Below are 71,793 nucleotides of genomic sequence, written 5' to 3'. Positions count from 1 at the left end.
TTGGGTCACTTTTAGTTTCCTTATCTGTAAAGTGAAAAATAAATGATTCCTCTTTCACAATAACAAGGTTATTGTGTGGCTTAATTAATCAAATAGCAACTAATACTAGTATGTATTGAGCACTCAAATGTGCTAGGCACTATTCCAAGTGTATATAATTAAATCCCTTATTAAATAAGATGATGCATATAAAGTATTTCATACAGTACTTATTGGACATGCAACTGGTGATGATGATGATAATGGTGGTGGTGGTGGTGGTGATAAAAAATACCACCAGAAATGGCCAGATCAGTGCCTCCTGAGGCTCCCACTCCATTATTTGATTAATGGAATTTTTGTACATTATTTCTTAGGCTCTACCAAAGTCAGCCTTCCTATTGCATCCGCTTTGGATCCCAATCTGCTGCTGGAGGCCATGGTGCTCCCCCTCACCCTTGGCAGCTCCTCAGCAAAGACAGTCACAGGAACCTCCTCACTCTCATCCCCACCAAGTCTTCTCTTCCTCAGAAGTGTTATCTAAATTCCTCAGTCTTCCCTAGCCACCAGTTTAGAATCTGTCCATGGCTCTCTTCAAAGATAATACCCAGAACTGATCACAAACCTTCCACATGGGCCAAGAAGCATATAGAATAGCTTGGCCATCCTTCTGTGCTCAGGCTCTAGACTGCTGTCCCTTCTGACCTTGCAGTCTAGAGTTACTTGCATTTTGCTAACAGTCATATCACCCTCTTTGGGTCATTGAAAACTTGTGGTTCTCCAAGAGTCCCAGGTGGGGTTGTTGTTTGCTTTTTCAAATGAACAGCAAGCCAGATGTCTCTGATCCTATTTACCAGCAGTTTAATTTGAGGGCCCATGGACAGGATTGAAACAATTCATCCGTGATTATGTCCCAATGTTCTAGCTTATTGAGGGCATCCTACATCTTGGATCTGCTTTGCCTCATATTCAGCATTTCTCAGTGCCATTTTCCTGGAAGCACTGGTCAAAATGTTAAGTAGGAGATTGCCAAAGACAGAGCTCTGCGACTGCCCACACTGAGGGTCATCTGCCCTTCCTGGCCCTTTGAATAAACCCACTGAAATTCCCCCAACTTCTTCATTCTGCAAGCATGTTTCTCCTTCATGAACTCCAATATCATGAGAGCCCTTACTGAAACCCTGACATACCTGTCTCTTTAATTTCTCTGACATGCAGACCAGCAACTCCACAAGTAAAGGTAACTGTGGTTTGGTGGGTTCTTGGTGAACCCACATCCACTCCTAGGGACCATCCCTCTCTTTTCTGTGTGATCACACATCATTTGTATTAGGTTTTTCCCAAACATCATTGAGGATCAATACCCAAATTCCTTATTGCTGAAGTCACCCTTTTAGCCTCCCAGAAGAGCAAAACTATGCTGTGTCCACCACTACCTAGTCCTTCCTTTTACTCATTTCCCAGAGATCCTTAGATGCTCTCTCTGAAAGTATCAAAGTGCCCTCTGAGATTCTCCTCATCTATTTATTTTTAGAGCAATCAGGGCTGGGCTTGAATCTGCTCTAGAAGGCTTTTCATCATGAAGTTCACATTGGGATAAAGACCCGCCCAAGTCAACCCCCATCCCCCACATAAAGCACATTCTCCTCCCCACTCCAGGGGATGGGGAGAGAGTATGCAGGCATGTCCTTCTGCTGCCAATAAATAACTCATGATGGTTGTGTAAACCAAGAGACAAAGTACTAGTGAATGTAGAAATGCAGTTTGACTTGTTGCTGGGAAAAGACCAAGAAGGAGTGGCATCCCCTGGAGGTCAGGATGAGAGTTAGTTCTTGCTGGCAGCTTAAGCCTGGGCTGGGTCTAATCCAGCCGTGGGCAAACTACGGCCCGGGGCCGGATCCGGCCGTTTGAAATGAATAAAACTAAAAAAAAAAAAAAAAAGACCATACCCTTTTATGTAATGATGTTTACTTTGAATTTATATTAATTCACACAAACACTCCATCCATGCTTTTGTTCCGGCCCTCCGGTCCAGTTTAAGAACCCATTGTGGCCCTTGAGTCAAAAAGTTTGCCCACCCCTGGCTAATCTAATTATCACACTCTCCTCATCTCTTCTTTTCCCCTTAATTATGCTCACTCCACTATTTCTGTTTGCTAATCATTCTCCACCAAAATGTCTAGTGTGCCTTTGTCACAGGTCTGGCGGTGAGAAAGTTATGCATTCTCTTCATCATCCACCCATGTTTGCTCCAAATGCACTCTATGAAAGCCCCTTGGTTGGTCCATGACATTCTTCCAAAGTCACAGCTCATCTGGGATTGAGTGCCTTTATGTTCCAGCAGATTCCTCCCTGCTGGACCGCTAATTTCAGTTTCTCTCCATGGCACTAATTGTTTTAGAGAGGGGGTTAATTGTATTGAACTATAATATACACACAGAAAACTGCACAAATCTTAAATGCACAGCTCAGTAACTTTTCACAGAGTGAAGACACCCCTGTAAACTAAACTGCACCAAGATTAAGAACATTACCAGCACCCAGAAGCCCCTGTCAGATCCAGTCATTATCATCTCTGAAGGTAACCACCATCTGGACTGCTAACATTCTAGATTGGCTTTTGCCTTTTCTTGCTCTTAATATAAACAGCATCACAGTCTGTGCTCCTTTGTGTCTGGCTTCTTTCACTCAGCATTATGTTTGTGACATTCATTCATACTGTTGTGTGTGTGACTATAGGTCTTTTATTCTCAGAGACATATGATTGCCTTAGCCCTTTACAATCTGACTTCATCTCATGGATCTGTGTTCAGGCCCTCAGTTTTCTCTCTACCCACACCCAACCTGGCTGGTTGCAGTAAGTCTAACTTGTATCCCTGCTTCTATTCTTCTCTTCTCCAGCCTATGCTTCATCTAATCTGCCAAACTAACCTTTCCAGAGCTCAGCTCTAATCAAGTCTTTACCTGCTTAAAACGTTCGATAGCTCCCTGCTATCCATGGCAAACTCCCAAAACTGAGATTATAGGCTATTTACAATCTGGCTTCAATGTTTCCAGATTCAGCAACCAGTCCTTCTCCCTCCCCACGTCTTCTGTGTTCTAACTACTTAGAATATATTAGCTGGGTCCATAAATGTGTCTACCCTTTTCTGCCTCTATACCTTTGCTCAGGCTGTTCCTTCAATATAGAATGTATTCCCACTCTTTCTCCCACTGGCAAAATTCTTCAAGACTCAGATCAAATGTCTCTTCCCCATGTGATACCTCCTCTAGTCACTCCAGAAGAAATAACCGCTACCTTCTCTCAGCTCCCATAGTAAGGCTTGGCTCATGCTGAGAGATATCACTTATCACTTCCTTAAAAGTTAATTACCACATTTCACCCATTCTAAGACACATTTTACTCCTCTTTGAAATCTGGATGCACCTTACCATGGATGACATCTTATAATTAGCAGTATTTTTTTCTTTCTTGGTAATACACAAAATAATGGATATCTTAGATTTGATGAAAGACAGTATTTTATTTTTTATCTCAGCACATTCTAGAACAACTCTCTGGATTACAGAGTTTGTATCTCTGGCTCCCTTTCCATGTGTGAGACCATAAATATACATAAAGCACGCAATATGTGTTTGTTGACTAAATAGGTATGCATTATTCTTTATTACCTGGACACCTTCTGCATATGTTTCTACTGTGGGGAGAGCAGGTGGCACTGGGGAGGCTTCTCAGTATGGCTCTTCATGAGGTTCCTCACAAGGGGAAGAGGATTACTCTTTCATCAAGGTGTAGTGAGGGCCAGGTGACAGTGTAGGTGTGGAGGGGGAGGTGTGGAGCCAGCCACAGAGGTCTCCTTTGCCTGTGGTTGGCATAGCTTGCAGGGGGAATGTTATACAGGAATAATTTAATGCTGAATCCATGATCAACAAAGCAAGCTTCAATTGTAACATCCTTCCTCTCAGGTAAATATAATTTGCTTTTCAAGGATCTGATTTATGGCTTGATTTTCAGGAGCATGCTGTGACAGGGAAAAGTACATCCTAACTAGTCAATCTTGTTCCAAGCCTCGCTCTTTGAATAACAACAGTGTCTTTTCATTTGCTTTTGTATAATGAAATCAATTATTCCCTTGGCCCCTCAATCTAGCTCTATATTATATAACAAAAGACTCAGAGAGGTTAGCAGCTTACTTTAGTGATATTTTACTTTGTTAACTTCTTAATATTCCAGTGATGCAAATTTCATAGGTGATTTTAGTAAAATCCAGCATGTTCTACTGGTTTTCATGTGCTTCTAAAATTGGGAAATACAACATATATTGTCAAATGCTTTGGAATTACCCACTTTATGTGACCGGTGATGCCGTCTTTTCTTGATATTGCACCACCCCACACAAGTGGGCATAGAACCCCCTGACTTTGGGTGGATGTGTCTATGTTTAAAGGATTATTTTGAATGGAAGTTTACTCCCACGTTCAACAGGAATCCTTAACAACGTAACAATTTTCCAGGATTTTCTCCAGTTTTAGGTCAGCTTAATGAAGAATTTACTATAGATACCAGGTGTTGCTTTCCACTGGACAGTTTTCCTGTGTACTTCAAGGGCATGGAGACTGCCAGCATGATAAAGTTCAATTGCATGGCCATCTGGACTTTCTTTGGGGAGTTTCTTTGATTGATATCTTTATTTTGTCAGGATCTAGGAAAGCACTTAATTCATTTATACAATGTTCATTATCTTTTAGCAAATTAGATGCCTCTGGGAATTTTCTAAATTCCATCATCTCCTTTAAAAGATGGTGGATGCAATCACTCACAATGTGAAAACAAATAAAAACTTTCTTGCTATCAAGAGCAGTGACCTCTGGCTAATAGACCATTGGTGAGAGGAAATAGAGGGGTAAAAACAGATTTATTTTTTACCTTATATCCTTATGTTATGTCTGAATTTTTCCCCCATGAACATGTATTCATTTTATTAAAGAAAAAAATGTTTCTTTTCTCACTTTGTTTTCTTATTGCCTTTGGTTCTATTTTTCTCCCTCTTATATTTTCGTTTTGATAAGCTTAGCCAAAAGATGACTCAGTTCATTAAAAAAAACTCCAAAAACAACAAAATAATAAAACAATTTTTTAAAAACCTCAATCTTGGATTCTGTTATTTACTATTGCTTTCCCTTTCCAATTTTTTTAAATCTATGCTTTGATTTTTTTCAATATTAGATTTAATCTTATAATAGAAACCAAATAAAACCCTTATATCTAAAAAATAAACTTACTTGGAAATAGGTTCCATTAAAAATGGCGGCAGAGTAAGTGGATGCTGCATGGACACGCTTCCAGGACCAAACTGGAATCACAACAAAAATACAGAAAAACTTCCTGAATAAAAAAGTAAACTTATTTGGAGGAAGTCAGGGACCTTAAAAAAATCTGAGGGAGCCACAGACCCCATCTACAGAAAAAGGCAGGCACAGCTTCAGGGGTTGTACCCCTGAATATCTATTCACTATAACCTAGTGTGCAAATGCCCTTTGCATCTATTATCTCAATTATTCTGTGAGGTGTTCTTACACCTATTTTACAGAAGAGAAAATGGAGTCTTACAGAGATTGAATGACTTGCACAAGACAGCACAGGGAAAGTGACAAACTTGGGGCTACACTTCTGGACTTAAGGGGCCAGCCTGTCTTTTCCATCACAGCACAGCTTCCAGGTTAAGTTTAGTATTGATTTTCTAGCTTCTCATATTATTTTGTTCCCTTTGTTAAAACTGGGTACTAGGTGCCTCGTATCTTTGTTGTTTCTCTTGAAAGGTCCCTGTGGCTTGCATGTTCTTCTCTGGATGTCATCTTAAGCTGGATATAAGTTTCTAAAGGAGTCATTTGACTTACTGACATTTTGGAGGTCTGCAAGGGACAACCCAGAAAGGAGTGAAAGGGCCTGAAATTCAATCTTCCTCACTTCAACACCCCAGGCATGTGATAGCATAATCTCTAGGGACAGGGAAGGGAAATGGAGTGCATTTGGGAAGCTCTTCGGCTTCAGTTTCCTCTTTTTAAAATGGGTGAATGTTGATTGTGAGCAATTTTAATTGTAGAAAAAAACACATATTGAGCATTTACCATGTTCCTGACCCTGTGCTTAGCACTTTATAACTATAAAGAGGCAAAGCTTGGATTCTAACCTGGGTCTAAACCTTGCTACCCTTACTATGGTATCCTATACCTTGCTACCCTTTACTATGGTACCCTAACTGGTCCAGTCTCCCTAAATGATTGGTAGGAGATCAAAGTGACATGAAAAGAGATGCCACACCCTTCCAAATATCTCTTTTCTTTTTGTTAAAAGTATTTCTTGCCAAAAGCCTAAATTTTAATGTTAATGTAAATGATATGATCAATGAAAAATTAATAGTCTATGTCTATCTATTCTTAGGCATTTATTTGTCTCCCACTCCATGAGGATAACGTGAATTACTCTGGGAGAAATCTTACTCACTTTGGATTCATTTTCTCCTTAACTCACATAGCCAGAATGTTACTAGGGCTTGCTTTAATTTTAAAATATCTCTGCACACTGTGTTTGGGGGGGATTTACTAAGACAGAGAAGGACTACCACCTCATTGTGATGATCTGATCCACTTTCATACTGGCCACTGCAGGCTCCCTAACAGCCCAAACACGCCAACTTTATGCCTCTGTACACATGAAACCCTCCACCTGGGGAGCTTTTCCCGCCAACTGTAAACTACACCCAGTTTTCAGGGCCCAAATTAAGTTCCACCTTTTCCATGGAGGCTCCCTGGTTGTCCCTCCAAGGTGGCAACTCCTCTGTCTTCTGAATGCTCTGCCCACCGAGTACATCCAACCTCACACTATTACTGTGATGCTCAGGGCTGCTTCTCCATCAGGCCGTGCCTATCTCTTTGTCTCCTCTTCAGCCTCTGTCCAGGGCCTGGCACATAGCAGGTCCTCAGAGAGACATTTGTTGAAACACACTGGTGATGCCCACGACTTGTCTTCTTCGCCTTCTATCATGTCTCCTATCCCCAGGTCAGCTCTCAGGTCCTCGGAGTAGGATTTGTTCTCCCTCCTGCTGGCCCTCCATGTACTCTGTCCTCCATTTTATTTCACTCTTCACTTGATACCACATATTTTGGTCATCTATGTAGCCGCCTTAGCAAACCACTCTAAGATTCTGTGGCTCAAAATAGCAGCCGCTTTGTGCTTTGTTTGCTTATGACTGTCGTCTGGGCTGGGCTCATCTGGGCAGTTTTGGTCTTGCCGGTGATCACTCACGTGGCTACATTCAGTTGGCAAGCTGGCTGGGACACTTGATTCTCTAGGTCTTCAGTTAGTCTTGGAGTTGCTCCGTTTCCATGTAGACTCTGAACATGGTCTCTCCATGTGTTCTCTCCAGCAGGGTTGCCAGAGATTTTATGTGGCAGCTTAAGTTTCCAAGACGCAAAAGCCCCAGGCCTTAAGATTTAGGCCAAAAACTGGCACGGTGTTACATCCATCATGTTTTCTGGAAAGCAAGTCACAGACCTAGCCCAAATTCAAGGGGAGAGGGCGTCAAAACATCAGATACCAGGAGATATAGTTCATTGGGCCACCAGTGCCACAAACTACCACACCCCACCTGGGCTATTTGACTCTGTGTCTCTCCCCCTCCTATAAGTGGAGCCCCTTAAGGGCAGGGGCTGTGTCCCCAGTGCCACCACAATGCCTAACAGTGGATTTAGTGGAGAAGAAAATTGCCCAAATAGGGGTCTGGACACCATGGTCAGCCCCTGCTCCTCTCTAGACATTTTCCCCTTCATTCCTAATCCCCATTCCTCCTTCAACTTCCAACATGGTTACTCCTCCATTGTATCGGAAACATGTCATACATTATCCATTCTTGTAAAATATCCATTCCTCTGGCAATGGGTGCACATGCTCCCTCCACTTCTCCATTTCCCCCAACAACACTCCCTAGATGTCTTTGTACAGCTCTCTTGAGCCATCTGCAGGAGAGTCACTTTAAGATATATACCTAGGATTGGGACTGATGGATCACAGCATTGTGAATCAGTCTAACCAGAAAACAGGAACTGCTTGAGTATTTAAAACAGAGGGACTGCCCGGCTGGTGTGGCTCAGTGCTTGAGTGTTAACCTGTGAACCAAGAGGTCATGGTTCAATTCCAGTCAGGCACATGCCTGGGTTTGGGGCTCAATTCCCAGTGTGGGGCATGCAGGAGGCAGCCAATCAATGATTCTCTGACATCATTGATGTTTCTATTTCTCTCTCCCTCTCCCTTCCTCTCTGAAATCAATAAAAATATATCTGAAAAAAATAAATAAAAACAGAGGGACTTGAATATAGGGAACTGTTATTCAGGGAATGAAAGCGCTTAGAAGCTACTTGGTGACAGTAAGGCATTCAGGAATTAGCAACAAAGGTAAAGTGCTACCTTCCCTAGTGAGAGTGCCAGAGAGAGGAGGGGATACCTGGTAAAGGTGAAATTGACCTGTCCAGCCAGAGATGAGCCCCTGGAGGAGGTGCAGCTGCTGCTTGGAGATTCTGCCTGAGACTGAGAGGAAGGAAAAGAAATAACCTGGCTTTCCCCTTCCTTCCATCCTCCAACTTCCTGTTAGTGCCTCTGAGTGGCAGTCAGCTGACAAAAAGCTGCAGGTGCCAGATCCCCATGATACAGAGCAGAAGAGGAAAGGGCCAAGAAATGGATCTCAGCACACATACCTGTAGCTGGCACCTCGGCAGGCACATACCCAACATCACTGAAATCTGACAGTGTTGTCCAGATGGCTGTGCCAGTTTAACAGAGTCCACATGTTGCCAACACTTAGCATTATCCAACTTTCTAATTTTTTTTTATTGATGGGAGTAAAATTGAATCTTGCTGTTATAATTTGCATTTCTCGCGATTACTAATGAGGCTGAGCATATTTTCATGTACTTGTCAATCATTCAAGTTTCTGCCTTTCTGAAACTGCCTCTGCTTGATTTGCAAATATTTGTTGCATAATCTAGCAATTAATCCCTTGTCAGATTTAGATATTGCAAATATTTTCTCCCTATATGTTAACATTGTGACCTTCATTTAAAAAGAAATCTTTAACTTTCCTGTAGACAAATCTATTATTTGTATTATTAGCCTAGTGCTTTTTGTATCTAATTAAAAAGTCTGGCCCTGACTGGTTTGGCTCAGTGGATAGAGCGTCGGCCTGCGGACTGAGGGGTTCCGGGTTCGATTCCAGTCAAGGGCATGTACCTTGGTTGTGGGCACATCCCCAGTAGGGGGTGTGCAGGAGGCAGCTGATCGATGTTTCTCTCTCATCGATGTTTCTTTTTTTTTATTTTAATTAAATCTTTATTGTTCAGATTATTACATTTGTTCCTCTTTTTTTTCCCCCCGTAACTCCCCTCCTCCCAGTTCCCGCCCCACCCTCCGCCCTCACTCCCCACCCACTGTCCTCATCCATAGGTGCACGATTTTTGTCCAGTCTCTTCCCGCATCTCCCACACCCCTTTCCCCCCCAGGAATAGTCAGTCCATTCCCTTTCTATGTCCCTGATTCTATTATAATCAACAGTTCATTCTGTTCATCAGATTATTTATTCACTTGATTCTTAGATTCACTTGTTGATAGATGCATATTTGTTGTTCATAATTTGTATCTTTATCTTTTACTTCCTCTTCCTCTTCTTAAAGGATACCTTTCAGCATTTCATATAATCCTGGTTTGGTGGTGATGAACTCCTTTAGCTTTTCCTTATCTGTGAAGCTCTTTATCTGACCTTCAATTCTGAATGATAGCTTTGCTGGATAAAGTAATCTTGGTTGTAGGTTCTTGGTATTCATCACTTTGAATATTTCTTGCCACTCCCTTCTGGCCTGCAAAGTTTCTGTTGAGAAATCAGCTGACAATCGTATGGGTATTCCCTTGTAGGTAACTGAGTTTCTTTCTCTTGCTGTTTTTAAGATTCTCTCTTTATCTTTTGCTCTTGGCATTTTAATTATGATGTGTCTTGGTGTGGTCCTCTTTGGATTCCTTTTGTTTGGGGTTCTCCGCGCTTCTTGGACCTGTAAGTCCATTTCTTTCACCAGGTGGGGGAAGTTTTCTGTCATTATTTCTTCAAATAGGTTTTCAATATCTTGCTCTCTCTCATCTTCTGGCACCCCTATAATTCTGATGTTGGTACGCTTGAAGCTGTCCCAGAGGCTCCTTATACTATGCTCGCATTTTTGGATTCTTTTTTCATTTTGCTTTTCCGGTTGGGTGTTTTTTGCTTCCTCGCATTTCAAATCATTGACTTGATTCTTGCACTCCTCTGGTCTGCTGTTGGGAGTCTGTATAATATTCGTTATTTCAGTCCGTGTATGCTTAATTTCTAGTTGGTTCCCCAATATAAGATCGAGGGTCTCATTAGTTTTCTTGTAGATCTCATTAAGTTTATCGGCGGCTTCTAAACAGTTCTTGAGAGACCTTAAAAGTGTGGTTCTGAACTCTATATCTTCCATTGACAATTTTGTCCTGTTTCTTTGTCTCCGCATTTTGTTATGCTTCCTTGGTGCACCCCCTAGTGGTCTTTGTTCGCAGTCTTATAGTTAAATCTTGATTGTTTTAGCTAATTCCAGGGAGGGTTTGACCTCCAGGCCAAGTGGCTATGAGAATCAGCTGTGTCAGCAGTGAGAGAACTTCTGTCCTCTAGGGAGGTGCTAACCTAGCCTTTGCCTGAGGCTATCCGGCAAATGCCTGTGTGCAGGGCTTGGGCGGGGCGGGTCGCACAGGATCAACAGGGTGGGCCGGAGAGAGCAGTTATGGCGGCTCTCAGTCCTGTCCCCAGGGGCTCTGCCTCTCTGAGTCCCAGCACCCGCTGCAAAGCTCAGAGAGAAAGCTGCACTCGCTCTGACCGAAGCCAGACAGTCCCGCTTCTCCCGTTTGAGTCTGGGTCCCTAAAGACTCGCCCGGATCTGGAGCTCAGAGTCTGCGACTCCCTCCCGATTGAAAACGCCAACCGCGCCCTCCGCCGCCAGCCCGCTCCGCGCACTCCGCACCTCAGAACTTGACTTCAGCACTGCGCCTCCTCTGAGTGTCCGTATGCGTTTCTCTTTCCTCCTAGTTGTAGGACTTCCACTCAGCCAGCGTTCCTGTGGTTCTGGGTGATGTCCCTTCCGTTTTTTGGTTTCACTTTTGAAGTAGTTGTTCAAAGCAGCAAACTCCGGCGTTAACCTATGCCGCCATCTTGGTTCTCCCTCATCGATGTTTCTGATTCTCTATCCTTCTCCCTTCCTCTCTGTAAAAAATCAATAAAATATATTTTTAAAAAAAGTCTGTCTTCACTTACTAGCTCTGTGACCTTGGGCAGGTCATTCCTGTATTTCAAATATCTATTTATATAAAAGGCTAAGTGTCCATCCGTCCAATTGGTAGCTATGATGCACACTGACCACCAGGGGGCACACGCTCAACACAGGAGCTGCCATGATGCGCACTGGCCATCTATATAATAAAAGCCTAAGTTGCCGTTACAACAGAACAACCAGTCACTATGATGTGCACTGACCATCAGGGGGAGCAGCCGCTCAGCCAGAAGCCAGGCTCATGGCCGGCGAGCACAGCAGCAGTGGCAGGAGTCTCTCCCATCTCTCATGCAGGGCTAAGGAGCAGTGAGCCGAGTGGTAAGTAGCCTGCCGCTAAGGAGCAGCAAGCTGAGCATAAGGAGCAAGGGATCCCAGATTGAGAGAGGGCACAAGCCAGGCTGAGGGACGCCCCCCACCCCCACCCAAGTGCAGGAATTTCATGCACTGGGCCTCTAGTTTAAAAATAAACAGCACCATGGACCTGGCGCTGACAAACCAACACTCAGCTTCCCCCAAACGGGACACAGGCCCCGCTACCACCACAGAGCAACACCCCACCAAATCGCAGCCGATGCTGCTAAGACCCCATGGCACAAAATGCGGCCCACAGCCCAGCCCAGCTCGGAAATGGTGGCTGTGGGCACCAGGTAATGGTGTCACGTAGCAACACCCGGCTTCCTCTCCCTAGCAACTAGCCTCCTTAGAGTTTCTTCAGCTCAGGAACACAACTTGCTTTATAGCAGCGGTTCTCAACCTGTGGGTCACGACCCCTTTGGGGGTCGAATGACCCTTTCACAGGGGTTGCCTAAGACCATCAGAAAACACATATATAATTACATATTGTTTTTGTGATTAATCACTATGCTTTAATTATTTTCAACTTGTAACAATGAAATTGGGGGTCACCACAACATGAGGAACTGTATTAAAGGGTCGCCACATTAGGAAGGTTGAGAACCACTGCTTTATAGCCAGGTGCAAACATTTTACAGTTTAACCAAATGTCTGTGAAGCATTTTCATGTGCCTTATCTCATTTGATCCTCACAGAAGTCCTGGAGTAGGTAGATAGGAAACTCAGTAGAATCCTATTTTCTTTTCATGAGCCAGGAAACAGAGATTTAGAAAGTTTAGAAACTTGACCTGACTGAAAAGAAGAAATGGTGGACCTTAAAAATGACTTCAGGTTTTCTCACTGCGCAGAATATAGTCAAACACTGCTACAGTTAAATATTTTACCCTTTGTCTCCCTGTGTGATCTACAATAATAATCTGCTTTGTGTTGATGTTTATTGCTGGGTTGCTGACAATTACCTGAAAGAAAAGTTGGGCTGGAAAAAGTTTAGCTAAATCAGAAAGCAGGTCTAATTAAGCAAGTTTACCTATATATATAAAAGGCTAAGTTGACTCGTGCATGCACGATACATATAAAGCTCTTGCTGGCGCAAATCGTACACGTGTTTCAATCTGTCATTGTCAATTGTGAATTTGGTTGACACTTCCATCATAGAGAAAGGGCGAATAGCAACATTAAAGTATTTCTTCTAATTAATTTCCTTTCAATGTGCACGAATCTGTGTACCAGGACACTAGTATAAGCTTATAACTGTAGAAAAAGAAGAAGAAACTTGGTCTTCTCAAGATTTTCTATGTGGCTCAATTTCAAATTATTGTTCTCTGTTCTAGGCTCAGTTACCCCGGCTGAGTATTCACTACTAAAGGCTTTGTTTTCTAATATGCCCAGAGAACATATTAGACATTTTCTTCACAAATGACACAATTGGGACAGCAAGGCAGAATCTGAAGGAGAGATGAATGCAAAATTGGTTTTCAAACCAGGTCCCTCCCAGGAAACAGCAAGAAGATGAAGTATGTAAAAACATTGAAAGTTGGAATTTCTCAGTTCTCATTTTCCTCAGGTGTCATGATACAAGAAATATACATGTATCGAGTTCATTTTCATTCCCATAATTTCTTTTAGGGGTTCAGAAAATGATACATTTTGTTATGAAGAGACAGAATGAGCTTTGGACTTAGATGTTAGCCAGACTTCCTGTCTAACATGCAGCTGACTTGTGATTTTTCATGTCACCACACTTCTTTGAGCTGCAGTTTGCCTTCCACTGTAAAAGGAGATTTACCATGTACACCTTTCCTAAGAAGCTTCAATTGGAGAATAGAAATGAAAGTACTTTGCAACTTTAATAGATTTTTTACTACTTGTGCTAGGCAATAGGGTTACTTTTTCTAATTTAATTCTCATAACCACCATAGTTAGATAAATTTTTTATCTGCATTTTACAAATGGGAAGACAGAAAGATTCAGGGAGATTAAGTCAATTCCCAGGCTTAAACAGCTAGGACTGCTATGCCCCTGCCTTTATTTAGACTAGAAACATGGAGCTAAGTGGTATGAGGGCTTTAGCTCTTGCTACTGGATATTTCTCAAGTTCTTTTAGACTGAAACACTAACTCCTGGGAAATGTAAAGGACCAACAACTCCATTTTCCTGCTCTGGGAACTAGGTTGGAAACAATTTGCCCTTGGTACTGTTCAGGTCTTCCCCTCCCCACAGCTCAGGAGTTCTTACAGCCCTGGCTGCCACAGGGATCCCCAGACCTGGCTGCTGAGGCTTGAGGGCTCCCTTGAGATAGCAATAAAGTGGTTCCTACAGCTCTGAGCAAATGGAAGAGGGATGGGAAGACCCTGCCTATCCCAAGGGATAGAAGGTTTAGTGAGAACCCCCAGGAGATGCAATATCCCATCAACGTAACAGGACCCAGAAACAGCCAGATCACTCCCCAGGAGCAAGGCTTCCCCTTAGCTCTGGGTGGGGGGCAGGAGATTTTTGCAGCTCTCCCCTGCCCCCACTCCACTCTCAGAAGATGAAGCTGCCTACAACCCAGCAGAAAGAAACAGGATCAAGGAGCCTGAGGGCAGAGACTGGGTGTCCAAGGGTGTAGTGGGGTGAGTTGGGGTAAACATACCATGGATATGTGCTCTGTCACTGCTACCTTTGGGTGCCACCTGCCAACTTAGGCTAAGGGTCCTGGAGCTTGACTGGGGATAGTGGTCTCAAATGCCCCCTTCCCTTGAGACTGAATAGAGGCTGCTTCCCTCTAAGCCCCATTCAGAGGAAAATCCCAGGATCCAGCCAGCAAGGACCTGGAGAGCCAGTGCTGATGCTTCTCAACTCAGGTATGTGTTAGCTAATGACCAAGGCATCAAGGTGACCCTAGGAGCAATAGATCTCCTTTCTTCTCTTTGAAAATGGTTATCAAGTGGCAGAATGTCGGAGCTGGAAGGTCACGTAAAACCTGCATTATGGTACACACGAGGAAATGGACTCAGGGGGCAAACCAAGCTGCACAGCACAGGGCAGCCACTCTCGGCCTACAATCCCAGTGCTGCTCCCTGCCCAAATGATTTCTAGCAGCCCCCGTGATGAAAGTCCTCATCCCCAGGAGACCTCTCCTGGATTGGGGGGGCTGTAATGAAACTGGAATATTCCTCTAGATTTTGAAAACTCGAAGTCATAGCCTTTGTTTTTACAATTTCACCTTGATTCATTTGGGCTCATATAGTTTACAGAAATCTTGTTTCTCCCATGGAAACGACAAAGAAATGATGGCTTCCTGTGTCAAATCCCTGCGAGGTGTAGGACTTGAGAAACATTCTGCTTCTCATCTCACATAGCCTGAGGGAACCAAAGAAATCCTAAGCATCAAGTTTCCCTGGGAGCAACACTGTGATGCTGGAACAAATATCAAAGGAAGATGTGGTTGGTGAAGTAGCAAAACAGTGACTTCAAAGTTGGGAGACAGATACAAGTTTCAATTTTGTCATTGATTTGCTGTGTGACCTTGAGCAGGCACTGTCCCATTCTTGGCCTGTTTTATCACCCATAATTTGAAGGAAAGACAGTAAGATGCTCTCTAAATGCCTTTCCTGTGTGAGTTCTGGCTGGGGTCCCAGATCCCCCTCGCACTGTCCCAGGACACCACCTCCAGCCATCCCTCTGTGTTTTCAAAGCCAGAAAGGGGATGAAAGGATGTCTCTCAGCCATGTTTTCTTTCCATTTAAACTCAGATTTACTAAGTGACGTGTCCACATTTCTCTGGAAGTGACAGCTGGTAGATACAGAGTACCTAAGGTACTTTGTCCAGATTTGACCTGGGAAATCAAGGGAAAGACAATCTCCAGATTGCTCTGGGCTGACATTGCTGCTATAAGATGATGTGAATTCTGCTATTTACAGAAATAAGTCCAGTGTGAGTCGAGGCTTTTTGATGTTTAAAACCAGATGGTATTTCCTGCCTTGATTAGCCTCAGAGCTTTGGTTCCCATGACAACCCCAAAGTTCCACCTACTGCAACTTCCCTGTTCTCTGAGCTTCATCCTCTTCCATCACTATGCCAAGGTCTTTGGGGAATAAACCCACTAACTAGCATGTGCACAACACTTTTCAGTTTATAACACAATCCAGTATTTATTACCTCATGTAGTCCTCACCACAGCGTTGCCAAGTAGCATTTGCTATTCCATTTTTCAGATGGGAAAACTAAAACCTCAGAGGTGATGTGATCTGCCCTCTTAGCCTTCCATGCTGTCAGCAGGACCCAAACCTAGGTTTTATGATGTTGTACCTAATGTGGGGTCCACTACGCTAGAATGATTATGAATGCCTTGCTCAGCAGACCATCTACTTGCTTATGATTCCTAAGTGGTCAGTTCTACACATGTATTGGGTCTAGATCAAGGTGTGACATCATAAGGCAAGTTACTTAACTTCTCTGTGCCTCACTTTTCTCACCTGTAAAATGGGTAGTATAATGATCCCTCCAGATGGACAAAAAAATTAAATTAGTATACATGTAAACCCAGAAATCCAGTGCTCTCTGGATTTGAAGGAAGAAATAAGAAGCCCAGGTGAATCTCAGTTCTACTTTAACCATCTTGTGAGCTTAAGTGGGACATTTTGTTTGTCACAGCCTGTTTCTCCATGTGCCAGCATCATGGTGCTCGGATGCTGTGAGTGATGAGATGAATGCAGGGAAGGTCCTAGGAGAGCACCCTCACTCACAATGCAGCGTGCACACACATCCCCTGGGGACTTTGGGAAGATGCAGTTTCTGGCTCAGGAATGTGGGCATGTCTGCATTTCTTATAAGCATCCAGGGGATGCCAAAGCTGCTGGTCCATGGACCACACTTTGAAGACCAAGGCTGTAGTGAAGAAAGCACCACTCAAGTGTTATCAGTGATCAATCATGAGGAGTGCCATGCCCACAGGCCCCCAGTTACCAGCTCGATTAAAAGCTCAAGAGGCTTGGGAAGCCCACTGAGAGTGTCAACAATTTGAAGGGTTTTTCCAGGTGGGACATTTCAGTCAGGAGAAGGGCTTCTTAGGCCCTCTGCCCCAGGCTCTGGGCATCCTGGAACCCCACACAGCTCTGGTGGAAGATAACCTGATATTGGGGCTCTCAATAGAGAATGTGAAAACATCAACTTGTCACATCAAAATATACTCACTGATAATGACTTCTGCAATTCCTTAAAAAGAAAAATAAACTTTCTAAATTAAAATAAGTCAATGTGACCCAGGAATGCTAAGTGATCTATGTTTAAGTGCATGATAGAGAGTGGATCAAAGCTGAGCTAACACATGGGTCTAAAGAGCACAGTCTGCACCCTGGGCTTCTTCTGTCCGATTCTTTCTTTGCTCTCTGTTCTTCCTCTATACAATTGTGGGTTGTGAACCGAATTATGTGTGAGTTCACTGCTATGCAATAAACAAATATTTCCCATTCATTCTTGCAATTCATTTGGCCGGTCATCCCTGCCCTGGTCGCAGCTTCATAACCCAGCTCCTCTTACTGCTACCAGCTGAGGTTCATTAATGCAGCTGTGCAGATTTGCACAGGGTTCCCTTCACTGCAGCTGGTGACAAAGAGCTCCCCTGGCCCTGAGCCCCCAGGAATGGGGAGAGAAAGTGAGCTATTAATAGCAGCTATGCCTCCCGAGCACCTACTGTGTCCAGCACTGTGCTGAGAACTCGCCTGGCATTCTCAGTTAACGCTCACGCCCCCCTGTGGGCAGGGAGTGTCATCTCCCCCGTGGGTCCCAGCTCCGCGAAGGCAGGGCTTGCTTTGCTCCCTGGTGCATCCCCGGTGCCCACCATCAGCACCTACTGAATGAGTGGGTCGGCCCCTCGTTCTGCCCTGGAGGAAACAGAGGTGCCCTTACCTGAGGAAGCTGTCGCCGCCACACGGCCCCCCGCACGTCTGCCGCCCAGGGGGCCCAATCGGCATTCCCTCAGAGGGTCCCGAGTGGCTCATGCTCCTGACTAGTGTCCTCGTGAGGAGTCAGTAAACGGGGTGAGGCCCTCACCAAAGAACATTGGTGTGCAGCCTCCAGTTCTAGATCCTTCTGTGGCCGGAGTTCCCCTCCACACACGCACTGCTCGGCCATGTAGAAAGCCCCTGTTCGCAGCCCGGGACTGACTGGAGGTCGGCCTGCAGCACGCGGCCTGGGCACTGTCTCCGGGTGGACCCTGTCGCAGAGACGAGGACACGTGGATCTGAGGAGGGGAGGCTGGCGGCAGAGCCTGGGCGAGCGGGAGTCCACGCGGCTGGGGCCCCTCAGGGGCGCCGACAGCTGGAGTCCCGGCAGCCGTGCAACACACACGGAAGCACTTCTGAGAGCACTCACCTGCCGCTCAGAGTGTTATTTTTGTCTTGTTTTTTACTGCGGTGAAAATGGAGACAATTGTTTCGCTAAAAGAGCCGGAAGCTAGCAAACAAAAGCCCAGGACCAGACGGTTTCACAGGGGAGTTTTACCAAACATTCAAGGGAGAACTAAAACCAGTCCTCCTCAGACTACTACAAAAAATTCAAGAGGAAGGAACACTTCCAAGCTCATTCTATGAAGCCAGCATCACCCTAATACCAAAACCAGGTAAAGACAACACAATGAAAGAGAATTACAGGCCAATATCCCTCATGAACATAGATGCCAAAATCCTCAACAAAATCTTAGCAAATCGGATCCAGCAGTACATCAGAAAGATCATACACCATGACCAAGTAGGATTTATCCCAGGGATGCAAGGATGATACAATATCCGCAAATCAATAAACGTGATACATCACATAAACAAATTGAAAGAAAAAAACCACATGGTCATATCAATTGATGCAGAAAAAGCATTTGACAAAATTCAACACCCATTTTTGATAAAAGCTCTCAGCAAGGTGGGAGTAGAAGGATCATACCTCAACATAATAAAAGCCATATATGACAGGCCCACAGCCAACATCATACTCAATGGACAAAAACTAACACCATTTCCCCTAAGAACAGGAACGAGACAGGGATGCCCCCTCTCACCACTCCTGTTCAACATAGTACTGGAAGTGTTAGCCATTGCAATTCGGCAAGAAGAAGAAATAAAAGGCATCCAAATTGGAAAAGAGGAAGTAAAACGGTCCTTATTTGCAGACGACATGATATTATACATACAAAACCCTAGAGACTCCATCAAAAAGCTACTGGACTTAATACATGAATTTGGCAATGTAGCAGGATACAAAATTAACCCCAAGAAATCCGAGGCATTTCTATACACCAATAGTGAACTTTCAGAAAGAGAGATTATAAAAACAATCCCGTTTACCATCGCACCAAAAAAATTAAGCTACCTAGGAATAAACTTAACTAAAGAGGTAAAAGACCTCTACTCAGAAAACTACAGGACGTTGAAAAAAGATATAGAGGAAGACATAAACAGATGGAAGAACATACCGTGTTCATGGATTGGTAGAATCAACATCATTAAAATGTCCATACTACCCAAAGCAATCTATAAATTCAATGCACTTCCCATTAAAATACCAACGGCATACTTCAGAGATCTAGAACGAACTCTCCAAAAATTCATCTGGAATAAAAAAAGACCCCGAATAGCTGCAGCAATCCTGAAAAAGACCAAAGTAGGTGGGATCTCAATACCAGATATCAAGTTGTATTACAAAGCCACTGTTCTCAAAACTGCCTGGTACTGGCACAAGAATAGGCATATAGATCAATGGAATAGAATAGAGAGCCCAGAAATCGGCCCGAACCAATATGCTCAATTAATATTTGACAAAGGAGGCAAGAACATACAATGGAGCCAAGATAGTCTCTTCAATAAATGGTGTTGGGAAAATTGGACAGATATATGCAATAAAATGAAACTAGACCACCAACTTACACCATACACAAAAATAAACTCAAAATGGATAAAGGACTTAAACGTACGACAGGAAACCATAAAAATTCTAGAAGAATCCAAAGGCAACAAAATCTCAGACATATGACGAAGCAATTTCTTCACTGATACAGCTCCTAGGGCACTTGAAACTAAAGAGAAAATGAACAAATGGGACTACATCAAAATAAAAAGCTTCTGCACAGCAAAAGAAACCATCAACAAAACAACGAGAAAACCCACTGTGTGGGAAAACATATTTGCCAATGTCATATCTGATAAGGGCCTAATCTCCAAAATTTATAGGGAACTCATACAACTTAACAAAAGGAAGATAAACAATCCAACCAAAAAATGGGCAAAGGACCTAAATAGACACCTTTCAAAAGAGGACATTCAGAAAGCCAAGAGACATATGAAAACATGCTCAAAGTCACTAATCATCCGAGAGATGCAAATCAAAACAACAATGAGGTACCATCTCACACCTGTCAGACTGGCTATCATCAACAAATCAACAAACGACAAGTGCTGGAGAGGATGTGGAGAAAAAGGAACGCTTGTGCACTGCTGGTGGGAATGCAGACTGGTGCAGCCACTATGGAAGACAGTATGGAGTTTCCTTAAAAAACTGAAAATGGAACTCCCATTTGACCCTGTGATCCCACTTCTAGGAATATATCCCAAGAAACCAGAAACACCGATCAGAAAGGATATATGCACCCCTATGTTCATAGCAGCACAATTCACCATAGCTAAGATCTGGAAACAGCCTAAGTGCCCATCAGTAGATGAATGGATTAGAAAACTGTGGTACATCTACACAATGGAATACTATGCTGCTGTAAAAAGGAAGGAACTCTTACCATTTGCAACGTCATGGATGGAACTGGAGAGCATTATGCTAAGTGAAATAAGCCAGTCAATGAAGGAAAAATACCACATGATCTCACTCATTCATGGATAATAGAGACCATTATAAACTTTTGAACAATAGATACAGAGGCAGAGCTGCCTCAAACAGATTGTCAAACTGCAGCAGGAAGGCCGGGGAGGGTTGCGGGGCAGGAGGTAGGGGGGTAAGAGATCAACTAAAGGACTTGTATGCATGCATAGAAGCATAACCAGTGGACATAAGACATTGGGGGATAGGGGAGGCTAGGGGACTGTCTAGGGCGGGGGGATAAAATGGACACATATGTAATACCCTTTGTAATACTTTAAGCAATAAAAAAAAAAAATGGTTAAAATGGTCAAAAAAAAAAAAAAAAAGAGCCGGAAGCAAGTGAAGCGGGAAAGCCCCGCTGTCCGGAGACAGAGGAGCCGCAAGATGGCGCTGCTGTGGGACAGGAAGCGAGGGCCGGAGGGAGGGCAAGATGGCGCCGCTGTGGGACAGGAAGCGAGGGCCGGAGGGAGGGCAAGATGGCGCCGCTGTGGCACAGGAAGCGAGGGCCGGAGGGAGGGCAAGATGGCGCCGCTGTGGGACAGGAGCGAGGGCCGGAGGGAGGGCAAGAGGGCCCTGCTGTGGGACAGGAAGCGAGGGCCGGAGGGTGGGCAAGATGGCGCCGCTGTGGGACAGGAAGCGAGGGCCGGAGGGAGGGCAAGATGGCGCCGCTGTGGGGACAGGAAGCGAGGGCCGGAGGGAGGGCAAGATGGCGCCGCTGTGGCACAGGAAGCGAGGGCCGGAGGGAGGGCAAGATGGCGCTGCTGTGGGACAGGAAGCGAGGGCGGGAGGGAGGGCAAGATGGCGCTGCTGTGGGACAGGAAGCGAGGGCCGGAGGGAGGGCAAGATGGCGCCGCTGTGGGGACCGGAAGCGAGGGCCGGAGGGAGGGCAAGATGGCGCTGCTGTGGGACAGGAAGCGAGGGCCGGAGGGAGGGCAAGATGGCGCTGCTGTGGGACAGGAAGCGAGGGCCGGAGGGAGGGCAAGATGGTGCCGCTGTGGCACAGGAAGCGAGGGCCGGAGGGAGGGCAAGATGGCGCCGCTGTGGGACAGGAAGCGAGGGCCGGAGGGAGGGCAAGATGGTGCCGCTGTGGCACAGGAAGCGAGGGCCGGAGGGAGGGCAAGATGGCGCCGCTGTGGGGACAGGAAGCGAGGGCCGGAGGGAGGGCAAGATGGCGCCCCCGCGAGGCTTCTGGGAGCCGCAGGAGCCGTTCCCACCTTCCGCAGGGCTCGCCTTCGGCAGAGCGAGGACGGGGCGGCCCCACCTCACTTGTGAAGCATTTTCCGGGCGGGGACCCGGAGCCCTCAGTCAGCAGGAAGCGGGCCGGAAGGTGTGTGTACACGTGTGGGGGAGGGAGAGGGGAGGGCGGCTGGGTCTTTCACACTGAAGGACAAGGTGGGGAAGATGAACGGACTGACGGGTGGAAGCCTAGTCAGGTGGAGAGCTCCCCTTTTCCTTCTTCTTCCTCAAAAAAATTTACACACACACACACACACACACACACACACGGAAAGTGCCATTTGAACCGTTTTAAAGTGTACGATTCAGTGACATGAAGTGCGTCCACAATGTTGTACAACCATCACCATTATCTAGTTCTAGAACTTTTCATCGGGCCAAAAGAAAATCGACCCATTAAGCAATGGCACCGCATTTCCCCAATATCTGGCTTTTCTGTATCTATTATTTGCCTATTCTGCACATTTCAGATAAATGGAGTCGTATAATACGTAGTCTTTTGTGTCTGGCTTCTTTCATTTAACATAATGTTTTCAAGGTCCATCCATGTTGTAGATGGACCGGGACTTCATTCCTTTGTGTGGCTGAGTAACATTACCGTGTAGACACATACCACATCTTGTTTATCCATTTCATCCATTTAACAGTCGTCTAAATTGTTTCTACCTTTTGGCTGTTGTAAAAAGTGCTGGTATGAATATTTTGAGTACACGTTTTTGTTTGAATACCGATTTCTAATTATTTGGGGTTATATGGCATAGAAGTGCTGGGTCATAGGGTCATTCTGTCTTAACTTCTTGAGGAACCACTCCCCCTTCTTTTTATAGGTGTTCATACACTCACTGAACTGGAAGGGACCTCGCAGGGACTTGGACCAGTGTCTCTCAGACTGCGGCATTTCACACAGCAGTAACCACCATCGTCACCAGCCCTCCCCCAAAAGTAGTAGGGACTTTTGGCAAGATCACGTCCAACCCAGGTAAACGCATTTCCTTGTACTTGTTTTTCTCGTATCACCTCCAACATGGGTCATTTGGGAAGCACATACATGGTCCAATCCTCACCCAAAGCCTGAATTCCCCTCTCCAGCTGCCCTGGGCTTGACCAGGCTCATCTGGGGGGTGCCCCCCTTTTACATAACCCTGGTCCCTGCAATGTTCTTCCTCATGGAGAGCAGGTCCTATCTTCTTCAGGATTGGGACCCATTCCACCCTGTTTCCCGAATGTTCTGTAGGGCTGAGCATGCCAATGTGAAATCCTGATACCAGGAGAGGTGGGGATGAGGCATTCCCCTGACTTGTAAAAATTTTTTAGAAGAAACAGAGAGAATCTCCAAGCTATTTATAGCATAAGTGCCTCCCCCCATTTAAAAAAAATGAGAACAAGCCCTTCAGACGAACAAGGTTTTGTTTTTGCTGTGATTGTCTGAGCTTGTACCAATTCAACATTTCTGTGTGCTGGGCAGCAGCAAGATAGCATGGAGAAAATGTGGGCTCATGAGAGAGAGAGGTGAGACCTGCATTCAAACCGACTGTCTTGTTAATTGGGTGATTTTGGTGAGGTTCATTAATATCGGGGTCACAGTCATCAAATTGGTAGAAAGGGAATTTTAAGGCCTCACGGGGTTATTATGAAGGAAGCAAGACCACTTATAGAAGCACCCGGCACACCACAGGTGCTTGCTCTGTAACAGTTATCACTGGAAGGAATCTGAGCAGCATTTTATGCCTTCATGAGCAAAATCAAAGACAGTCACCATTATTTAATATCCATTTGGCAAACAAAAAAATCACCCTTCAAAGAATCAATTCCCTGTATGGAAATAACAATAAAATAATATTAAAGTGTGTTGCTAAGGACCCACTGGTCAGTGCTGAAGCAAAATGGCAACCTGGCCTCTTACTAAAGGATACAGTGGCCCTGCCCTACCTTACCTTAGGGCAAGGCCAAACCCTAGCCCACACACCTGGAGGGTGGGCTCAGGTCTCCCTGGAGTACAGCTGTGCCCTGTGTTTGTGAGCCCTGGAGAGTTGGCTCCAACAGGAACTAGAAACCTGGAAGAGATTACGTGGATGAGAGCTGGTTCACCCTCTGAGGAGGGAGCTCTGGGCGGCAGAAAGATGTGGTCTCTGCTTTGGAAGGAAGTTGAAGACAAGTCAGCTAGGCTTTCTGCTCTCTCCCACTACTTGGTGACTGTTTATTTCCCTTCTATCATCTTCAAGCTTTGGTGACTCACTGTCCACAGAGATTGGCCTCTCAGCCAAGGATGAAATTTAAGGCAGGGCTAATCCCCTTTTAGGCTGCAGGTTATAGAGAAGAGCCCCCTTATTCAAGGAGAACCTCCATCCCAGGGGAGATGACTCACCACCCACATCCCCAGGGAGCAGATTCATTCTCCCTGGGTTCTGGAGAATCCCATATTGACTTTATCAGGGAGAGCATCGGCATTCACTTTACATGTTCAACAGGATCTATTGGTTAATAAGATGTAATTATCTTACTTGAAATAGACAAGGACAGATGGGCATGGATGGTGCTGCACAACACCTTCAGTCAGGTCCCTGATCTACAGAAAGTATCTTCTTGGCAACACAGGTCAGCATGGATGTCACAGCTGTCTAGCCTTGGCCAGGCCTGCACAGATGTCTTGGGCAGCTCTAAGGCAAGAGCAAACTGGAAGGCTTTCCTGCTTCTGCTCTGTCTGATGGACCAGCTCCTGTGATGACCGGCTGGGAAATCTTCCTGCTTCTTTCTGTCCACCTTGCTAGGAGTCCCAATGACACAAACACCCAGAATCAGGTACAGATGGAGGGCAGGGATCCACTGCCAACCCTGGCAACCTTAGGACTCTGTTGCCAGCAGAACCATCTAAGCTGCTGCTACCTCTGACGAGGCTGCTTCTGGCTTCACCCACCCAACCATGGCTCCATCTGGGCAGTTGGGAGAGCGGAGAGAGGATTTCAAATAGGTAACCATTGTGGAGACTTCACATATCTGCACAACTCCACACAGTGTGATAAGGGCTTTCTCACCTTCGTCTGACCTTCACCTGGGGAGCGCTACCCCAAGATAACAAGAAACTAAGGCTCCAGGAGTGAGAGAAATATGCCTGATATTACCCAATAAAAAGCGGCTCAGTCCCAAACCCCTGTGAGAGGGCTGACTCTAGAATCAGTACTCTTCCCAAGGTTACAAAGGGCTTCTATGCATTTCAAAGAAAAGAACCAGAAATTGGGGGAAAAAAAACCCACAAAAACACAGGTATCTAACTTACCCCTTAACGATATTTAACCCACACTTATGATATGCTGCCTGCCTTCAAACACACCGTCCCCCACATCTGAGGTGCCCTTTTTCTTGCCCCGCTACCTGCTGTACAGTCTCCTTCTTTCCACCTGGCTCTAGCTCTGGCCACTCCTGTCCAGCAAACCTGAGCCATCACTGACGACATCCTCCAAGCTGTCGACCTAGCACACACCTTTTTGACAAGACTCCTCACATGGCACTGCAAGGTTATATTGATGGGCTTATCTCCTCTAAGATACTGTGAGTTCCCTGAGGGCAGAGATGGGTTTTTTTAATCTCTGGATCCAAAGCACCAGCATGGGGTGGGCACAGGGTAAATACTGAGTAAATGTTTACTGAATGAAAAAGTAAACATTTTGCTTGCACAACTAGCCAGCCTCCCTAATGGCCTGCATTAAACCAAGGAGGTGGGAGCTTCCCCTGACCATCGGAGGCATTGGGAGGCAGGGCTTGGACACCCAGCACACACCAGGCAGGAGGGACAGTGCACAGCCGCTGGGAAAGTGCCCTCCCCTACAGGACAGAGAGCCCTCTGAGCAGGGTCCTGGCCATCTCAAAGTCAGGGACCCCTTCACCTTCATGTCTCACTGCCCAGCAGGTCACCTCTGCAGAGAGCTGCTGGGGAGAGAAGAGGCCATTACCAAAGGCAACTGAAGCCCTTGAATGTGCCCTCAACCCATCCTAGGGGCTGTGGGGCTTCATGGCTGCCACTGTCCCGGTCAAAGCAGGGTCTCGTTGCCTGTGTCCAAGGAACCCATCTTGCAAGAGCACCATGAAGGAGCATTCGGTAATCAAATGTGTGGGAAATGGTACAAGTCATCTGGCTCCCTTCAAAACAAACAGTGGTGTACTGAACGTTCTGGGATGTCCTATAGCAAAGATAATTATGTAATTTTGCTGTGACCCAGTGTCTACCAAACCTATTTGATCCAAGAGCCTCACCCCACTTTCACATATACACCCCTCTGTTTTTCTTTATGAAAAGCCTATTAATATCCTGTGAAAATAGTCATCCAGGGAACACGCTTGGGGAAATGCTGGTGAAGGTCGAGCAAGGAAAACACTGTGGAGCTGTTCAGCCTCCTGGGGGAAGGGACACATGGAGTGAGAAGGGTCATCAGAAAAGGGATCACGGCCCAGAAAGGGTGCCAGGGATCCCTCACCAAGCACACACAAACGTCCTGGGTGAAAAAGCCTTAGAGCCACTTGAGTCCAGTGAAAAAGACAAGAGAACCATCCATTCTGAGCCTTAGTCTTCCCATCTGCCAAATGGGAATACTTAGCTCTGTTCTGTCTGGAGTCATCAGATGAGATCATGGAGATTTGTATTTGTGGAAAGCTGATGCCCAGCTCTTCTGCACTGTGGGTGTTTAATCAAACTTACCTGAGTAGAAGCTGCACAAATATGGGCTTATGAAGAGGACAGGAAAACAGCAAAAAGCTGGCAAAAAACCTCAAGGCACATAACTCAGAGGCCATGTATTTCATGTGCAAACAGGCCTAGGCCATCCCTGGTGCTTCTTGCTCCAGGAGCTTGTGGGAGTCAGTGGAAAGAGCACAGGCTCAGAAGTCCACCAGTTCAGTTCAAAGCCAGTCTGCTCCTTCTGCATGTGTAACAGGCACACAGCTTCACTCCTCCATGTCTGTTTCCCCAATGTGCAGGATGGGGTTAAACTATGCCAGCTTCCAGGGTGACAGGATGAATGACACTGAGGTCAAGCTGCTGCACACAATGGTGCCCAATGACTGTGTCTCCTTAAGGGAGGCTGGCATGTGAGGAACAATTATAAAGACATTTGTCAGTGATGCCTAAAATGAAACCCTTTCTCTCCAGTCATGTGGAAAGTTAGCTTCAGCAGGTAGGAGGATGGGAGGACAAAGAACCAACAGCACCCACTGGACTGACAGGCAGAGGGAGAACATGATCAGGCTCTGGGCAATGCAGTAATGACCACTTCTGAAAGCCAATGGAGCAGAAATGGGCATTCATGGCTGGGGGAAGGAGAGATGAGAGGCCTCGCAAGGAGCCAGCATGTGCCCTGCAGAGCTCATGATAAAGATCAGAATTCTGTGAAGGCTACCATATCTAGGGTACATCCTGAAGACCAAGTACTTTATGTACTCTGCTCTAAGCTCCAATGAAGAGGCTAAGTAACCCATCTCTGGCTACATAGCTGGCCACCCACAGGGCTGGATCTGAACTCTGAGCCCTCGTCCACAGCACAAACTCTTTCAACTCCACTGTGCTGTGCTGTCCCCTAAGGTTGGGATTGGATCTCCCACTCACATCTCTTGCCTGTTGAGGTACTCAAGGGTGGAGACGGGCTCTAGCTCGTCTCTGTACCCCCAGCACCCAGCAAATGACAGGAATGCAGCAAGTGTTGGCTGAATAAATTACTCATTTGAAAACAGTACAGAAAGCTACTGGATTTAAATTCAGAGCCCTCTAACATAATATAACATGGTAGAAAAACTACATGAGCCAATGCCCTTCTGAGAAACATAGCACTAACAGAGTTTAGAAAACATTCCAAATTCTCTGCTTCTTTGCCTAGAAAATGTGAGCACCGAAGTCCTTCCACAATGTAATATATTAAGGCAGCGGTTCTCAACCTGTGGGTCACGATCCCTTTGGGGGTCGAACGACCCTTTCACAGGGGTCGCCTAAGACCATCAGAAAACACATATATAATTACATATTGTTTTTGTGATTAACCACTATGCTTTAATTATGTTCAATTTGTAACAATGAAAATACATCCTACATATCAGATATTTACATTACGATTCATAACAGTAGCAAAATTACAGTTATGAAGTAGCAACGAAAATAATTTTATGGTTGGGGGTCACCACAACATGAGGAACTGTATTAAAGGGTCGCGGCATTAGGGAGGTTGAGAACCACTGTATTAAGGTCTTCTGCTCCCACTTGGAAGTGCAGAAAGTCCTACAGTGACCTGGGGTGAGTGGTCTGGAGTACCAGAGCATAATCTTGCCTGATCACAGATGAGGAAGCTAAGGGATCTCGCAAGTTCACACAATAAGCCTCCTCCGTTTTCCAACATAACAGGCTGCCTTTGCAATAAAAAAGGCGCATTCAACACACACATCCTGTTGCATGCTGCATACAGTAGGTGCAGTGAAGTACTAAAGCAGAGTTATGTACAAAGCAGTAAGGGACCCCAGTGACTGGAGGGGTTAGAAAAGGCTTCATTTGATAGATGACTCTAACTGTGGGGAACAAGTTAGAAGTTTTAAGGGAAGATGTAGCAGAAAAGGCTAATCTGCCAAAACATGCACTTCCCCAGGACGGAGTTGTTGCTGTGAAGCCACTACCTGAACAAAGACTACATTTCCCAGTGTCCTCTGCATCCAGGTATGGCCATGTGACTACTGGTGACCACTGGTGAATGGGAATAGGAGGAGCCAATGCAATGTGAGCTAGGCCTTCACCTTCACCATCCCTTTCCCCTTCTGCCAGCCGGAAAAGACTGTGAGGCCCCTGGGAAGGCACAGCCACAGATGAAAGAAGCTGGGCCCCCGAATCACTGTATGAAACCACCTGCCAAGCTGAAGCAGCCATACTAGACTTTAAGTGAGACTAAGTCTCTGATGGGTTGGAGTTTGTGACAGCAACAAGCTTCATCAACTACCACAGCAGGGAAGGGGAAGATGGGTGTTCCAGGCAGAGGGAACAACATGACTAAGGCACAGTGGTGTGACGAGGCACGGAGTGTTTCATCAGGGAACGGGGAAGAGTTGAGGGTGGCTGGTGCACTGGCTGCATGGAGGCAGTATTGAGATTCAGAGAGCTCACGCTGGTGACCACAGGAAGGAGGATCATGTACAGGGATTGTTTCCAGGCGCCCTGGTGTTGCTGGCACTGCTCTCAAAGGAAGAATGGAAGTTGTGAATGGTTTCCTGTAAAATCTGTCTCTCACGTCCCTGTGGAGGAAATTGAAAACAGACACAGAAAGTCTTGTTAAATCTTTTAACCATTAATTCAATTGACACAGTGTTGTTAATGTTCAACTCATACTTGAAGAACCTATGGGTATCTTGGAGAAATAATTGACAGAGTACCAAGTTTAAAAAGACACTGAGTCAGACTCTCCCCCAGCACCCACCATCACAGCATGCCAAAGACTGGAGAGGCCCTGAGACACAGGAGTCCAATCCCCGGGACGAGCATGGACAGCAGAGCCCTGGAAGCAGGACTGACTTGCCCGGGTCACACAGCATGGAAGGGAGATCTCCTCCCCTGCTTTGCTTTGTGTGATCTTCCAGCCCTTGGATTTCCAGGGGATTCAGTGGGAGCCAGACTTCTTTCTGCTACAGTGTGAGAGTTTGAACAGCCTTACTCCTCCTTGCCCAAAAGATGTCAGATTCCTATTCACAGTGATTCACCCCATCCCTGCAAGATCTCCCCTTCTTGCCCCCTTACACACACAGTTTGAGATAGCAAAGGAGGGGATGTAAATGTTTCTTTAAGCGTAGAGAACATCTTCACTGAATTCCTGTCCAAGAGGCAGCAATACACAGAGGTTAAGACAAGAGACTGGTTAGGGCGGGGGGAAAAAAAGAACACATATGTAATACCCTTTGTAATACTTTAAGCAATAAAATATAAATATATATATATATATTATTATATAAAAAAGACAATTTTATATTATATATATATAAAAAAGACAAGAGACTGGAATCAAACAGCCTGAGTTCAAATCCTATCTCTCCATTTACTAGCTTTGTGGCCTTGAGCAAATTACTTTGTCTCTCTGGGCCTTGGTTTCCTCATTTATAAAACAGGGATAATAATAGTACCTTAAATGGTTGCTGCTGACATCGGACCCTGTGTAAGCAGCAGAAGCCTACAGTTCCTATCCTCAAAAGGAAGCAGCGTGGCTTAAACATATTTTTAAAACTAAAAAAATAAAAATTTAGAAAACAAGAAAAATAAAAAAATGTGGTTAAAATGTAAAGCAAATTAAAAATGAGTGATTTCTGGCAGATTATTCTCTTCTAAGAATAAAAAGAATAAAAGTCCATTAAATGAGTCCAGACACCAAACTCTCTCATTTCATGAACTCCCCACATCCAGAGGGGTCCCTCTCCAGACTCCTGGGTGAAAATCTCTAGTGCTGACGTGGCACCCCCGACACCTGAGAGGGCAGTGGGAGTCTCCCTTCAGTTAGTTCTTCCAGTTCATTTTTAAATAAGCTGGGAACATGCCATCAGGATTCCATCAACACAAACCTGAAGGCTGCAGGGCAGAGGACAGAGAAGCAGGTGTGGGGGTGGAGGATCCTGAGTCCCTACTCTACGCTCACTAGTGGGGGCATCCTAGGCATGATGCACCTCCTCCCCCCACTGCTGAGTGTCCATGCCTATAAAATGGGATAATGTCGCATGCTGGGGCTAGATGAGGCTCAACCTGAGATAATGAATGAGGTGACACTATGCAAACTGCAGAAGACGGAAAAATAAACAGGAGGGGTGACAGCGATGCCATTATTAAACACCACCTCAGCCTTAATTGCCTGAGAAACGAGGTCAGGGCGAGACAGGGTTCCAGCATTCTCTGCCTCCTAACCTTAGGAGGGAACTGTGAATGATGAAAACCATAATCATTCCTGCATCCACAACTGATTAAAGATGATGATGATGATGATGATAATTGCCCTTTAAAAACCTCTGAATTTCAAAGGACCTGCCTGATAATTCTCAAAAGAAAAAGAAAAAAGCAAATAGCCATTAAAAGTAGAAAAAGTGTTTTGTCTATCTAATAGTTAAAGAAATGCAAATTAAAACAAGGCACATCTTTTGGCCTATCAAATTAATAAAAATTAAACAACATACCAAACTCTCAACCCACAGCTGGTGGGCATGTTCACTGGCTCTTTCTGGAAAGTAATTCAAGAGAAGATAACGTATACCTTGAATTAGACTCTCTGACTCTGTAATTCCACTTTTAAACATCTATTCTGAGCAGATAATTAGAATGCCGTGTACACAAAGTTGCCCCCTGCAGCACTAGAGAAAGTTTGGATATCTACATCCAACAAGTAGGAATTTAAAAACAATAATTTTAGTACATCCATGAAAATTTATCATATTAAAAAGAGTTCTTAATGGCATGGGTAACTGCATATTTTAATGTTAAATGAAGAAAGTAGGATATAAAAAAAATACATATCTTAGCCACATAAAGACAAACATTTGGCACAGAACACTGCAGAGTAATCTTCTCAAATGTGAACAGTCTTGGCCTCTGGGTGGATGGACTATGATTTCTTTAAAAATTCACCTTTTTGGTTACTGTGCAAATTTAGTAAAATGGATATGTACTGCTTTGATAATCACAAAAAGTGGGAATGAAAAAAAAAAGCAATCAATGGCTTAAGACCAATCAAAGGTGAAACTCAGGTCATCATTTCTGGGTAACCTTCTCCAACATATCAACTACTTGAAACTAATAAGCCAACTCGCATACATACAGCAGCTTGAATATTAGAGTGGATTTGCACAGAAGTTACATGGCTTACAATTGCTTTGGTGATTTTTTTTATGGCTGAGCCAGATTTTTAGGTAATATTCTTTTTTTTTTTTTTTTTAATTTAGGCTAAAACGTTCTATATCTCGAATTTTTCCTATCCTTCCTTGAATGGCCTACACATGGCTTTCCCCACTTCCATCCTCTCCTTGTCTCACATATGTGAAGGCAAGAGGAGGAAGGTCCGAAAACTCCTGAGCCACAGGGTGACTAAGCCAATTAACTGAGGAAGTGTATGCAAAGCGGCTTATGAAGGACAAAGTGCTTCATGAATATTTATTTGCTATTGGTGCTACAAGTCCGGTCAATACTCTGTGCATACCTGGCAATACAGAGAAAGAACCATAAAACCGACCATGCTCTCTGATAATAACCTCGTATCGTGGAACAGAGCAGAGGAACTAAACCACAGAAGAACAAGGAAAGAGGCAGAGATGTCCACTACAGTAGTTTTTGTAACAGCAAAATCCCAGACGCGGCACTACAGTGCAACAAATGGGGAGCCGTTAGGCAAAGTGTGAAAAAGCAACAGATAAGCAAGTATTGTACATTGTTGTTGGAATGAGAGACAGAAAAACCCAGGCCACATTAGGGAAGAAAGCAGAAGGCAAAGGCATGTCAATAGCCGGATGCTACTGAAACATGACTGCCTGACTAATATCTGCAAGTGGGTGTGATTTGCTTTTCGTGTTTTGTTTGTTTTTGTTTGTTTGTGTTTTGCACATGTGTGCCTTTGGGTGAGATGGAGGCATTGCTAATCTTTAGCTTTAAAGGTGAAATTTAACATTAGACAAAAATGCAGGATGCTAACAATACCAACAGTGATTGATGGGTGTGCCAGGGGCTGTAAGCAGTTTAGTCCTGGCGTCAGTGCCATCATTCCTGCCTTACAGACGAGGAGAGCCTGGCTCAGAGAGGTACCTGACTTGCCCCGGGTAGCACAGGGAGTGAGTGCAGGTGTTGTGGTTCAGACACAGGTCGGCCTGACAGCAGGGCATGTCTTTTAATCACGGTCTCTGCTTCCAGTGCGCTCTCAAGGGCATTTCCCAGCCCTATAGGCTGAAATTTCTGGAGGGACTATTTTAGCTGAATCTCGGGAGAAACCACCTTATGGGAAGAGAGATCTGGAAAAGGAACGGGTCACACTCGGAGGCAGTGAGCACCCGGTCATGAGACGCAGGCAAGCGGGGCCAGCCTCTGCCAAATATGCCGGAGAAAAAATTAGACCCCGAAGGTCCTTGGAAACACGGAGGGCCTAGAATCCTAGTAAAGCTCTGAGCTGTTCAAAACAGGAAGAAAAAATAAAGAAGATTGAGAACAATACCTTGCCTGCGTTCAGTTCAGAAATTGCTGCCAGAATCTGCTGCCTGGATCCATCTGTCTTAATACCCAGCTCCTTCAAGTCGCCGTCAGTGAGGGTGAGGAAGGCTTCCATATCCACCTGGGGAGAAAGTAGGGGGTTCGCTACCATCCGCCTGGCGCCACACCTCTGTTCCCAACCACAATAGAAATATCATGATTATGCGCTATTAGTGCTTATTAGTAGTGAATCAATTATGACTTACTATTTCCAATTCCTGACTTTAGGCGGAAAGTTTAGTTGAAAATATCGGTAAGAACTAACTCTCCTGAACTCTAGCCCTGGGCTTTTCAGCATAGGTGAACGCTGGAAAATCCTGCAGATGAAACAAGTAAGAAAAGCCTCCGAGGCAGCCATCTGGGTGCTAGAGTGGTGAATGTCCAAGTCCTGCTGTTAGAAAGTAAATTCCAGCTTCGGCGGGACTTTTACAATATTGGCTACTGCACAGAAATTAAGGGTAAATGGAAGTACTCACCATGTTTCCCCCCAGAGGACAAGAGAGACGCAGACTGTGGAAAGATAGAGAAAATAAACAAGCAGAAGCAATAAGGAGAGAAGAGCACAGAGAACGGAGGTGGAGAAGGGCTCAGAGTAAGGGCATCCCAACACCGTACAACCCTTGGTTTCTACGGGAGAAATCCTAACCTTTCTGTCATCCCTGCCTGAGCCTCAGCTCCAGGAGAAACACCTCCCACCCCATCTTTCCTTCTCTCTTTTAACAGTCACTTTACTTTCCCAGATTTAAAAAAAACAAACCTTGACCCAGGTTTGAGTTGGTGGGAAAAGGTCTACTCCCTTATCCAATCCCAAGCTCTCTCTGAGATGCAGGCATCTCCCATCTCTCTGACGATTAGCTCCTCTGGGCCTTCACAGCTCAGGCACGAAAGAGTGCCGTGGCTTTGACTGAAACCACCTGCCCCTGGCCCAGCAGGACACTCACTCCCCTCTGCCCCCATCCCAGACGTGTGGCAGAGACGCCACATCCAGTCGCCTGTGGCCAGCTTCTCAGAAGGCAGGGAATATATAAAACAAGAGTCGGCAGCCATCAGCAAACAGGAAAGACTTTCTTGTTGACCATAAAAATCCCTGCTCAAAAGGAAAACTCCAGGGAGGCAGGAAGGACAGACTGGATAGGGCAGAAAAGCAAACCGAGAAAGAAAGCCACAGCATCCCAGTCTGTTTCTTGAAAGGAAATACAAACTCCTTAATTGCATCTTGAGCTTGTTGGGGACAAGGACTGATTCTCCTGATTGCTACTATATTTGTGACAGTTTCATGTACTAAGCTGAGCACCAAAATATTCTAAACCAGTGATTACACCCTGGTGGCTTGTAGGCCTCAGAGGAATTTTGTTTGGCCAAAAGAGGAAATATTTTAATAGCTTATTGAAATATAATTCATCTACCATGCCGTTCTCCCCTTTAAAGTGTACAATTCAAAGATTTTTAGTACAGAGTTGTGTAACCTTCACCACACTCAATTTTAGAACATGTTCATGCCCATTAGAAATCACTCCCCATCTCTCCCTGCATTCCCTGGCAGCCACTCGTCTCTCTGTCTCTACAGATTTGCCTATTCTGGAAATTTCATATAAATGGAGTCATACAACACGTGGCCATTTGTGTCTGGCTTCTTTCACTTATCACTGTGTCATGCTTTCAAGGTTCATCCCTGCTGTAGCATGTGTCAGTGCTTCATTCCTTTTTTATGACCAAGTTACAGTCCATTGTACAGAGTTAACACATTTTATTTATCCATTCATCAAGCAATGGGCATCTGGGTTGTTTCCACCTTTTGGCTGCTATGACAATGCTGCTATGGACATCTGTGTGCAAGTTTTTGTTTGGACATGTATTTTCATTTCTCTTGGGTGTATACCTCGGAGTGGGATTATGGGGTCAGACAGTAACTCTATGTTTAACATTTTGAGAAACTACCAAACTACAGGACAGTAATATTTTAAATATGTGACTGTGAGTGCTTTGAAGCAAATAGGAACTCTTAGATGAACACAGGCTCTATATCCAGACACTTAGCACAGAATCATTAGGATTTGCCTCTGATCCGCTTTAAACCTAAAGGCCTGTCAGTCAATCCCCTTTGACAAGTGTGTGGACAGACTCAAATGTGATGAGAGAGAGAGAGCAGTGCTCAAAATTACAAAAGTTTATTACAACAAAACAAGCCATAAGGTCCCCAGGATTTCACTGTGATGAACTGAACTAAATGTGCTGAACACGAATTCTATTTCCTCAGCTGTCTCAGTGAAAAAGATCAATCCAGGAAGGCAAAATGAAAACCCACATATTTAGACAAACTTTTTTAACAGCAGGATTTAAATTGACATTCAAAAAGACATCCTTACCTCTTGCTCCTCAAAAATGGGCTGGTATTTCTCCAGTGACAATTTCTTAAGGATTCCAGTCAGTTCATCTTCAGGAGGAAAAGATGTGAAAAAAACACCATTTTAGAATTTGATAAATATATCAAAAGAGTGAACTTCAAACTTTCATTGACTCTCCAATGGCTGCAACCATCAAGTTCTTGGCATTCTAGCTGCTGGGTCTAAAACTCCGCCTTCTGTCCAAGAACAGTTTTTAGTTATGATTTCTTGACTGCTGGTCTCTGCACCTGCAGTAAATGCTAATGCCAGCAAGTCCCCAGCTAGTCAGAGAAAGAACTTAAGAGAAGAGGCAGGTGCGGTTGAGGCCGGAATTGGGGTTTGGCTCAGGTGTGCAGAGGCTGTGGCTTCCAGAAAGAAGGTCACATCGCAGTGCAGCAGCAGAGCCAGAGGGGCAGAGACCAGAGGAAAACAGCATATTTTGGGTATCGAGATATCCGAGTAGGGACAGTAGAGAAAGGAAACAAGACCAGCATCTGGGGCTTGAAGAAATATTTATTCACACATTCAGTAAGTATTTACCAGACAAGGCATTGAGGACTCAATAGGGACCAAATAGACAACAAGCAGGCTGACAGAGAAGGAGCAGAACAGCATGTGGGAGGCCGACAGGGGATGGGAGGCTGACAGGGGATGGGAGGGCAACAGGAGATGGGAGGATGCTGTTTTATAAAGGGTGGTCAGGAAAGGCTTCTTTTATGAGGTGTCCTTTGAGCACTAAATGAAGACGTGCAGATGTCAAGGGAAGAGCAGCAGGCAGGGGGAACAGTAAGTGCAAAGGTCCTGGGGCAGTGGGTGTAGTTCACAGAACAGTGAACTGGAGGTTAGAAGGCCTGAGTTCCTTCTTTTATACACTCATTCAACAGTGGCTACCAATGTGTCTACTCTGTGCTGGGAATGCCAGCATGGAAAGGTTCCTGCGATGAAGGAGCTCAGGGTGGCTGGGAAGATATAATGAAGAGGTGACAACTGGTGCACATTGCTCACCATCAGGTGCCTGGTACATGGATGACACATTTGCTCTTTACAAAACCCCATGAGGTACATCCTATTACTTTCCTACTTACAGATGAGAAAGTAAGGCACAAAAAGGGTAGGTGCCATATCCTGGGTAGGTCATACAGCTAGTCCACAGGGATTCAAACCCAAGCTCTAGCTACGAGGTCTGTACTATTCACCCAGCTCTGCCACTTCTCCCGTTGGTGATGAGTGAAGGGCGCAAACAAGGGGATCCGGGGACAGAGAGGACAGCTGACCCAGCCGAAGGAACTGGAGAATCTTTCACAGAAGAGCTGCTATTGTGCTAGGATGTATGTGATGTGTGATGAACTGAGTCCCAACACAGACATAATCCATTGTAGTTTCATGACACCAAAACCTTTGCTCCTGCTGTTCCCTCCACATGCAGTCTCCCTCCACAGTGTGTGCTGGTAAATGGTTAACAACTGCCTCTCAGGGGAAATGTATTCATGTGTGTAGGCACATAAGTTTACTGCAGAGTTTACTGACATAAAGAATGTGTAATGCACAATTTACACATGATAATAGGTTATACAATACTCTTTATTATAAATTCCATATAGCAAATGTTTTCATTGCATTTCAGGTGTCTCACTGAATTCTTGTACCTATAGCTAGAGAGCGTAGCATATTTCCAACATAAAGGCTGGTTAATCGTTCCTTTTATGTGATATGTAAGACAAAATGAAACAATGAAGACATATGTTAGAACTTCATGTGAGCACACTTTGCTGAATTAGATAACCATTTTCAAATCCTGGAAGAATATTTTCTCAATTTCTTGTGCTATTCACAGTATATCCATACCAGACATGACCCTTTTAAGTTTAACCTGCATAGTTAACATTGTCTCCCACAGACTAGATCACGTCTAGGTGAGCTACAAAACAACAAACCAGGCCCTGACTGGTGGTGTTTGTTGATTTCCACGGTGTAAAATACACCCATCATAGGCGATTTCAACCTACCAATGTAGTGTTCCTGAAAGTGGAACTGGGAGGAGTAATGCATCATTATATAATATTCCCACCATATAAACGAGATGTAAATAACCTCAAGAGCACAGACATTGCTAAAATGCACTAAAAAAAACACAGTAAAAAATTTTGTTTTAAATACTAATGCCTTTATACTTAATATAATTTATCTAATTATAAATTCATGTCATTTGTTTTTTGTTTTTCCTTTTTCATCTTCTTTTATATATGTTTACACACACACATATATATATAGTTGTTGTAATTTGACTTTTAATAGCTGCGTTTAATCACCAGCTCATACATTTCCTATAAAGTTAACACTCAGCTCCAGCCCATCACTGCCTCATCACTTCTCAGCCCAAGCGGCCTGGCCGAATGCCCACTCCGGCAAAGCCTGCTACGACGCTCTGCACTTTGCTGCTCACATCTTGTGTTACAATCATTTCATGAGATTCTGTTGAATGCATCTGACTCCCCTGCCTGATTGTGAGTTATCCTACCACCCAGCACACATATGGTATCCAGTGCCTGCCTTAGAAGCCTTCATGAGATGAACGTGAGAATGAGAAGGCGGCTTCCAATGGGAGTCCAGAGAGAGGGACTGGGATGGAAAGATGGGCAGGGCAAAGGCTTGCATGCAGCCCTTGATTGGGCCCACACATTTCCCACAAAAATATAATATCTGTGTCTCAATGGATTTCAGCATCTATTCTACAACAGTCTAATGCCCACAGGACAAGGGTCTCACTGCCTCAGGACCCACAAACCCCAGAAGGAAAAACTGAGCTTTCTAAGCAAGAGAAATTAATCCAAAAAGAATTCGCTGTCAGGTCCTCCTCTTTTTTCATCCCAACTAGGGCTCTGCAAACCTTTTAAATAATGAATAAAAGGGGGAAAGAGTGGGCATGGACAATGCATACACATGTCCACTGTCTCAACTCTGTTTTGGAAAAAGGTGAGGTACAAATACCTAACTGAATCATTAGGGGTTTCTACTCCTGGAAGCCTCTGAGGTGGGAGAATTCATGAGTGGGGAACTTAAAGATTCCACCTAGAAAACACAGTTAGTCACCATTTCCCCTAAGAACAGGAACAAGACAGGGATGCCCCCTCTCACCACTCCTGTTCAACATAGTACTGGAAGTGTTAGCCAGTGCAATTCGGCAAGAAGAAGAAATAAAAGGCATCCAAATTGGAAAAGAGGAAGTAAAACTGTCCTTATTTGCAGACGACATGATATTATACATACAAAACCCTAGAGACTCCATCAAAAAGCTACTAGACTTAATACATGAATTTGGCAATGTAGCAGGATACAAAATTAACCCCAAGAAATCTGAGGCATTTCTATACACCAATAGTGAACTTTCAGAAAGAGAGATTATAAAAACAATCCCGTTTACCATCGTACCAAAAAAATTAAGCTACCTAGGAATAAACTGAACTAAAGAGGTAAAAGACCTCTACTCGGAAAACTACAGGACGTTAAAAAAAGATATAGAGGAAGACATAAACAGATGGAAGAACATACCGTGTTCATGGATTGGTAGAATCAACATCATTAAAATGTCCATACTACCCAAAGCAATCTATAAATTCAACGCACTTCCCATTAAAATACCAATGGCATACTTCAGAGATCTAGAACGAACTCTCCAAAAATTCATCTGGAATAAAAAAAGACCCCGAATAGCTGCAGCAATCCTGAAAAAGACCAAAGTAGGTGGGATCTCAATACCAGATATCAAGTTGTATTACAAAGCCACTGTTCTCAAAACTGCCTGGTACTGGCACAAGAATAGGCATATAGATCAATGGAATAGAATAGAGAGCCCAGAAATCGGCCCGAACCAATATGCTCAATTAATATTTGACAAAGGAGGCAAGAACATACAATGGAGCCAAGATAGTCTCTTCAATAAATGGTGTTGGGAAAATTGGACAGATATATGCAAGAAAATGAAACTAGACCACCAACTTACACCATACACAAAAATAAACTCAAAATGGATAAAGGACTTAAATGTACGACAGGAAACCATAAAAATTCTAGAAGAATCCAAAGGCAACAAAATCTCAGACATATGACGAAGCAATTTCTTCACTGATACAGCTCCTAGGGCACTTGAAACTAAAGAGAAAATGAACAAATGGGACTACATCAAAATAAAAAGCTTCTGCACAGCAAAAGAAACCATCAACAAAACAACGAGAAAACCCACTGTGTGGGAAAACATATTTGCCAATGTCATATCTGATAAGGGCCTAATCTCCAAAATTTATAGGGAACTCATACAACTTAACAAAAGGAAGATAAACAATCCAATCAAAAAATGGGCAAAGGACCTAAATAGACACCTTTCAAAAGAGGACATTCAGAAAGCCAAGAGACATATGAAAACATGCTCAAAGTCACTAATCATCTGAGAGATGCAAATCAAAACAACAATGAGGTACCATCTCACACCTGTCAGACTGGCTATTATCAACAAATCAACAAACGACAAGTGCTGGAGAGGATGTGGAGAAAAAGGAACGCTTGTGCACTGCTGGTGGGAATGCAGACTGGTGCAGCCACTATGGAAGACAGTATGGAGTTTCCTTAAAAAACTGAAAATGGAACTCCCATTTGACCCTGTGATCCCACTTCTAGGAATATATCCCAAGAAACCAGAAACACCAATCAGAAAGGATATATGCACCCCTATGTTCATAGCAGCACAATTCACCATAGCTAAGATCTGAAAACAGCCTAAGTGCCCATCAGTAGATGAATGGATTAGAAAACTGTGGTACATCTACACGATGGAATACTATGCTGCTGTAAAAAAGAAGGAACTCTTACCATTTGCAACGTCATGGATGGAACTGGAGAGCATTATGCTAAGTGAAATAAGCCAGTCAATGAAGGAAAAATACCACATGATCTCACTCATTCATGGATAATAGAGACCATTATAAACTTTTGAACAATAATAGATACAGAGGCAGAGCTGCCTCAAACAGATTGTCAAACTGCAGCAGGAAGGCCGGGGAGGGTTGGGGGGCAGGAGGTAGCGGGGTAAGAGATCAACTAAAGGACTTATATGCATGCATATAAGCATAACCAATGGACATAAGACACTGGGGGATAGGGGAGGCTAGGGGACTGTCTAGGGCGGGGGGATAAAATGGACACATATGTAATACCCTTTGTAATACTTTAAGCAATAAAAAAAAAAAGAAGTGAAAAAAAAAAAGAAAAGAAAACACAGTTAGGGAGGAATGGGCTTGCTAGTGAAATCTGAAGCTTTTATATATGATTACACTAGCTATCACAAAACAGTAAAGCAGCCCCCAAATACAGAGGATGCCACCGGCAGCTCAGGACAGACTAGGGCCTGTGCAGCTGATTCTGACTTATCACCTCCTGGGCAGAACCTGCTCAGCACGACCGCCCAGCACTGCAGTGAGGGACCTGCAAATGCACTGGTGAGGCCCATGTGCACGCTGAGATCTTTCACCCCTCTCCGGTTTATACTCCTTGATTTGCACCTGCCTGAGCCCCCATCTCTCACAGAAGCTCTGCTCCCTCCTTCCCCATCCCCACTCCCAGGAGCCACCAGAGGGCAGTTTTAATAGATGACCCTCTTCTCATCTCCCTTTATCTTTCCTGGGGCCTCACTGCTGAGACGCCGCTCCTGCCCTGCCATCCACTCCTTCTTTCCCCTCATCACCCCTACGGGAGAGGCTTCCATTCTTGCATGCAGAGTCCAAAGTTCTGGTTGCAAAAGTCTACAGCTTTTGCTTGCCCAGCATCCACCCTCCTCCTCTTTCAGGAAATAGAACTTCAATTTTCCTGTGAGGAACCACTTCTCTCTCACTTCCAATCCATACTGTGTAAGCAGTGCAGACTCCAACCCTGGCTCCAAAGGCAGACACAAGACCTGGGCCGGGCCAGTCAGCACATTCACCCCAATGGGCCCAGAGGTAGTCAAGGATGACACAGTTGTTATAAATATAGCTGCAGCAGGCCAATGACCTTTACACTTGAGATTTTGTTGGGTCTACTGAGAGGTCAGCACTCTTTCTGCTGGGGTTGCTAAGTTAGTAGGAAGAGGAAGTAAGCCTAAAGCTGCTTGGGGACATCCTTGTCACCACTCAGAGAGAGCCTACCTGAGACACGGAGAGAAATACTCCCAAAGCGCCTGGATCCAGACATGCCTGAAGCACACCCTAGACCAGCCGTGGGCAAACTACAGCCCGCGGGCCGGATCCGGCCCGTTTGAAATGAGTAAAACTAAAAAAAAAAAAAAAAAAAAAAAGACCGTACCCTTTTATGTAATGATGTTTACTTTGAATTTATATTAGTTCACACAAACATTCCATCCATGCTTTTGTTCCGGCCCTCCGGTCCAGTTTAAGAACCCATTGTGGCCCTAGAGTCAAAAAGTTTGCCCACCCCTGCCCTAGACACATCCGTTATAGGAAACCAACAAATGATGAGGTTTTTTTTTTTTGTTTTTGCTTAAAGCAAGTGAGTGGAGATTCCATCACTTGCAACCGAAAGAATTCTGACTTATACAAGGTTCAGGGAATGGTACCTAACTGCTGTTGGAGAAACATTCCTACTGGTGTGCATATAAACAAAGCTCACTACATTCCAAAACTATGAGGTAGCTTACCATACCTTAAGCACAGTGAAGACAAAAGCACAAGGCAGAGTCAGGGAAGGGGAGGGGCCGGTGTTGTTTGTTTATTTGTAACAAATAAGCCTGACCTAGGATGACTAGAGCAATGAAAGGTACCTGCCAGGTCACCATGGTGAAGAAAAGGTTGGGGTTCAGGACCTCAGGGGACTCACCCTCATCGGTGATGGTGCCGCTGCTAGAGCCCCCACTGCTCTTGGACTGCCGGTGGGACGAGGAGGAGGACACCGAGGACTCGGCCGCGTGGCCTTTGGGCGAAGGGGAGGGTGTGAGGGTGGGGGAGGTACTTTTGGAGGTAGTGGAAGTTCCAGATGGAGGCCTTTTGCTCATCTCCAGTTTCTGCACAAAAGATTAAGACAAATACATAGCTATCACCTGGACGGTGAAATGATTAAAACAGACATACAACAGAGAACATTCAACAGGATAGCCAACCAGGGCTATGAAATCTATTTGAAAAAAAAACATGAAAGCAAACACAGCATTATTAGAACAGTTACAGGAGAACCCTCCCCTGGAGCTGAGCAGTGGGATGGAAAAAGTGGCCCTACAAGTCAGGAAATTCAGGGACTAGTCCTGCCACTGCTAGCATCAGGTCCTTGGCCAAGTCCCCTCCCTCTCAGTTAATCCAGCTCTAAGATGAAAGTGTGGCTTGTATACCCACAAAACCCCTTTCTGCTCTTGATGTCATCTAAACCAGTTGCTTCCAACCTTTCGCCAAAGGACACATTGTCCCCCTCTGTTTGTGTGTGTGTACCATTTAGTTTTAAAAACACTTTTTTATTTGGAAATATTTTGATTTACAGAAGAATTACAAAAACAGAGAGTTCTGTGTATCCCTCAGCCAGCTTCCCCTGATATTAACATCTTACATAACCATAGTACAATTATCGAAATGAAGAAATTAACACTGGGACATACTGTTAGCTAAACTACAGACTTGACTCAGACTTCATTTCACCGCTTGTTCCACTAATGCCCTCATGCTCATCCAGGATCGGGTCCAGGTTCCCATGTTGCATAGACTTGTCCCGTCTTAATCTCCTCCAATCTGTGACAGACAGCTCTTCAGTTTTGCCTTGTCTTTCATGACCATGACACTTTTGAAGAGACCTGGTCAGGTATTTGTAGACTGTCCCTCAAATTGGGTTTCTCTTATGTTTTCTCGTAATTAGATTTGCTTATGGGTTTTTGGGTCAATGACCACAGAGGTGATGTGTCATTCTTAGCACGTCATACCAGGAGGCACAAAGTCTCAATATCTTATTGCTGATGTGTTAACCTTCATCACTTAGTGAAGATGGTGTCTGTCAAGTTTTTTCATTGTGAAGTTACTATTTTTCACTTCATAATAAAGAAATATTTGGGGGAAGATATTTTGAGCTAAGTATCTTGTTTTTCCCTAAAAGTCCTTAATTAGTATTTGTCTATAAAACAGATCTACCACAGCCCTAGCCCGTTTGGCTCAGTGGATAAAGCGTTGGCCTGCGGACTGAAGGGTCCCGGGTTTGATTCCGGTCAAGGGCATGTGCCTTGGTTGCGGGCACATCCCCAGTGGGAGGTATGCAGGAGGCAGCTGATCGATGTTTCTCTCTCATCAATGTTTCTAACTCTCTATCCCTCTCCCTCTCTCTGTAAAAAATCAATACAATTTATTAAAAAAAAACAAAAAACAGATCTACCCCAGCCAACAGCAAAGAAACATGATACTCTGGACCTGTGGGCAGCATTATTGGGGCAGGGGGCAGGTAAGTATAAGATTTAAGGTGCTCTGAGATATCTGAACTACTCTCTATGTCCTCAATATAGGAGATTGATTACATTAATGGCCCCATGTCCACTCCTCCCTGGACCCATACCTTTTACTACATAACTCTCTCTCTGTTCTCCTGCACTGGGTGTGCTGATTTGCTTGAACAACTTCATTGTTTTTTAACTCATGGCTTCAGGAGAACATGTCCCAGCTTGTAGACACACATGGCCCAGTTGTCCTGGTTAACCCAGCCAATGGCCAGACATGCAAGTGATCTGCCTCGTGAAGTCTAGCCTACACTGCTGACCTGCAGATTCATGAGCTAAAGAGATGCTTTTTGTTTTAAACCACCCGCCTTTAGGGTGGGAGCAGGAAGCTGACATACCCAGTGGACCTTTGGGCGTTCAGAGGTCTGGGAAGCGTAGGAAAATGCTCTGAACCTCCCAATCTGAGCCTCCTAAGGCTCACTTCATGCTGATTCACAAACAAGCTAGAAGCCATGCCTTGTGAATATTCCACTATTACAGTAGAGCTTGTTTTAAGCAAAGTACAAAAACCAGATTCAGGAGGATCATATTTTGAATACTAATTTCTAATGCTTCCTAAGGGAGTCTTTGAAAAGCCCTTTATGTCTCCATTTTGCTGCTGGAGCCATTGACAGAAAGCCACTCCTGATGTCCTTTGATTTAGGGCAGTGGTTTCTGAGAGCTCTGAGCTGGGATGGCTTCCACACTCTGGGGGAAAAACAGATTCCCCAAGACCCTGTCTTGAGAGTTTCATTCGGTTATGCTGGGTGGAGCCCAGAAACCTGAAGGTTGCAGCATATTATTATGTTAAGACTATCAGGTGATCATTGAACTGGATCGTTTCCCCAGTTTATTATTTCCCGAATGCATCTTTTGACACAATTTCCATTCATCAGAATATGCATGTATATAGATTGTAGATGATAGATGCATTCATGTGAGACAATAGTTAATATAATTTATAATTTATATGTCTATCTATTTCCAACACCAATTGAAGGAAGGAAATAATATCCAACACATCTAATAAGGTCATCAAAATAGAAACAGGAAATTTTAGGCAACAGAGAACAACTATATCAGAGCCCAGACCAGCAAATTTACTTTAATGAGTAGTTCTGAGTTTCCTAGCAGCAAAGGCAAAAAGAGTAATACAATAATTATATAATTCATACTATTTGTGGAAAGAAAGTATATTCAAGTATCAGTAGAGACATTTTTCCTAGAGCCAAATTCTAAAAGGAACTTAATTACAAAATCCTATTACCCAAGAAAATTTCAATATAATGGAAAATATGCTAATGCATAGGGAGAGAGAAACTTTCTGGAGCTATATTGTAAAAGGAACCTAATTATGTAGGTCCAATTGCAAAAGGGACTTTGAATAACGAACAGTGTGTAACGAACAGTGGCTGGGCAGGAAATAAAGACTATTTCCCAATCATCCATTAAAACATTAATCTCTGGAGGCACTCCTGGACAAAGGTCCAAGGATGAGGCTCTCAGGTGATCTAACTTTAAGCTTAAGGTCTGAAAACTATGATAAAGAATGGGGTTGTGCCTGGCTTTGGGGTCCTCTCGGCAGAGGAAATGGGCTTCACTGCACCATTCCAGAGAAGCATTTGGGGTCTCTCACCCATTGCACACTCCACAGATGCAAACAATGCAGTGATGGGCTGCATCGTTGGAGGAACGGTGTCAAAGCAGGCAGGCAAGCCCCTGGCTCTGTCCTGCTCACCAACCTTCCTCCAGCCCCTCCCCTCTGCATGCTCTGGCTTCTGGAGCGCTGCGAATGCTGTCCCCTCACCTTGAAACAGTCTCACACCTGCTCCTTCCATCTGGCTCCTCCTCCTTCTGCCCCCCATATAGGTATCACTGATGCCCTGGAACTGGGAGGGTATCCTCCCTTCTCCACAACAGCCCTTATCACACTGAGGTGAGACTGCTTGTGTCATAGTGACACCCTGACAGTAGTCACAGAACCCCAAACCACTGCTGGATCCTCACTGCTAGCAGTGCCAGGCACAGAGCAGAAGCTCCAAAGATGTGTACAATAAATGAATAAGGTGGTGCTAAAAATGTCAACACAGCTGACACACAGGGTCACCAGGGGCCAGGCCCCACCCTAGATGCTAAAGTGTGGAGCTGGGATTGGAACCCTGGCAGTCTGCTCCTGAACCCACACTCTGAACCCTTTTGCTCTAATCAATGAACATGTGCAACATAAAGCTGGATGAGGCACCTGCTGGGGCCCTGGAGATCAGGCGGAAGATGACCATGTGTGCCAGGGACCCAGGGCACAGGGTGTGATCTCAGCAACTACCCACACAGTCCAGCCTTTCTCAGAAAACCCAGAAGCAGCTGCTGGAAGGGGCCTGTCTTAAGTCCCATCACCCCGCATGTGGGCCATGTTAGGACAGAAGCTATGAGTGTAGCAGGAGGAGACAAAAGCAGAACAAGCACCTTGCCACCAGGACTGCCACCACCTGCAGGGGAGCCCAGTTGTTCAGAAGGGCTGGACCCAGGTGCTGGCCCAATGGGACTTGACCGATGGCTGGGCTTCTGCTCAGATAGTCCGGCTGCTTTTTTCCTCTGGGCAGCGATCTGGGACAGGACACTGTCTATGCTGCCACCTGAGGAAAGACGAATGGGAATGACTGTCATGGGCCCAGCAGACTGCAGCATGGTGCAATGGACTCCCTGTGCTGACCCTGAAGGAGCCAGAACCACATCTCCCAGAATCCCTCTCCATGTGATTCTGGGTCAGGGCTGACCACGAGAGGACTCCGCATGAGAACCAGAGGTGGCCAGGATGCAGTGGCCACTGTGTGATGAAAGCATCAGGAAAGAGGTGGTGAAGGATGCAGTGCTGGCAAAATCAACTTGTCCTCACTTTTCCCCGCACCATGGCCAGCTCAGCCAGCCGCCAGCAGGAACAGATGCCTGCCCACCCTGCCCTGAATTCCCACTGCAGCCCCTGTGCAGCCCCTTCCACCTGTCCAGCCTCACCAGGGCTCCTCCCTCCACCTGTCTCCCCCTTTCAGACCTTCACATCCCAGCTCCTCCCACAGTTGTGTCAATAACTTCCTCATTCCTAGCCCCCGGATGTCCTCTTCCCTGCTTGAACCCTGACGACCACGTTCCCTCTCCCAGCTCCCCCAATCTACTGGCAACCTTGAGTTACTATGAAAGAAAAAAAGAAAGTGAGAATACGCAGGGCTCGGGAAGATGCCAGAAGGAGGACACTGATAATTAACATTTACAGGGCATTTACCGGGCACTGCGGTAAGTATTTTACACATATAAAAAGAGTCATTCTGAAAGGCAAAAATGTATCAAAGGCCTTGAAAACAGGCAAACTCATTGACCCCTGATTTGAGGGAACTTATTATGTTAAGCCAATCACTGAGTATGCGAATATGGTTATTATCTACAGGAGCAAAAATCTCGAACAGCCTCAGTGTTCAGGATGAGGAAACTGGCTGTATAAAAGTGTGATACGTCATATGAATGGACTGCTCTTTGGCTGTTAGAAAGATGCTGTAGATACAGGTGTACGGACATTAAAAGGTGTTCACAACCCGGTGATGTGTGCCAAGAGGGAAAAGGCTGCCGAGCCCTCTACACTCTGAAGCCAGCCTGCCTGGGTTCGGGTCCTGGCTCTGCCGCTTCGCAGCTGTGTGACCCTGGTCGAGTTATTTAGCTTTCCTGAGCCCCAGTTCCCTCATCTGTAAAATGGAGAACATATCCTTGCAGGCTGTTGGGGGACTGAAGGAGATCATTCATTTCAAGGGTTTGATAGTATGTCTGGTACATACTCAGCGCTCTATAAATTATTCCACTTTCATAAATACAATATGCATAAAAGTACTTTGCAAAGACATATACCAAAATGTCAACGATAATGTCCAGTGGGGGGGATTAAACCTTTTATTATTATTCTCATCATCATCATGACTATTACCTTTTGGTTTATCTGGTCTTTAAGCTTTTCTACAAGACACATGCATTCCTTGTAATGGCACAGAGCGGGGGTGTCCTTCCTGCAAAGCTGTCTTTGGTTAACCCTGCATGTCCTTGGAGAGGACAAGAAGGCATGCTGTAAGGTCACAGTAACTGTGGGGCACTCGGGTGTGAGTCCCAATTATCACCGACTTGCTGCATGTCCCTGGGCAAATCTCTTGCCCACTCTGAGCTTCAGTTTCCTCATCTGTTCTATGAAAAGACAACTCTCTAAGGTTTTATCTTTAAGAATTTTAAATGCCATGAAATGCCAAACATTTCTCCTAATTTCTTGTAAAATTTCCCAAGAAAATAAAGTACTATAGACTTTATTTCCTCTGTCTCCACTCTAGCCCCAAGAAAATGCAGGGAAGAAACTCAAAATTGTGAAGTCACTGAAAAAATCCCTTGGCCACATCAAGAAGATGAGGTGTGTGTTGTTTCTGGAACTGTATGCAGAGTGGGCACAGCCCCAAAGGATCTTCCCCCCTCCCCAAGGGGCCCTGCCCGGGTACCCACCTGAGCGGTTATGCAGCTCCCCGCCGTGCCTACTCATGCCCCCTACCCCACTGGAGCCACCTGAGGAATGAGGTGAGTGGTTGAAGTTTCCAGAATTGGCAGGAGAGGCTGGGCTTCTGGAGAGAGATGGAAATTTAACCGGCCTGACAGGAGTCTGCAAGTACAAGGTAGGTGTTATGGTTAGGGGTACTGTTCCTTCCTCTGGACACCGGGAATCTCAGCGGGGAGGAGCCTGGAGTTCAGCTGGCCCTCTAGAGCCAATGCCTGCATCTGCCCTGCACATCCTTGCTGACCAGTACTCAGCCTGCTAGGAGTCCCCTGAGGATGGGAGCTCACTTCTAGCTGCTGACAACCTGGCCATTAGCTCAGGCTGAGCCCCCATAACATCAATTTCTACAGGTCACCCTGCTTTCAGGATCACTCAACTCCTCCCACTTTGTGGACCAAATGTAAACCCGCGCTGCCCATCTCCAGGGCAGGTTCTTGGTTTCTCTGTAGAAATTTGATATTACAATGGCCCAGGGAAGCAGCAGCAAGCACAGGGGTCAGCTGATTTTATATCAGAGATGGAGGCCCTGACCTTCTCCAATCACTGAGCACAGAGCGGTAGGGCAGGTCCGAAATCCTCGTCTTTGTTTGCCACAGGGTAGACAGTCTACACATGGAGATAACCTCCCACCTCAAGAGGGATACCTCAGTGTGTCACAGAGACACTGAGGGCCACGGTGGTCCAGAGGATGGAAGTCACCCCCGTTCTGGGTGCAAGAAAACACTAGTTGCCTCCTAGTGTTTGCTCTTGGTCATGGACCTGAACAACAATGTAGTATAGAACTTGATTAAAAGCCAAGAATCTGATTTTTGGTCTCAGGCCTACCCTACCTGGGTGATCTTCAGCAAATTACGCCACCTCTCTGGGTCCCAGGGTCCTCATCTACTGAAGGGAAGGTTGAGTTAGCTCAGGTCTTCAAACTGTGTTCCTTGGAGCCCCAGGGTTCCATAGAGAGGAGAGAAAAGAGGGGCTCCTGCTTTCAATCCCTTCACTCTGACACTGTAATCTATTTACATATTAAGTCCCTTATAGAATTTTGTTAGGTAAATGATGTCATTGACTTAAGAAAATAAACTAAAAACCTTTATTTAGATTAGTGGGTCTAATGACCTTCTGCCTACAACACATCACTATTTTAGTGAGCGGTGAGTGACACATCAAAGTGTGTCAGCTGGGCGACTTACAATGTCTGTGCTCCCGTTGCCCATGGAGTGGCCCCTGCTGGCTCTCTGGGGCAGCACAGTCTTCATGGGGTCTGCCTTCCCGTTGTGACATGTCCTGGACCGGTCCGAGCTCCACAGCTCAAAGCTGGAAGGGGGTAAGAAAGGGGGGATGACTGCCTTCAGCTTGTCACTCGGGAGTCTGGTGAAGGGGGCTCCATTTCGAAGCTGAAAAAGACAGGCTGTGGGTTAGACAAAGGCCCCAGAGGGCTCCCAGCTCTGAGAGAAAGACTCCAGGTTTCTTCTGCTTCTCAGAAGGGCACCATCTACCCCTCCACCCAAGCCAGAAACCCACATGGTGTCCTCAGCTCTCCTCCCAGCAACTGAGCAATACCCACGTCTGCTCTGCTCCAGTTCCTGGCTTCTGGAACCATCCCCAGCAGCGCAATTAGAACAGGAAGAGGATAGAGGGCAGAGGTGAAGCCACGTGATGTTGGGTGTGTTGTGGGGCAGGCAGGGGAGCTGGCAGAGCACAGGGGAGGCACTCTTGCTGCAGGCAGAGAGGGCATCTGGGAGGGGGGGCACCTGAGCTGAGCCCGAAGGCCAGTGCAAGCTGGCCCAGTGAGGACAGGGAAAAGGACACTGCAGATGGAGGGAACAGAATGTGGAGAGGCCTGGGGAGAAGCAGGCCACGTGCAGAATTGCAAGGAGACTGGTGTGATCACAGCTGGGGTTTTAGGATGGAGGGGAGAGAGGAGGGGACTGGCAGGCATGGGCTAGCTCTCTGTGAGCCCAGCAAACACTCCCGTCCTCATCCCACCACACCCATCCTACTCTCCAGCCACACCTCCCACGGCTGGCATTTTTAACTGTAACTGAATTTAAAATTTTGAAAATGTGATCTGGGGTCAGCATAAAATCTCCACAATGACTGGTGGACTGTCAAGGAAAAGCATTCACAGTCCACACTAACTTTAATTAAGAAAAGACTGAACTTCGTGCCAGATGGTGCTTCGCAGGGAAGGGCATCCCACAGCTAAACCTGCCTCCAAGCTGGGCATCTCTGCAAGGATGGCTGCAAATGCCCACTCAGCAGGGCTCCCCAGCCAGCTTCCATCTGCCAAGGGGCAGGTGGGCATACTGCTGCCCTCTACAGGGCATGGGGAGGTAGGACAGTAGAGGTCCAAGGCAGAAAGGCCCCCTGGGTTCCCACCATGGCTGCACTGGGCTTTTCAGAATCTGTGAACAAGTGCTGTTCCCTCTGGGCTGCAGCCATTCCATCCAGCTAATAGGGGGTTGCACTGGAAGATGACTTAGGACACTCTCAGCTACAAACCCACCACAGCGGGACATTTTCACTCCTTCAGCTGAGAGTCTAAATTGTTGCACAATTTCTAGAAAACAATGACATTCACACCCTTTGATCCCGGAATTCCATTTCTAGATATTTATCCCGAGGAAATCATCAGGCTAGTGGGGGAAACTGAGACACAGGATATTCACCAGCACTTTAAAAAAACAAACACAAAAACTAGAAACCCCGGAGTCCAAAGGTCAGACTTCACTGTCACTCAGGCACATTCCCATGATGGAATGCTGCGCTATGCAGCGGTTGGATGCAATGGGGACAGAGTGTGTTCAGTGACAGAGAAAAAATGAAAAGCTGTTAACAAATCAAGCTCGGGGCAATATGGGGATGATGATAACAGTGCCTACTCTGCACGGTTGTCAGAGAGGTTAAATGAGTGCATGTATGTAAAGTGATATAAACAGCAGCTGGTAAAAGGGCTGTGTTAAGTATCTGCTAATATATATATTAGCAGATATATTAGCAGATATGTTAGCAGATATATATTAATATATATATATATATATATATATATATATATATATATATACATATGGCATGATATCATATTCAGAGGTGCTAAAAATGTTAGAAAAAATGCTCAATATATACCACAAAATGCCAATTATGATTGTATGTGTAATCATGGGTGATTTTATTTTTCTTCTTTATATTTCACAGCATCTTCCCAAATGTCAGTAACAGCCTTTCTGTCATCATACTGAAAGTTAGTATTGCTCTTTAATATTATCAAATGTCAGATAATACAAGCTCCCACTGTCAGTGTGCAGAGACACCAATTTATACTTATTGCATGGTGGACAGGAGCAGGCAGATTCAGGTCAAGACTCATCGCTGCTGGGCAGGTCCTGAGGCAGCTTAGGACTTCTAAGGCAGCTCCTCTGCTCCTGTCTCCTCTCCAACACTGCCCTCTTCTGGCCAGCCTCCAGATCAGGGTCTCAATTATATGGACTTCAGACCCAAGCGTGGAGGAACATGAAGCCCAGAGAGGTGCAGTAGCACGTCTAAGGTCACACAGCAGATAACGAACGAGCTCATTGTGAGCCAGGCACTATGCTAAGATCTTCCTGTGGATGATCTTATTTTAAAACCACAACCATGAGAGATAGCATCCCTAAGTCAGCGACTGATAGCTAGCTGTTCCCCAGTATCCACCTTCCACATCCTCCTTAGTAGATGCCCCTGATATTTAGTTGGGCACACAACCACCTGGAACAAAGACTTCATTTCCCAATCTCCTATGCAGTGTGATGTGGCTGTGTGACTAAATCCTGGCCAATTTGAGGTAAAAAGAAGTGAAATGTGAGTTTCCAGAAAAACTCTCCAAAGACACCTGATATGTGCCCATAGCCATCTCTTCTTTCCTGCTGGCTGGAATGCCCAGAGCCACCTTGACTAAGAAGCCATCCCTAGGAGACCAACGGGTAGAGGAACCAAGGTGCCTAACTCTACGGAACAACGTACCAGTCCTGAACTTCACTTACATGAGAGAAATAAGCTGCTATCTTATTTATGCCACTGTTACTTGGGGACTTTCTATTACTTACAGCTGAACTTGACCTTGTACATCCCTAGATGAGGAAACTGAGGCCTCGCTCAGGCTGGAACATCCTCTATGAGTCCTCTCCCCTGAGCTCTCCATACCAAGTGTCCAATGTCACCCATCTACTCCTACCCTTCAGTGCCCCGTCCTCAGGACTTCCATCTGCCCTCTAAGTGCCAGCACAGCCTTGCCCACGGTTTCGGGCTGGCATCTGTTCCGACTCCTCGGTGCCAGAGCTGTACCCACTGTAACACATCGTGATGGCAATCCCAGCTGTGACCACCACAAGAACGACAAACGCCCACATCCCTCCTTGTAAACCAATCAACTAATGACCGGGAGAGACCCGAAATGCTTTTAGAAAAGCCCCGCACTCACCATGGTTGTCAATAACACATCTTCCTTTTCTCCCCTCGTGCTCCCAGGACCTGAGAGACAAATGGAAGTTTCCTGAAATGACCACCCCACCCCCCCCACCCCCACGAGTTTGTGGCATGAGGATGAGTGAGTGACCAGCTTGGCCTTCATCCTGGTCAACCAACTCTCCTGGGAGATTAAATATTTAATAATAATTGGTATTCAATATCTGAATAAAAGGAAAGCATTAAAAATGTATCTCAGAGCATGTTTTCAGCTTTTCCATAAACCACTACCGTGCTGGGTCAGACAGTGGCGCCCCCAGCTCAATAGTCTGTCTCAGACAGTGGTGCCAAAGGAGCTAGCCTAGATGTGGGGCGTTTGTTACAAGAGGTCTGATCTGAACGGTTTCCCCATCAGTGCAGGCATCTCCTTTAGCGCCCTCGCAAAGTCATCCAACCTGCTGAATACTTCCAGTGTGGGGGAGCTCATTACCCCTCCGCCCCCCGGTAACGCGTTCTATTTCAAAACACTGTCAGTGCCAGAGACACATCACGTTTGATAGGTGGGAAAGCCACCTCTCAGTGACCTCAGGTCCTTCAGCTGGGTGTGTGGGACAGGAACCCAGGGCTCTTGCCACTAGCTCCCCTGATTCTACCATGCTGACAACATCTGTGTCCCTGCCTAAGTCTCTTCTTTGCCAGAGCAGCCACTCTGCTGCACCATCACATTCCAACATCATCTCCCCTTGGATATCAGCCTAGAAGGTAGGACACAGGGCAGAGGATTTGGGTCTAACCATTCTGGAAATTCTACCACACCTGCAGCTTTTTCTTACCATTGTCTTTCATTGTGGGGGCCACATTGGGGAGCCCAGAGCAGCTTGTCTTGTCCTGGGGGGGTGCCCGCATTGTGGAGTCCAGTGCTGGCTCTGGCTCATCACAGAAGGGCAACGGCTGGTTGCTGGACAGCCCACGGGGCAGAGTCTGCATCAATTTGAGCTTCCGAAACCGATTGGACATTCGGCTCCACCAGGACTGCCAAGGGGATGCAGAGCAGAGGTCATGCAAAAGAACACCCAGGCCAGGGACAGGGACTACTGCACACTTGCTTCCCCTCCCCTCTCCCGGGCCCACGGCAGGCATTACCAAGGGACCACAGACAGCACCCTTTCCCAAGAAACCCTGACTCTAAATCAGTGGTTCTCAACCTGTGGGTCGCGACCCCTTTGGTGGTTGAACGACCCTTTCACAGGGTCGCCTAAGACCATCCTGCATATCAGATATTTACATTACGATTCATAACAGTAGCAACATTACAGTTATGAAGTAGCAACGAAAATAATTTTATGGTTGGGTCACAACATGAGGAACTGCATTTAAAGGGCCAGAAGGTTGAGAACCACTGCTCTAAATGCTTCCTGACCCTGCCCTTAGGATCCATTTCCAATAGGCTGGTGGTGGCAGTGAACCCTAATTGCCACTCTTCATCTAATCAATCTCCTCACTGCACAGATTGAGACATGGAGACCCAGGCAGGGGTGCTCCTTGCTCAGTCCTACAGCGAGTCAAGAACAGAGAGGTGGACACAGAGGCAACACCAAACACCTTAACATCTATCACTGCATAAGCTCTTCCCCCCATCCCAGTGACAATGTGAGTGGTGTTAGGGTGTCCATACCAAGGCCTGGCCATGTGTCACTGTAGCTGATGCCTCCCCACCTAGAAAGAGGGCGGTTGCAGTCGAAGGTAACTGGCATAGCCCAAAGGAAGGCTGTGAGGGCCTGGCCTACGGAGATGGCAGTGAGGTCAGAGGGATCCATGCCAGCAGCACTGTGAGGAAGAATCCCAGGCCTTGAGCCACCACAGGAAAGGAATGCCAAGTCTGCAGATCTGAGGAGGCACTAGAAGCTCAGAAAAATGGGGGGGGGGGGGGGGCTGGGAGAGAATAAGTTTGATTTCAAATAAGTAGAGCAGATGGGGAGGATGAGAAACTCAAGGAAAACACCAGGCTTGCAGTTAGAAATAAGCAACTGGAGCATGGTTTTGGTGTTTCTAGGAAGAAGCTGCTGGGGGGCTGTGGGCCACAGGGAGACCCCAGAATGGCACAACCAGAATGTTCTACACACAAAAGCAGATGGCCTGGGTGGGAGCAGAGGTGTTCCCTTTGACTAGCTCAGGACTACATCACGCAGAAGTTGAAAAAGTTCCCTACATTTATAAATTGAGTTTCCACATCAAAATCTGGATTTCTAGTTTCCTCTGGGAAAAAAAAAAGCGGGGGAAGATCTGGTAACAAGGACCCATATTCTTGCAAAGCAGCCACTGATGTCACTAAGTGGTTATGATCACCCCAGTTTTCCCCAGTCCCCATTATTCCCTACTGTCATCCCCATCTTACTTCCTACCCCTGCAAGCCCACCCCACCCCACCCCTAAGCCTAAACTAGCCATAGGTTAACAGGAAGTGGCAGGCCTCCTCATCCATCTAACTCTCAGAAGCCTTTTAAGACAAGAAAAGGCAAACCTTAAGCCCGCCTTTGTCATCAGGCAGCACTGGGACGCTCCAGGGCTGTCGGACCTTCGAGAAAGGCAGGGGTGGCGGGTGGCTGGGCCGGCCTTTGTCTTTATTCACCTGCATGCAGACAGATGCCAGCAGTCGAACAAGCTCCGTGTCTATGGGCACAAAAGGCAGCGTTTTACCTGCAAATATGTCTGCTGGGCTATGGGGACTGGGCCTAAGCTCCAGAGTCTTTGTTATTCTATGATCAAGGTGCCAAAAAAAAAGGCAAAAAGTCCAGCAGCACTGAACCCACTTAACCAGAAAGAAAAAACAGAAGCTCTCTTCCCGCAGGAAGGCAGAGTGTATTGTTTAAAACATATGGGCTCTGCAGCCAGATGGCAGAGGCTCAAAGTCTGCCCCAGGCCCTCTCTGGAGACCAGGAGAGGGGGGCTGGTAACAGAGGTACCTCCCTGCAGGTAAATGAAGGACCCTCTCTGTGCCTGTGTAAAAGAGGCAACTGTAGTGCCCCTCCATAAAGGTGTCTGGAGGTTTCAAGGGAATTCCTGACATACAGTAAGCACATAAGAAAAGTCAAGTATTATTAGTTATTATTAATTCAACTAGGTTATAGAAAAAGCAAGAAACAAGAAATTACTGAAAACTATTAACAGTGCTTTTCTCTTGACGCCTGTTTATTTTCTTCTCTCCAAGTATCTATATATATAAAAGCCTAAGTGCCCGAACAACTGAATGGCCAGTCAGCTGGTTGCTATGATGCGCACTGACCACCAGAGGGCAGACGTTCAATGCAGGAGCTGCCCCGTGATGGTCAGTGCTCTCCCACAGCCAACCTCCGGTGGTCGGCTGACACCCCCGCCCCCCATCAGCCCCAATTGGGGGAGCCAGCCGGCCAGCCAACCTCCCACAGTCCCTCCCCCTGGCTGACTAGCCCCTGCATCAGCCCGGATTGGGGGGCCCGCTGGCCAACCACCTGCAGTCTCTCCCCCCGGCCAGCCAACCTCCTGCAGCCCCTCCCGACAGCCGCCCAACCTCCCGTGCTCCCTCCCCTTGGCCATCCTCCCTCCCATCAGCCCCAACTGCCAGCCAGGCCGAGGGACCCCACCCGTGCACGAATCTGTGCACTGGGCCTCTAGTTCAATAATAAGCATGTGTTTCTTGGAAAATTTCAGACAGAAAACTTAATTTAAAAACCCACTAGGGAAAAAAACCCCACTAGCAATAGATTATTTTATAGGGAAAGAGAGAGGGGAAATGGGCAGGGAGCGAGAGAGAAGAGGCACAGTGAGAGACGAAGTTTGTCAGAAAAGCCTGTGCCATCCAGCCTAGGGTCGCAGAGAGACTCACTCTGAACAACAGGAGTGAGCTCACTGGACTTGGGCAGAGGGCCCATCTCTCCCGCTGGGTCAAGTAATTTCCCCTGGTCTCGGTCACCTCCCTCCGTAAGACGGTGTGAAGCTCTGCTTCCCTCCCGCCCCAGGAGGATGAAATGGAACCAAGCAGGTGTGTGATGTGTGGGGAGGAGCGGGGAGGGTGGCAATGCTGCTGATGAGAAAGGACACTCTGGCCTGCCGCCCGGTAGCGAGGACCGGCAGCGGGAGTAACCTCACTTGGGACTGCGGAGGTAAAAGTCCTTTCCCCACGGCCAGCAGGTTGGGATCTAGCTCAGGGCTCAAAGCCTGGGGGTTGGGAGAGCCTCTCAGCCTCTCCCTCTCTGGGCTCAAAACTCCGGGATTATAAACAGAGAGACCCTGCCTCTTGAGCTGGCTCATTAGAAGCTGCAGATCACAGAGGAGGGCCTGTCACACTCGGGGAGGGGCCAAGGGGGGCTATGGTGCCAGGTGGAGACCAAGAGAGGCGGGCTGGTAATAGAGGTGCCTCCAGTATGGCACCCTTGACCGGGCAGCCTCCACCTACACAATTTAACTGAGGGGACATTGCTCCACCTCTAACTCTGCTGTCAGAGGGCCTTTTTGTTTCCTCCTGAGTCCCTCAGAATTCCTGGCTATGAAGCACAGATACCATTCTAGGATTTGTGTGGACTGCCAAGGCAGACACACGCCTTGCTGGCCTTCCCTCCTCCAGACTCCCAGAGGCTGGTGCTAGGAGAGGCCTCAGGGACTGCCTGGTCCCAGTCCAGCCCTTGCTGGGAAGGGGGTGACTTGCTGAAAGCCATGTGGTGAGCTCTTGGGGCTTGAGAGTGGCTTCCCCTTTGAATAAGCAAGTGCTTAAAACACAGGTGATTATCTGGAGTCCCAGCCTGAAAAAGGCAATGCAGGTCCCTTTCCCTGAAACAACCCACCAGGATCACTCAGCAGCATCACTAGGTCAAAGGCCGTGTACCCGTTTTTTGCTCGAAGAGTGACATCAGCTCCTTGGTTTAGCAGATATTTGACAATTTCCTTATTCCTGGGGAGGAAAGAAAAAGCCAGAGGTAGACCCATGGAAAACAAAAGCATGGCTTTGCTCCTGAGCAACAAGACGTGATATTAGCTACAGCTCCCCATCTCCGAGTGTGCAAGAAGAGCGTGGGGAGCTGCAAATAGTCTCACCTGCCTCGTCCCCTACCCCGTGGGCAGGTCAGACACGAACGTGAAGGAAATCAAAGCCCAAGTGCCCCTTCCATTGACAAAATGAACACCGAGGGTTCTGCCCCAAAACCACTTGGCCACCAAGACTACACAAGGCCCCACTCCCCCCACCCAGATCAGGACCCCCGCACATGGAAGCCACCCCCAGAGGCCAAGGTGTTGAGGTGGAAGTAGAAACTCATCAAATAAGAAAACAAACCCCAAACAAACCAATCACCCTATTCAATTGAAATCAACCTGCAAAAACTTTTCCTAAAAAGTTTCTGCTGCCTGGTGTGCATGGCCACTGGTGAAGTTCTGTGACGAAGTCATGGGAAATCTGGACACAGAAGGGCGGGAACACAGGAAAGAATGAGCCTGCACTTATTCAGTCTTTTTGGCATGCCCAACAACTTCACAGCCATGGGGTTTATCTGTAGGTCTCAGGGCCAGAAAGCCCCATCAGGAACCCTATCCCAGCCTGAGCATCCTAGCAGCCTTGCCGCTGAGAAAGTGGGGCTGGCACTGACCCGTGGTAGGTGGCCTGCATGAGGGCCGTCCAGCCATGCACGCTGTCCTGCTTGTCAACTTCAGCATGCCTCTCCACCAGCAGCTGCGCCAGAGGCAGCTGCCCCATGACGGCTGCCAGCATCAGGGGGGTTGCCCCGTCCCCATTGACCAGGTTCACGTGGTTGGGGTCTTCGTCAGCAATCTCTTTGACCAACTGGAAGTTTCCTACAAACAGAAGCAATCATCCATGGGCCTGGCACCGCAGGCTTATGTATCCAGTGGGTTCACTTAACAAACACTTGCTGAGCCTGCTTCTGCGGTGGGCTGCTGGGCACCATAGGAGCTCCAAAGATGAGTCGGAGGTAGCCGCCCCCCCCCCACCCCGGCTCCCCCTCAAATCCTTCAGTCTATAAAGGACAGAGACAACCATACAAATAGCTTTCCTAAAAGAGAGAAATGTTGCTATCTTAAGAGGACAGATGAAGGAAACAGAGAAAGGGCAATGACCATGCAGGAGAGTTCATGTCGTTGAGGATCAGGGAGGGCTTCCTGGAGGTGGGGTCTATATCAGAAGAGGAAATTTTAGGCTAAATAGTTCTACATCACAAAAATACTGAAGCAGGTAGGTGGGCAGCCTACCATTTCAGAGGTAGGCAAAAGCCAGGACCTAACCACAGGGTTTGTCTGGAGAGGTGGAGGAGCCTGGGAGGGCAGGCTGGAATCTGCTGGTGAAGCACCATAATAACAACCAGCCTCCAGGGTGAAACTAGAGTCAAGAAACAACAAAACACCTGTTTCTTTCTCAAATGCTCTGGGTGACCTTGAAGAGGACTAGATACTAGGTCAGGAGAATGTGGCACTGCATACTTAAATATCCCAAAAGATTTTCTAAAGCACTTACCCATTTTCAATGCATGGAAAATATCAGGTCGCCTTTTCTCCTCATCTAGGTAAACAAGGATTTTTAAAGTTAAGGTTTAATATAACAGAAAGCACAAGCGTGTAACAGCACAGCCTAACTTTTAAAATGATCTACTTTTCAAAAGCAGTGGAATTGGAGACCTACGTAGCAGGCAAATCCAGCAGCCCTCCGGGAAGGGTTATTATCAGAGTGTCGGGAAACGCTTCAGAGACAGGACCTGGGAGGTCGCTTGGCCAAAATGGCGTGAGTGAGCAGCGGACTATTCCCTGATCCCACACTCACAAAGTTTTAGGCATTCCAAACTCTGGGATGTCCTGTCTTAGGTATGACAGAAAAGCACAGTCTTAGAAGAATCTGAATTCCTATGAAAATTTTTAAAAGCAAGAATGATTCTTTTCTCCTAAAAACAAAATGGACAACCATGAGATAAGTCCAGAGCTGAGGACCCTGAGATGCTAAGCAGCTAAGCCCAGGAGAAGGTCATGGATATGGCCTCCAGAGGAGCCAATGTTAATTTTTGCTTTCCTTCCCACATAAGCAGCAATCTACATATGATTCTGAACCCCCCCTGCCCCTGACCTGTAGACACAGCTCCCTTCGGGTGATTTCCCACCTGCCGTGTTCATGCTTGGCTAGTGTAGAACCCCCACTCCTCCCACTTCTGACCCCCAAAGCTGGGCCTTGCTGGACCCACCCAGTGCCAGCCTCTCCTTCATCTGCTCATCCGTCACCTTCCTCCAAGCTTGACTAGTGGGGCTCCTGCTCCTGTCGGAAAGCAGACATCGTCACGGCCAGTCCTCTCACGGGTGGTGCAGGCAGGACTTCCTGCCGCCTTTGACCAGCTTCAGCTATGGAGCCGCTGCTGGAGGAAACCTGAGGCTCTGGGCTGAACCTCTGGTCCAGATCAGCCCCCAGGGCAGCTGGGAGGAAGCTGCAGCACGACCCAGGGGGCACTGAGTCCAGAGTCAGCATATCAGAATGAGTGCATTTCTAGAACCATCTGTCTCCTCGTCGCTAACATGGGGATTACATGTTCATGTGTGGGCCACATGGTGGCTGCAGGGACCAATAGAACAGAGGGGAATGCTTCAGAAACGGTCAGGGCCTACTCAAAGTGCAATTTTTGTGATCTTTACTAGTGACCAGCGTCCACCCCAGCAAGGACGACTACTAACTGCGGGGTTGGGAAAGGAAGTATAGACATGGAACCAAGTGTCTGATTTTGCCTGTAAAATACTATTATGAAACGAATCTGCATTTTAGTTTTAATAAATACGATGTGTTCCTTTAAGTGTTTCAGAGTCTAATTTGCTGTGGGCTGGTGCCCTCTCATGCCAAGACCCTTTGACAGAAAAAAGCGTGTCACCTGGCCTTAATGTTGGTTGCTAAGCAACCGTCTGCTACAAATGAATCACTGACAGTCTAGCCCAGTGATGGCGAACCTATGACACGCATGTCAGAGGTGACACGCGAGCTCATTTTTTTGGTTGATTTTTCTTTGTTAAATGGCATTTAAATATATAAAATAAATATTAAAAATATAAGTCTTTGTTTTACTATGGCTGCAAATATCAAAAAATTTCTATATGTGACACAGCACCAGAGTTAAGTTAGGGTTTTTCAAAATGCTGACACGCTGAGCTCAAAAGGTTCGCCATCACTGGTCTAGCCTGACCCCAAGAGGTTGGGGCAGCTGTGCCCCTGATGTCGTGACCCTGGGCTGGTCCCTTCCTCACTCCTGGATCCAGTTTTTTGCATCAGTATTAAAGCAGCTCTGGGGACCCTGCCTTAGCCCAAGAAACCACCACAGTGAGGGTAGACGGGGTGTCACAATGACAGTTAGAGCCTCCAAGACAGCCTGCTACTGCTAATTTGAGAAGAGAGACCTAGGGGTCCCTAAGTCCCTGGTGGGGTGAATTTCTGGCATCCCACAAAAAGAGCTAGTGTCTATTATTATTATTTCTTTAATAGCCTACCATTATTCATAACGCAGCCTTGGTCCTTGTTGCTGTCCTACCTGAAGACTCTCCTGACAGCCCGCATGGCATGTTCCCTCAGCTCCTGAGTCAGTTTAAGTCTCACGTCCTCAAGGAGGCCAGGACCTCTTTGTGCATCACCCCCACTCGCCCACTCCAAACCCTCTACCTTGCCCCCCTGACACCACCTACCGTGCTGTGCAGCTTATTTTATTTAATTAATATTCTATTCTAGTTCCTAGACCATTATAAACTTTTGAACAATAATAGATACAGAGGCAGAGCTGCCTCAAACAGATTGTCAAACTGCAGCAGGAAGGCCGGGGAGGGTTGCGGGGCAGGAGGTAGGGGGGTAAGAGATCAACTAAAGGACTTGTATGCATGCATAGAAGCATAACCAGTGGACATAAGACATTGGGGGATAGGGGAGGCTAGGGGACTGTCTAGGGCGGGGGGATAAAATGGACACATATGTAATACCCTTTGTAATACTTTAAGCAATAAAAAAAAAAAATATATTCTATTCTAGTTCCTGTTTATTGCCAAGGTTCTCAGTGGCAGGGACTGATTTGCTCATTGACATATCCCACGTACTGAGAGCAGGCCTGGTACAGTGTAAGCACTCATACTAACTAAATGAACGATGGTCAATTAAAACCTATTATAATCATCTACTTAGTGAGTGCTAACTATGTGCCAGGTGCTAGATATACATTTTACAGGCACCTACCTTATTATTGCTCACAGAACCTTACGAGGTAAGCACATGTATTATGATTCTTTCGGGAAAGAGGACACAGCAGTCCTGAAGGGACAATGAACATGCCTAAGTCCATCCAGCCACACCACAAAGTGAAGAACTAGCTTCAAACCTGGGTCTGCTCAACGAGGAAGTCTGTACCCATAGCCATGACCCGATCCTGTCAAATATGACAATAGTAACAATAACAGGGGGATGGCAGCTCCCAATACCCCTCAAGTACCCACACTTGGCCAGGTGACCTCACTTAATCCTCACAGCAGTCCTATGACATGGTGCTACTCCTGTCCCCCATTTGTGGACGACAGAACAGAAGCTAGGTGAATTCAGGCAACTCATCCAAGGTCCCTCAGCTGGCTTTTCCTTCAGATTTTCACCTTTCAGTCCTAGACGCTTATACACTGCAACCTGTCATTACAGCCTGGGCCGCCTGTCACTGAAGTCAGACCCATCACAGAACGAGGGTTCTGAGGCTGTGTGTGATATGGCATTTCACGGTCCTACTGCACATGATGAACTGGAAGTTTTGAAACGCACTGTGTCCTATGGCAGATTTGCTAAGGATTGTTCAAACAGCTCTTTAAATGCCAGAAAGATGGCAAAAAAGAAAAAAAGAAACAGGACACATTACTAGGTGCTGAAAAGCCTCAAAAGTGGGCTGAAGCCCAGCCGGCATGGCTCAGTGGTTGAGTGTCAACCCTATGTACCAGGAGGTCACGGTTCCATTCCCGGTGAGGGCACACGCCTGGGTTGCGAGCTCCATCTCCAGTGTGGGGTGGGCAGGAGGCAGCTGATCAATGATTCTCTCTCATCACTGATGTTTCTATCTTTTTCTTCCTCCCCTTCCTCTCTGAAATCAATAAAAATATATTTAAAAAAAACAATTTAGGGTCCTCTGTGAAGACACAGTGGGGGAGAGAGTGAAGAGAAGCAGCCTGACCTGTCTTGGGCCTGACGGTGGTCAGTGGGTCCAGGTAATCTGCAAGGTCCCTGTGCTTGCGGTCCAGCGCGACCTCGAAGGCAGTCTTCTCCAGCACACTGAGGTGGTCGGGGTTGGCCCCCTTCTCCACCAGCTGCTGGGCCACACCCAGCCTTCCAATGAGCGCTGCCAGCATCAGCGGACTCCAGCCCACAGTCCGTGCCGCGTGGTTGGGGTCCGCGCCCCACTCCAGCAGCAGACGCACCACGGCCTCATGTCCGTGCTGGATGGCAGCCATCAGGGCTGTGATGTCCAGCAGCTCATTCCTGCTGTCCCCTGCCGCCGGCTGCTCGCCTGAGGGGTTGTGAGGGTCCACGAAGGCACCAGCTTCCAGGAGCAGCTTCACCACGCCCAGGTGGCCACCCCGAGAGGCCACAGTGAGCACACGGGCCCCCAGCCGGTTCTGGGCATTGACATCGGCCCCATGATCCAAAAGCAGGTGTGCCACGCTCACATGCCCAAATCTGCCAGGAAGATGGAGAATCAGTGACACTAAACAGGGAGCACTGATAAGGAAACACTTATTTAAATGCTCATTTGTCATGAAGCCCTAAGAGTTGCTTCTGGTGCCGGGCACTTCTGGGGCCAGCCCTGCATATGCACCACCACAAAGGTGAGCCATTGCCTTGCTAGGTTTGAATCCACTAGCTGCATGACCTCGAAAAAGAACTTTAACTTCTTCGTGCCTTCATTTCCTCATCTGTAAAATGGGATGTAGCTGTACAGAGTTCAAGGAAATGTTAGGGATTGAGTTAATATACCTAAACATATAATAAATGTGTAATTATTATTAAAACACCTAAAACAGTGCTTGGCCAAAGGAAGCACCATGCAAATGTTAGCTATTATCATCGTAATCATTTCACATTATGCAACATGCCAAGGTACCCAGCCAGTAAGGAGCTGCGTCAGGGTCAGAACCCAGGCCTGTCTGAATCCTGCTGCCCTCCCTCTTTCCCCTACACCACCCTGCCTCCCACATCTCAGAAAGGTCATTTTATTCTGTTTTGTAGCCTGGTCATCTGCCAATGCTGATCTCCCCATGGGCAGGCCCATGTCTGGCTCATGTCTACCCTTTCCCTCTCCAAATGCACACAGAGAGGAGGTCCTTCTAGAGGAAGCACACAGGACCCCATGCCAAGAGGTGTGGCAAGGCTGTGGTCAGAAATAGGCTTGAACATCCCGCCAGAGGCCTGCTGCCACCTGCTGGCAGGAATGTACTAGTACACTGCCTGATGCTTAGATTTGGGCCTTGGGCCAGACACTAACCCTGCCCCTCCCCATCCCCCCCCCCATACCACCACCAAGTGAAGCTTGAGGAAAGGCCCTCCTGAGACACTGGGGAGACAAATAAGCACCCACCAACTCTCTAACACCAGGAAGGGAAAACAGATGCCTCTTCCTAGCAAAAATCTCTCTCTTCTTTTGCCCCGAGAGGGAGGAAAAGTCCTATTTCACAGCACTTTTGGATGGCACACTCTTTCTGGGCTCAGAGCTGTATGTCAGAGCTGGAAGAGGCCTGGACTAACAAGGAAAGAATGACAAGAAGAGAGGGGCCAGCTCTGCCAGGTTTTACAAGACCATAATACCTGCGCACCGTCTGCATCTGCAAGGCAGCTTTTTAAATCTCCTGTTGTGCACGACTCCTTTCCGGAAGCGGGTCTTGTAGCTCAGCTCAACCCAGGGCCTCCCTCCTCCCTGTGGAGGCAGAGCCAAGGCTGAACTCTGCTTTGAACTTACAAATACCTTCTGGGACATGAACCTTAACAGCACCAGGTCACCTCAGCCTACAGAGAGCTGCCCACGGAGAGAGAGCTTGGTGAACTGGCTCCTCCAGCTCCAGGGGGACCGGGGCTGTCCTCTTCTCCAAGAGCAGGGAGAGGGCAAGTCCAGCTGGAATACACTCAAAGGCAGAAAGCTGCAACCTCAGCCTGTCTCCCTGCTTCCTGCTCATCCTCCATCATAGTCCCCAGCCCGAAAATGACGCTCCCAAACCCTAAATCTGACGGCCACTTCCCCCTGCCGGAAGACCCACCGACGGTCAACCTCACCTTCTCCCAACTCTCACACTGTACTCTCTGGCCATGCTCATCTGTACTCACCAATTATGAGACTCTCCAAAGACAGGAGGACTGGGTGACTGGCCCATAGTGGAGCTCAATAAATTTTGTCAATTAAGTGAATGAATGACTGAATGGCTGGCATAACATTGTAGAGCAGGGGTCCTCAAACTTTTTAAACAGGGGGCCAGTTCACTGTCCCTCAGACCGTTGGAGGGCCGGACTATAGTTTAAAAAAAACCTATGAACAAATTCCTATGCACACTGCACATATCTTATTTTGAAGTAAAAAAACAAAACGGGAACAAATACAATATTTGTGTTTGCATGTGGCCCGCGGGCCGTAGTTTGAGGACGCCTGCAGTAGAGGATGGTCCAGAGACAGGCAATGAACTGGTATATCCTCCACTGGAGTCGAGAATTCAAAAGGTTACACTATTTAGTTATCAAGCGTCAGAAAAACATCTAGTATATAATTCCTAACAGCAGATTATGAGGTACTGTCACATTTTTATATTATTTTATCTTCAGAAACCGCCCATTTCACAGATGAGGAAATGAAGATTAGAATGGAAAGCAGTAATCCAGAAATTTGAAAGTGACAGAGTCAAAACTTGAACTCAGACCTAAAACCCCAAACCCCGCTCTTCTGGTTTAACTTATTTTCACCAAGGAAGAAGAGGGCTGAATTTCAGCAGAATGCTGACATTTGGAATGTTTTCTGAAGTCATGAGGTAGCCCGAGAGGTCATTCAATCAGGGTGAAAACATAAAAAGATTCAACAAAGGCTGAGATAATTCTGTGGAGGCTAAATTTTTATAGGTAATTACTGAAGATTGGGAAGATGGGGCTTTCTGAACAGCTGCTATGTTACCAATTAATTTCTGCCATTAACACCTGTGTTTAAAGACCTGGCACATACTCCCATCACTCAGAGCACTGGGCGGAGAGTCCAGCTCTGCCATACTGGCAGGAGGAGAAATGAAAGGCAGGAAAAGGAAAGGGAAAAGGCCAACCTTCCCCTTTATAATCAGGGAAATTTGGCGAGTAGCTTTCTGTGGCCAACACCAAAACGAAAATGGTCAGTTACAGGATTCACGGCTGAGAGCAGAGGCTGGGAGCGCCTGCCTGGATGTGATTCTGACTCCACCACTTACCAGCCGTGTGGTCTTGGGCAACTGAACTTCTTTGAGCCTCAATTCCTCATCTGTGAAATGGGGGTGACAATAGTGCCTACTTCCTAAGGTTTTGTGTGGATTGAGTTTAGTTAATTCATTTAAAGCACTTAGCACAGTTCTTGACATGATGTAAGTGATCAATAAAGGTTATCATTTTAAGAATAGGGAAAAAAAAAACCATTAGTATAACCATTTCTGATATCAAAGCATCCACAAGAAACCAAACTGCAGTCCAGGCACAGGGCCTTGGATAGCCTGGGCCCATGGTCGGCAAACTGCGGCTTGCGAGCCACATGTGGCTCTTTGGCCCCTTCAGTGTGACTCTTCCACAAAATACCACATGCGGGCGCACACGTACAGTGCGACTAAAACTTCGTGGCCCATGCGCAGAAGTCGGTATTTTGTGGAAGAACCGGTATTTTGTGGAAGAGCCACACTGAAGGGGCCAAAGAGCCGCATGTGGCTCGCGAGCCGTGGTTTGCCGAGTTGCAGGTTGCCAACCACTGGGCTGGGCTGATCCAACGATGAGCTCTGGAACATAAGGAGCTGGGATGATAAACAGATGCTCTCTTCCACCGAAAGTGGTGGTGGGTGGGAACACTGTCTTGAGGCACTCTGAGGTGTTATCTAGATTCAGGGAGGAAAAGCACAGACTGGAACCTGTTGGCACACGACCATGCATTTGCCCAGTCTGATCTGAGGGACAGACAGACCATATAACCTTCAGTAGGCAGCAGAAAGCTAGGGCACTACCGGTCAGTATCACCAACTGAGGGACAATGTCTAGGCGCTGTCTGGGGCAATTCTAATCCTCTCATCGGGCTGTCATAGTCTACCATATTCTCATGAGAGTAAATAAGAGAGTATGTCACAGCTAACGCTCCCAAAGCAGCACCGTAAGAGAAACGGAGGAATAAAGAAGAATGTAATTAATCCAGAGGCTCTTACTTTGCAAGGGACAAAATCAAGACACTTGGACCATAAATTCCAGCAAAGAGTGCCATGTTGTCGAGAAGAAGGAAAGTTCTCTCGATTATTAGTTAACAGAGTTTAGGTTAATTCTTCTGAGTCTCCTGCTCCATCAAGATTAATAAAATTAATTGGATGAAATTAATCAGGTGACTTTGACCATCATGCAGAACTTGGTTAATAGCAAAAACTGGTGAAAAGGGGTCTTTGAGACATCCTGAAGCAGCCAGGTGCTGCAGTCACAAACCTCACTCAGCAAGGCATCCAGGGGCTCACGAAGGGCCCCTCTGCACTGGATGGGAAATCAGAGATGAGACATCCATCAGTGGGTCCCAAAACTACCGTGTGACAGAATCGCTGGGGAGCCTCTTCTCACACAGAGCCCCTGCCCTTCCCTTCTTCTCTACCAGGTCTTCTGAATCACAACCCCCAGGATTGTGATTTGGAAAAGCATCCAGGTGATTCTGATGTGTGGCAGGTTTGGATGCCACTGAGGAAGGGGACCAGCTATAACATGCAGGGGACCTTCCAGTGCTAAGAGACCAAATAACAGGGGGTGTGTGTCATGGCAGGCTTCCAAGAAGAAGCTAAGCTGGCAGGAAGAGGGGGGCTTCACTGAGGGTAGAAGGGGCTTCCTGTATGTGGTTATGGTGAGAGCTCTGTAGTCAGATTTCCCAAATCTGCTGACTAGCTATATGCTCATGGGCAAATTTTGTAATTTCAGATTCTCATCTGTAAAGTGGAGATAATTCTCTTGGCATACAGTAAATGCTCGATAAATGTTCCTCCCTCCAAAGAAACTATAGGGAGACAAAGAAAAAGTCTGAATGAAACCATCTTGGCCTGAGTTTAGGTTTATTATCATTTGGATCCTATACTGAGCTTAGTTTAGGAAGCCTAGAGGGAAAGCAGGAGAGAGAACTGGAAAGGTGTCTGAAGGTGAGAGTTTCAAATGCCCTGCTAAGGACTCTTAGCAGGGGAGCCATCACAGGAGAGGCACAACCAAACGTTCATTCAGAAAGATGTGGAAGCTCTGTGGAGGCTGGATTAGAGAGGGCACACTGGGAGGAAGGGAGAGCAGTGGAAGGCTCCGACAACGTGTGGTCTGGACTAAGGCAGAGGGGAAGGAGAGAGGGTGTGGATTCAAAAGAGGGTATGGCAGAGACAGATGAGCAGACGTGGCCACGGCACAGACAGGCACCAAGGCCCAGGATTCACCTGGCACTTTAAAGCCTGAAAGAAAGCCTAAGAGTGACAGGGAACCTCGGGGGAAAGGTGGAGATAGCTCCAAAGGCCTTAAGTTCCTCCCAGACTGCTCCAGGCAAGAAATCAGATGTCAAGACAAAGGGTCCCAACATCCAGATGAGAGCATGAAACACTGCATAGCCCATGCCAACAGGCATACATTCCCTAACTGGGATGTGTTCCCAAAGTGTGTTTATAGAACGACTGAAACAAATGCCCAACGGCTGGGGAATGGTTCAGCAAACCACAGTACTGTCCCATGGATGAACTTTCACACAGCAGTTTAAAATGACATATTTGAAAATAAGGCAGAATGAAAATTTTCCAGCAATACAAACTAATTAGAACAACTGTGTAACACTTGGAAAAGAACTCGGAGAAATAAAATATCATCGGCATTATGACTAAGAACACTGTGTCTTCATAGCCTTTTGGAAAAACAAATGGCTCAGACGTAGGGAAAGATGCTTGACTGCACTCACAGTTTAACGAATGCAAATCACAGTTACACTGAGATAAGATTTTTCACCCAGCAGACACAGAAATCCTAGCGTTTGCTAACACACTGTTGGCAAGGCTGTAGAAAAACAAGCGCTCGCTTACACTGCCGCTGGGAAGGTAAACGGGTGTAACTGCTGTGGCGGCAGAATAATAGGTTCCCAAAGACAGCCACAACGGAATCCCCAGAACCTATGTTAGGTTTCTTGGCAAAGGGGAAATTAAGTCTGTAGATAGAATTATTAATCATTAAAGTTGCTAATCAGCTGATCTTGAGATGGGGAGTATCCTAGATTACCTAGGTGGGCCCCATGGAATCACAAGGGTCCTTTAATTGTGGAAAAGGGGGGCAGAAGAGTCAGAGTCAGAAGATGTGAGGGCAGAAGCTGCTGATTTTGTGGAAAGTTGTTACAGCAGCCATAGGAAACTAATACACGGTATGGGAAGCAATTTGGCAATATCCACCCCAAATTATGGATCACCTGCGTTCCCTCCTTGGGGAACTGCCACAAGAAACTGAGGGGTGTGTGGGGCCTCAGTAGTTGGCTGACAGGGTAAGAGACTTCACTGTACACCAAAGCTTCTTTATATCAGGGTTTCAAGTCCTGCCCATCCAGCTTCCTGAGTACATCTCAAACTCATCTCTTTGCTCTCCCAACCACTGTCTCTGCTCTGGTCCAAGCCAACATCACCTCTTCCATGACTGCTGCAAGCGCCTCCAGACGGGCCTTTCTGACTCTAGCCCACCTGTCCCATCCATCCTCATTACTGTTAAAGTGATTTTCCAAAACAATCTGATTCTGTCACTCACTTTGCCTACAACCTTCCACCACTCCCCAGTGCCCTTAGGACAGCTAACCTTTCCCAGCCCTGCTCCTGGCATCTGCCTTCATCTCTCCAAGGGGAGCTCATCTCCCACTCCTCCCGGCCCCCCTCCCAGCCATAACATCTTTCTAACAATCCTACCAATGCTTTATGTTCCATATTGCTTCCAAACCTTTGATGGGTCTCCTGTCACCGGGTTCCCACCTCCCACCGCTTCTGTCCGGATTAATTCTTAGAAATCCCCAGGTCTCCACTTGAGTATATGCATCAGCCTTACCAGAAAGCTTCTCCCTGAACTTACCCTGCCAAGCCTGCTCCCTTGTCGGGCCTACCCACTGGCATGTGAGCTGCCCGCAGTGGGGACTTTACTTGGGTCTGGCAGCATCCCCACCACCAAGCCGATTCTCAGGAAACCCTTGTTCCAAGAAGGAATGAATGAACCTCTAAGACTGAGTCTCTAAGATCCCACTCGCAGTGTCCAGATTCTGTTTTGAAAGGCCAATGTTTCTAAGACTCTGATTTTATGTTATTAAAAAACCGCTTCTACGCCTCGTCGCATCCCAAAGCTGCTCAAAGTTTACATCCCAACTTTCTCGAAGGAATCCTTGACTCTTTACCTCCTGGGGCGTCTGCGGGGGGGGCCCCGCGGGCAGATCTGGCCGCCTGACCCCGGGCACCTCTGGACACCACCCCAGCGCCCCCGGCCCCTCACCTGGCCGCCTGCATGAGCGCGCTCCAGCCATAGTGGTTGCGGCTGTTGACCGAGGCGCCGCGGCGCAGCAGGAAGCGCACCAGCGGCTCGTGGCCCCCGGCCGCAGCGAACTGCAGCGCCGTGTTGCCCGCCTCGTCCGAGCAGTCCACGGGCACCGGCGCCCCGGCCGCCGCCGCTGCCCCGGGCCCGGCCGCCTCGGCCCCCGCCGGCTCCGCGCCCGCCTCTGGCTCCGCGCCGCGCTCCGCCGGTTCCGCCGCCCCCGGCTCCAGCAGCCGCCGCGCCGTCTCCGTGTCGCCTTGGTCGCAGGCACGCAGCAGCAGCTGGAAGGCCGGGGGCAGCCCGCCTTCGCCCATCACGGCCCAGGGCCCGAGCCCGTCGGCCCCGCCGGCTCCGCCCCCGGATACCGCGCGCTGGCGCCACCTTCCGCCCGCCCGCGCGCCTACCGCGTGCCGGGCGCGCGCCCGGAGCGAGATCGCGTCCCCACCGCGGCCAGCGGACCGCGGGTGCGGGAAGCTCCGAGCAGGGGCCGAGGCCCTGGCTCGCGGGCCCGCCTTTGCCTGTTCCGCGCCCGCTCGCGGCCCTCGGGCGGCTCCGGAGACTCCCTGCCCGTGTGGAGTCCGAGCTGTGCCCGGCCCTGCTGACGCCGCGGGCGCGAGAGCGCTGGGCCCCCCGCCTGAGTCCACCGCCGCGCGGGCCTGGCCAGCGCCGCTTCCTAAATAGTTGTTGTCTGAACTAGAGAGCAGATGGGTCCCCGCTGTCCGCGCAGAATGTGCTGCGGGGCCCTTGGGTTCGGTCCCTAGCCGGGCAGGGCCCTGGTGGCCACGAGCGCCTCCAGTGCCTTTCTCTTCAGCGCTAGTTCTAGAATCAGCTCCACGGAAGACAGTCTACAAACGCAAGTTTTCCGACCTCACCCCAGGCCTCCCGAACTGGACACTGAGTGTGGAGCTCTCCCTCCCAACTGCGTTTTAGGAGGCCCTCCCGGTGATTCTGTCCACGCTCAGGTTGAAGGCCCTGTATGCTCTGGGCCTGTACACTGTATGATCTTCGCAGCAGTCCTGCCAGCCACCAAACGGTCACCCCCAATTTACGGAGGAGCCGGCTGAGGCTTAACGAGGCTGCACCGTGCTGAGGGCCACGTGATTTTCCTGGAGGAGAGCTGTTACTAGAACCCAGGTCTTCTGGTATCTAGTCCAA

At 46.9% G+C, this 71,793-nt stretch overlaps 1 protein-coding gene across 3 annotated transcripts; it reads right to left on the bottom strand.

Moving 5' to 3' along the window:
* Positions 1-27,895: 27,895 nt before the first annotated feature.
* On the bottom strand, positions 27,896-71,202 carry ANKS6 (ankyrin repeat and sterile alpha motif domain containing 6). 3 transcript variants are annotated; one of them, XR_004971203.1, is made up of 17 exons: positions 70,600-71,201; positions 63,074-63,576; positions 59,377-59,421; positions 58,496-58,700; positions 57,698-57,804; positions 55,402-55,550; positions 53,715-53,913; positions 52,898-52,947; positions 49,632-49,835; positions 48,399-48,552; positions 46,341-46,510; positions 42,254-42,437; positions 35,375-35,442; positions 33,485-33,518; positions 33,215-33,325; positions 32,974-33,090; positions 29,017-29,041 (listed from the first exon to the last, which is right to left on the bottom strand). XR_004971203.1 is itself a non-coding variant. In XM_036330235.1 (15 exons), exons 1-15 carry the CDS (start codon positions 70,950-70,952, stop codon positions 28,937-28,939), a joined length of 2,613 nt encoding a protein of 870 aa, XP_036186128.1. In that variant the 5' UTR covers positions 70,953-71,195; the 3' UTR covers positions 27,896-28,936. The 3 variants fall into 3 exon arrangements, 1 of the variants encoding a protein (XP_036186128.1); XR_004971202.1 differs by having other exon boundaries at positions 33,215-33,518; positions 70,600-71,202; XM_036330235.1 differs by lacking the exons at positions 33,215-33,325; positions 33,485-33,518 and having other exon boundaries at positions 27,896-29,041; positions 70,600-71,195.
* Between the last annotated feature and the right edge of the window lie 591 nt (positions 71,203-71,793).

This window comes from Myotis myotis, unplaced genomic scaffold (genome assembly GCF_014108235.1).
Source record: "Myotis myotis isolate mMyoMyo1 unplaced genomic scaffold, mMyoMyo1.p scaffold_m19_p_12, whole genome shotgun sequence".
Taxonomy (NCBI): Eukaryota; Metazoa; Chordata; class Mammalia; order Chiroptera; family Vespertilionidae; genus Myotis; species Myotis myotis.
This window is presented reverse-complemented; position numbering and strand designations above follow the sequence as displayed.

Bases quoted from the DNA above. Each gene is read 5' to 3' on its own strand.
- ANKS6 (XM_036330235.1), bottom strand. From the start codon at position 70,952: ATGGGCGAAGGCGGGCTGCCCCCGGCCTTCCAGCTGCTGCTGCGTGCC. The intron at 52,948-53,714 runs GTAAGAAAAAGC...TTTGTCTCTCAG, and splicing joins CCCCACAATGAAAGACAATG to GTCCTGGGAGCACGAGGGGA. The intron at 29,042-32,973 runs GTATTGTTCTCA...TTTCCTCCACAG, and splicing joins CTGAACTGAACGCAGGCAAG to GGACGTGAGAGACAGATTTT.